This window comes from Oncorhynchus kisutch, linkage group LG19 (genome assembly GCF_002021735.2).
Source record: "Oncorhynchus kisutch isolate 150728-3 linkage group LG19, Okis_V2, whole genome shotgun sequence".
Taxonomy (NCBI): Eukaryota; Metazoa; Chordata; class Actinopteri; order Salmoniformes; family Salmonidae; genus Oncorhynchus; species Oncorhynchus kisutch.
Genome location: NC_034192.2, coordinates 11,982,808 through 12,053,039, shown reverse-complemented (window position 1 = coordinate 12,053,039; position 70,232 = coordinate 11,982,808). Strand labels below are relative to the sequence as shown.

The following is a 70,232-nucleotide window of genomic DNA, read 5'->3' as shown; positions in this document are numbered from 1 at the left end:
AATGTGTCCTCTTGAAATATGATCTGCATTGATTGCACTCTTTAACCTTGGGTATTTTAAATTGGTGTAATGCACAATAGAATTGTAACCTACACTTATGTCAACTAAACAGTACAGTATCTATTCGCAGTTTTTTTTTTTAGATCAAGTTGACACACTGGGGTGTATGTCAATAAACTACCTGGCTAGCCTTGGGTGGTTAACTAATTGTCATCAGATGACAATTCAGAGAATGCACCCACCCTGTATTTCACTCTCCATACAGGTATGAGCTTCCTGTAAACACCAGGTTGGTTGGTACAATTGGACGTCATTTAATGTTGTTAATCAGTTCATCGGGCATGTGGTTTAATCAGATTTCCTCGTGGATATAGGTCAGGATGTGTTGCGTAATGTTTGAAACTAAGTATGGCTTCTTGGCAGGTTTCTGCCTCGTGTGAAGACGGATACTGCTCGCACAGGTTCCCTACGGTGGTTGTTCCGACAGTTTCTCCAGAGTAGATGTTTTCAGTCTCTGTAGTAACTTTCCCATGCCACATTACCACACCCTTTACTTCCCCATATTATCTGGCTTTGAGTTATGTTACCTTTGCCATGTTCACAAAGTAGGCTAAGGTGGTGTGGGGGAAGTAGTCTTAACTTACTTCCTACTGCTCACGTGGTGGGCCAGAAGAGAGTCCCGCCTCCTACCTGTCAGTCAGTCATACCTGTCCCACGTGTCTCTGCACATGTGTCGTACACCTGCATACACAGCCAATGACGTCATTCCACAGACATCCAGGCCATGTCACTCACCATGTGACACAGCCCAGGCAGTTGCGTGAGGAACATTCCTGCCTGACTCTCCTCTTGAAAAAAAAAAGACCTTGTTAAAATCCAGGAGAGGTGAGTGATTGCTTGTTATGTAGTGGTCTCACGTAGCTAGAGAAGAAAATGCAGGAACTCATCATTGCTGCTGCAGTCTTTTCTCTTCCTCCACAGAGAACTGAACACATTCGTTTAAGGCAAGTAATGTTATGCTAGCTGAGCCGGAAGCTAGTGTTGAGACGTAGCTGTTAAATGCTACTCGGAATCAGAGCTGTCAGTGGATTTCAGCTCAGTGTCTCTCTCTCTCCTCTCTTTCAGTCATTCATACATACAAACAGTGAGCCACAAACTCTGAAACGCAGGGCCCTGCCAGATGATGAATCACACGTGTGAGAGGTCCAACCTGTGTTGCTGTGGCTTTACTGACATTTAACTCATTGGTATTCCTACTGCTTCACTTTTTATTATCAGCACCAGGCTAGAGTTGGAAGCTATCCAATTCGTGTGTGTATGTGTGAGACTGCCTGAGCAGCAGTCCTCTCCAGCAGGAAGTGCGGTAGTCGACCTCCTTCAGTGTTTTGTGCAGGAGTGGCAAAAACTTGCCTTTTGATCTTTACCACATACTCCCCTTCCCAACCTCTTCTCTACTCTGGGCCTCTGCCTCCCCTTACCTTCCCTACTCTGGGCCTCTGCCTCCCCTTACCAGCCCTACTCTGGGCCTCTGCCTCCCCTTACCAGCCCTACTCTGGGCCTCTGCCTCCCCTTACCAGCCCTACTCTGGGCCTCTGCCTCCCCTTACCAGCCCTACTCTGGGCCTCTGCCTCCCCTTACCAGCCCTACTCTGGGCCTCTGCCTCCCCTTACCAGCCCTACTCTGGGCCTCTGCCTCCCCTTACCAGCCCTACTCTGGGCCTCTGCCTCCCCTTACCAGCCCTACTCTGGGCCTCTGCCTCCCCTTACCAGCCCTACTCTGGGCCTCTGCCTCCCCTTACCAGCCCTACTCTGGGCCTCTGCCTCCCCTTATCAGTGTCTGTATTTCCTACTACTCTCCAGTCTCTACTCCTTCCCAACTCAACTCTGAAATTCCCCCTTTCTTTCTGTCCTTCCCAACCCCAGCCATTCCTACCCTATCCCACTTTTTAGGATAAATGGGAAATGCTGTCAGGACATGGATGGATGAATGATGCACAGTTGCCGTGCATTCAACATCCTGTTTGTTTCCCCCTGTGAGCCCTCTACAGTCCCACTGGATGTAGTGTGTAGTAGCAACAGCAGCCTGGAGAGTGGTGCCATGGCGAGCTTTGATGATGTCACTGGGACTGGGTGCCTCCTGTGGCCAGCGGGGCTCGTTCTGGCTGCTGCTGGAGAGGCTGATGGATGATACAGCTCAGCTCTATGTGACCTCACTGCGGTAGCACAGCCCACTAGATGAGCACAGACAGATATTGCTTTCTTTGAAATGTAGGCTGTCCCCAGACCCTGCACAGCCCATCTGTGTGTAGTTAGCTACTAGGTTTTCTAGTAAACTTGGTTTACCACTTTATGCTCTGGCCTGCCTTTCATCTGCAGGGCAATGGGCCTGAACCCCTCTGCGACGAGGCTAGTAAACTCGGGGAAGGACCTGGGCCCCGTTTCCCAAAAGCATTTTAAGGCTAAGTTCACTGTTAGAACTTTCGAAGGAGCATCGGTAAATCTCCGTGCTGTTTCCCAAAACCGTTGTTACTAAAGTTGCACTTGAAAGCGCTCGTTATTTCCCGACGGCCTAAGACCACTCGTAAAACAGCTAAGTGTCATTAGCTGCTTTTTTTTCACCCTTCTGCGTCACTTTATTCACAGAAGATCTCTGCTAAACATAGAATCAAGATGTTTATCTGTCTGATTGTGATCAATGTTAACTTCAGAACAAAGTTTGACTGCAAACCTTTGCGTTTGTTACAAACAAGTGAAGGATAAAAAGCTTTTAAATGAAACCGGAGATGATTGCATTAAAATATACTTTTGGTCATGTAATGTATGTGAACACCTGGTCATTGAACATCTCATTCCTAAATCTTGAGCATTAATATAGAGTTGGTCCCCCCTTTGCTGCTATAACAGCCTCCACTCTTCTGGGAAGGCTTTTCACTAGATGTTGGAACATTGCCGCTGGAACTTGCTTTCATTCAGCCACGAGCATTATTGAGGTTGGGCACTGATGCTGGGCGATTGGGCCTGGCTCACAGTCGGCGTTCTAATTCATCCCAAAGGTGTTCAATGGGGTTGAGGTCAGGGCTCTGTGCAGGCCAGTCAAGTTCTTCAACACCGATCTCAACAAACCATTTCTGTATGGACCTTGCTTTGTGCATGAGGGCATTGTCATCCTGAAACAGGAAAAGGCCTTCCCCAAACTGTTGCCACAAAGGTGCAAGCACAGAATCATCTAGAATGTCATTGTATGCTGAAGCATTAAGATTTCCCTTCACTGGAACTAAGGGGCTTAGTCCAAACCATGAAAAACTGCCCCAGGCCATTATTGCTCCTCCACTTAACTTTACAGTTGGCACTGGCATCTGCCAAACCCAGATTTGTTTCCACTGATCCAATGGTGGCGAGCTTTGCAACACTCCAGCCGCCGCTTGGCATTGCGCATGTTGATCTTAAGCTTGTGTACGGCTGCTCGGCCACGGAAACCCGTTTCATAAAATTCCCGCTGAATAGTTATTGTGATGACGTTTCTTCCAGAGGTAGTTTGGAACTCTGTAGTGTGTGTTGCAACCAATGACAGACCATTTTTACGTACTTCAGCACCCGGTGGTCCCGTTCTGTAAACTTGTCTGGCCTACCACTTCACGGCTGAGCCCTTGTTGCTCCTAGGCGTTTCCACTTCACAATAACAGCACTTACAGTTGACCAGGGCAGAAATTTGACAAACTGACTTGTTGGAAAGGTGGCATCCTATGATGGTGCCACGTTGAACGTCTCAGTAAGGCTCTTCAGTAAGGCCAGTCTACTGACATTGTCTATGGAGATTGCATGGCTGTGTGCTCGTTCTTATTTTATACACCTGTCAGCAATGGGTGTGGCTGAAATGGCCGACTCCACTAATTTGAAGGGGTGTCTGCATACCTGTGTGTGTGTGTGTGTGTGTGTGTAAATAGACATGTACATATATATTTCTCACATGCTTCGTAAACAACAGGAATAGAGCTCAGCACAGGCAAAGTCCTAGAGGAAAACCTGTAACCAGTCTGCTTTCCACCAGAAACTGGGAGATTAATTCACTTTTGAGTAGCTAAATCACAGGGCCAAATCTACAATGGGAGTTGCCTACCAAGAAGACGACGAATGTTCCTGAGTGGCCAAGTTAGTTTTGACTTAAATCTACTTGAAAATCTATGACATGACCTCAAATGTTTGTCTAGCCATGATCATCACTCAATTTGACAGCTTGAAGAATTTAGAAAATAATAATGGGCAAATGTTGCACAATCCAGGTGTGGAAATCTCTTAGATTTACCCAGAAAGACTCACAGCTGGAATTGATGCCAAAGGTGCTTCTACAAAATATTGACTCGGGTGTGAGTACTTACATTTGAAGTCGGAAGTTTACATACACCTTAGCCAAATACGTTTAAACTCTGTTTTTCACTGACATTTAATCCTAGTAAAAATTCCCTGTCTTAGATCAGTTGATCACCGCTTTATTTTAAGAATGTGAAATGTCAGAAGGATTTATTTCAGCTTATATTTCTTTCATCACATTCCCAGTGGGTCAGAGGTTTACATACACTCAATTAGTATTTGGTAGCATTGCCTTTAAATTGTTTAACTTGGGTCAAACGTTTCGGGTAGCCTTCCACAAGCTTCCCACAATAAGTTGGGTGAATTTTGGCCCATTGGCCCATTCCTCCTGACAGAGCTGGTGTAACTGAGTCAGGATTGTCAGGCCTCCTTGCTCCCACACGCTTTTTCTGTTCTGCCAACAAATTTTTATATAGGATTGAGGTCGGGGCTTTGTGATGGCCACTCCAATACCTTGACTTTGTTGTCCTTAAGTAATTTTGCCACAACTTTGGAAGAATGCTCGGGGTCATTGTCCATTTGGAAGACCCATTTGCTTGGCAGGCTACTTTCACCGTCCTGCGTGAGGAGACTGCCTAGATGTCAGTAAGCCATACAGAGGACAGTACTGGTACACACACACACACACACACACACACACACACACACACACACACAAACACGAGGACAGGGTGACTTTATTCCTGCTGAGAAATGAACAACGCTGTGGTAGTCTAAAACCTGCCAGTGCTGTCACACCTCTGTAGTAATGTTTCTGCGCATACATAATTTTCTGACCTTGATTTAAAGGTCGACTTGGTGAGATGAGGTTGCCCTGAGCAGATCCGCGGACTTTGAGATGAGTATCAGCATGACCGCTACGGGACCAAAACAGCGGAGAAGTTTAGCCACGCGCTTCCACGCTCTTAGTTGTTGTAGAAATCGGCCTGATATTGTGTTTACTTGGGTCCTTGAGTGTACCTTTTTTTTTTTTTTAACTAGAAAGTTGATTCCATTGAGGTCAAATACCTCTTTTTTAAAGTAAAAAAAAACCCACAGAGGGTGGGTCAGTTAAATCCCTATTCCATCCATTTGACATTTTAGTCATTCAGCAGAAGCTCTCATCCAGAGTGACTTAGTTAGTGCCTTCATTCCTTGTATTATGGGTACTATACACTCATCACATCATTCATTAACCCCTTGTGCCTCTCTCTGTCACTCTGCAGTCGCTGTGTTCTGCGGTGGTGCAGGTATATGCAGCAGACAGGAACTCAGCCTGGACCAAGAGGTGCTGTGGTGTGGCCTGTCTGGTCAAAGACAACCCAGCACGATCCTACTATATCAGGGTGTTTGACATCAAGGTGGGTTTAGTTCACACACAAAACACAGACCAACTCGGACACGGCAGCACCTTTACTATGTCCTTTACTATAGAGATGAGAGAGATACACACACTAAATCTGCTGAAGTGCCCTTGAGCAAGGCACTTAATCCTAATTTGCTCCGAGTGTCCCGCACTACTATGGCTGACCCTGTAAAACACATTTCACTGCACCTATGTGACAATAAAACATATTCTCTCTCTCTCTCTCTCCACAGGAGGGTAAAACCGTGTTTGAGCAGGAGCTCTACAACAACTTCTCAATCTCCGTTTCCAAATCTTACTTCTTCACGTTCGCAGGAGATGTGAGTTATACCTTTCTCTTTGTACTTGATATATCTTGCTCCAGCCAAGTCCTTTCACATGACAAGGCCATTTGTTTATGGCAAAAACCTGTGTGTGTGTGTGCTGTTTTTTCAAACTTGCAGTGTTCGTTCGTTCTTATGACATTCTACTTCATGTGTTTGTGGGCGTGCGTATTTGTGTGTGGGCGTGCATGTGTGTGTGTGTAGTCGTGCCAGATGGGACTGAATTTCGCAAGCGAGGAGGAGGCCAAGCATTTCCGGGTCGCCGTGGGAGACCTGCTGGGGAGACGACAGAGAAAATCTGGTGACTACCGACGCCATCTTTGATTCTACTGACCTCAGACCTCTTAAAACCATCTCCTCTGACCTCAGCCCGGTCTGCTAATGATTGGACAGGTCCTCTCCATTTTGAGATGTATGGATCTCACCTTTATCTGCCATCTCCTTTACTTCCTAATTGTTCAATTGACAGCTCTCTCTTCCTTTCTCTCTCTGGCTCTCTTCCTTTCTCTCTTCCTTTCTCTCTCTGGCTCTCTTCCTTTCTCTCTCTGGCTCTCTTCCTTTCTCTCTCTGGCTCTCTTCCTTTCTCTCTCTGGCTCTCTTCCTTTCTCTCTCTGGCCCACCGTTACCTCCGGTAGAAGGGGAGCGGATCTAGAATCGGCTTTACCCTCTCTGAAATCCTAACTAGAGGTCGACCGATTATGATTTTTCAATGCCGATATCGATTATTGGAGCACCAAAAAATAGCCGATACCGATTAATCGGCCGACTATTTCTTATATATATGACAATTACAACAATATTGAATGAACACTTTTATTTTAACTTTATAATACATAAATAAAAATCAATTTAGTCTCAAATAAATGAAACATGTTCAATTTGTTTTAAATAATCCAAAAACAGTGTTGGAGAAGAAAGTGAGAGTGCAATAATTTGCCATGTAAAAAACGTTCCTTGCTCAGAACATGAGAACATATGAAAGCTGGTGGTTCCTTTTTAAAATGAGTCTTCAATATTCCCAGTTAAGAAGTTTTAGGTTGTAGTTACTATAGGACTATTTCTATCTACACCATTTTGTATTTCATATACCTTTGACTATTGGATGTTCTTATAGGCACTATAGTATTGCAGCATAATCCCGGGAGTTGATAGGGTTGAAGTCATAAACAGCGCTGTGCTTCAAGCATTGCAAAGAGCTGCTGGCAAATGCAGGAAAGAGCTGTTTGAATGAATGCTTATGAGCCTGCTGCTGCCTACCACCGCTCAGTCAGACTGCTCTATCAAATATCAAATCATAGACTTAATTATAATATAATAAAAACACAGAAATACGAGCATTAGGTCATTAATATGGTCAAATCTGGAAACTAGCATTTAGAAAACAAAACATTTATTCTTTCAGTGAAATATGGAACTTATGTATTTTATCAAACGGGTGGCAACCTTAAGTCTAAATATTGCTATTACATTGCACAACCTTCAATGTTATGTCATAATTATGTAAAATTCTGGCAAATTAGTTTGCAACGAGCCAGGCAGCCTAAACTGTTGCATATACCCTGACTCTACGTGTAATGAACACACGAGAAGTGACACAATTTCCCTAGTTAATATTGCCTGCTAACATGAATTTCTTTGAACTAAATATGCAGGTTTAAAAAATATATACTTCTCTGTATTGATTTTAAGAAAGGCATTGGTGTTTATGGTTCGGTACATTTGTTCAACGAGTGTGCTTTTGTTAAATCATCACCTGTTAGGGAAGTAGGCTGTGATTCGATGATAAATTAACAGGCACTGCATTGATTATTTGCAAGGCAGGACAAGCTAGTTAAACTAGTAATATCATCAACCATGTGTAGTTAACTAGTGATTATGTGAAGATTGATAAAAAATAAAATAAAAATCTAAGATAAGTTTAATGCTAGCTAGCAACTTACCTTTGCTCCTTGCTGCATTTGTGTAACAGGTGGTCAGCCTGCCACGCAGTCTCCTCGTGGAGTGCAACGTATTCGGCCATAATAGGCATCCAAAAGTGCCAATTACCGGTTGTTATGGAAACAACCTGAAATCGGCCCTAATTAATCGGCCGTGCCGATTAATCGGTCGACCTCTAATCCTTAACATAAACCTGTGCCTGATCAGCTAAGACCAGTGTCCAGGGGCAACAGTGCTCCTGAAGTGCTCCTGTAAATAAGCTTGCTATAATAACAAGGTCAGGACTGTTTGCCCTCTGTCCCAAACCAGCAATAGTCTATGCAGTCTCTGTATGGATGATGGTCCTCGACTCTTTTAGATCTGAGCTCCGTTTTGTCAGTCTGCCTGTGATCGTTCCGCTTGACGATTAATCCGCACACACACATACACCCCTGCTGCTTATAAACTAACTCGGTCCGAACCCTCCCCTTGTTGCAGAAGAGTTCCTCTTTGATCCGTGCACTTCAGTCACCTGTAACTCCATGCCAATCCCTCACCTCTCCCTTTCACTAACACTAACACACAGCACTATACAGGAGTTTAATTCTATACATTTTGTTTTACAGAAAAGAGACGTGACCCTCCAGGTCAAAATGGTAGGTCCTTCATGAAATTCACTCGGGTCTTTTTTTTATTTTTTTATTTTTTTATCAGAAATTGATGTAGACACTAAGCTTTCAAACAACCCAGAAATTATTTGACTCAAAATATTCCTCCACAAACACAATCGTCACTCCCCGACTTCCCCACATGGCTTTGATTGAATGGTTCCAGTGTAAAGCCATTGGATAATCCCCTGATAGCAGGGTCTTAGAGTGAACACCTCTCTCAAGCCCCTGGCTAACAGATGACCTTTCCCCAGCCTTAATCTTAACCAAAAGGGGCATGGAAGTACTGGAAATCTGACTGTAGCATCAGTGGTGAGATGCAATTTCTAAGTACATAGATCCACTATACTTTAGGTATTCTGCACACACACACTCTCCAGAAAGCCAGTTCCACAGGGACGTTGAGCAGATCCCTCCCCTCAATCTGAAAATACCAAACCTGTAACAACACTCATTCTCCAAACCAGGCCATATGAATAATCAGCCTACATTCACAGTAGATCACTTAGCTATAGATAAGATATATATATAACCTTGTAGCGTATAAGCGGCATCTCATGCTCAAATCCCCTCTCATCAGCACCCAGACAGGCTGGGGGTGATACGGTTCATGTCACTTGGTACCAGAGCTTTCCCCAATTGTACAGCTACTATAGCAGTCAAAAGCTCTTTTAGAGATGCTCTCTGAACTGGTCATGTAGATTTGCTGTTGTGGAACAGTACAGTGGCACACTTTCATAGCACTCCTTGGCATCGCTTGGCAACAGTGCATACTATTGGACTTCAGCTAGTTTGCTCTGCCTGGCTCCCCATAGTATTGTACTGGTCTGACTGGGTGGACAGACGGTGTCAACCCCTGCTCTGCTTAATCAGGCTAAGAGGATTTAATTCAGCTGCTAATGTTAGTTACTGCACAGCACTCACACTACCCCAGTCCCCTAACACTCATAGCAATGGCTATGTGGAAAGGAAGGAGTTGTGCTGTAGGGGTAGAGGAAAGGGGGAGGTCAGAATTGGTGACATTTTCTCTTCATCATAGCAGTGACCTGTAAACAGATTGCTGAAGGTTGATGTTTTTGCATGGCGCGGCCTAGACCTATCCTGTCCCCTGAGGGTTGATCAAATCAAATGTTATTGGTCACATGCACATGGCTAGCAGATGTTATTGCGAGTGTAGCGAAATGCTTGTGCTTCTGGTTCCAACAGTGCAGTAATATCAAACAAGTAATCTAACAATTCCCCAACTGCTGCCTAATACACACAAATCTAAAAGGGGTGAATGAGAATATGTACATATAATTATATGGTTGAGCGATGGCTGAGCGGCGTAGGCAAGGTGCAATAGATGGTATAAAATACAGTATGTACACTACCGTTCGAAAGTTTGCGTTCACTTAGAAATGTCCCTGTTTTTTGAAAGTTAAGCAAATGTTTTGTCCATTAAAATAACATCAAATTGATCAGAAATACAGTGTAGACATTTATTAATGCTGTAAATTACTATTTTAGGTGGAAACGGCTGATAAAAAAATAATGGAATATCTACATAGGCCCATTATCAGCAACCATCACTCCTGTGTTCCAATGGCATGTTGTGTTAGCTAATCCAAGTTTCTCATTTTAAAAGGCTAATTTAATTCATCACTAGAAAACCCCTTTGCAATTGTTAGAACAGCTGAAAACTCATGTTGATTAAAGAAGCAATAAAATTCAACTTTAGACTAGTTGAGTATCTGAGATTTGTACAGGGTAAAATCCTTCCTTCTTCAAGATTGCTATCACTCCATTTTACAATGTCATGCCATACCCTGTGGACGGCGCATTCCTCTTACAACAGGACAATGACCCAAAGCACAGCTCTAAACTGTGCAATAATTATTTAGGGCAGAAACAGTCAGCTGGTATTCTGTCTATAATGGAGTGGCCAGCACAGTCACCGGATCTCAACCCTATTGAGCTGTTGTGGGAGCAGCTTGACCGTATGGTACATAAGAAGTGCCCATCAAGCCAATCCAACTTGTGAAATCTTGAGTACCTCAACAAATGGACAACTAGAATACCAAAGGTCTGCACGGCATTAATTTGCTGCAAATGGAGGATTCTTTGATGAAAGCAAAGTTTGAAGAACACAATTATTTAAATTATAAATCATTATTTATAACCTTGTCAACATCTTGACTATATTTCCTATTCATTTTGCAACTCTTTTCATGGAACACAAAGACCTTTCTAAGTGACCCCAAACTTTTGAATGGTAGGGTACATATGATATTAATAAGTAATGTAAGATATGGAAAAGTGAGATGGCGATTGCATCACCGGGAAGGTGGAGGTGATATGATCCTTGACTAGTCTCTCAAAGCACGTCATGATGACAAGAAGTGAGTGCTACGGGGCGGTAGTCATTTAGTTCATCTTTGCCTTCTTGGGTACAGGAACAAGGGTGGCCATCTTGAAGCATGTGTGGACAGCAGACTGAGATGGGGGAAAGATTGAATATGTCCGTAAACACACCAGAATAACTACACGGTTTATATTCAGCCATATTCCCAGACCTCTGTCCATGGTTAAATTGGGTGGCTTGCGCTTTCAGTTTTGCGCAAATGCCGCCATGCATCCACGGTTTCTGGTTAGGGAAGGTTTTCATAGTCACAGTGGGTACAACCTCTCCAATGCACTCACCGAGTCAGCGTATAGGACGATGTTATTCTCTGAGGCTGACCGGAACATATCCCAGTCATCAAAACAATCTTGAAGTGTGGATTCCGATTGGTCAGACCAGCATTGAATGGTTCTAGTCACTGGTACATCCTGTTTGAGTTTCTGCCTATAAGACGGTAGGATCAAGATGGCTTTGTGGTCGGATATGCCGAAGTGAGGGCGGGCTTTGTATGCATCGCGGAAGTTAGAGTAGCAGTGGTCAAGTTTATTACTCCCGCGCATAGTGCCCAAGCCAGACTGGCATGGCTTGGGTTTTGCCCATACAGACAACATTCTGGTCTGGCTGGCATTGTGTGTTCTGTCTGCGGTAAGGACAGGTGAGAATGACCCTGCGGATAGGAAGAGGGCACAGCCAGATCCACATTGGGCAGATGGATGTGGTACCGTGTTTGTTTGGGTATGACTCACTAGTGTGTCTGCGGAATTAACTGTGTTCACCCGGAAGGTTCCAGTTTTCGTTGCCTTGAATGCCCTCTCTCGTTCACCTCTCCCACTCCTTATCGCTCTCGCTCTCTCCCTTTTTCTCACACCATCTCTCCTCCTTTCTCCATGCTGTCTCTTGAGTCCTGTCTCCCACCCACCCAGCCAGCCAGCCTCTCTCTCTGATGTAGATTCATCATGTTTAAGAGAACCTCAGGGATTATGGTGGATTAGCAGTGGGCATTAATGGTTATGTAAAATCCAGCATCATCGTGATTTGCTGGGATTAGAGGTGGGCTGGAGTTGGGGGTGTGGTTTGGCCCGCTGGTGGAGAAAGGCAGAAGGGAAGGGATGAGAGAGTAAGGGAAAGAGTCAGGCTCAGAGATGGGACCTGGCAGTGCTCCCTGTTGTGAAGGGGAGGAGAGAGTACTCAGTTTGGAGGCGGGGCCAGCTGTTGCTGTGGCATTTGCCCAAACCCTAGGCACCTCACTTAGCCGGAGGGTCTTAGTCTGCCTGGCTCTGCCTGCTGTCTGTCTGGTCCGTACCCTGCTCAGTCTCCTCTCTTGATCTCTCTGGTTGCTCTTCCACCTGGTTCTCTGAATCTGAAAATCCTGGAGTTGGTTCTCTAGTTCTGTGGCTCGCACACCCGGTGTTCCTCTTGGGATGTCTCTCTGATTCTGAGGACCAAAAGATCTCTGGATCAGTGGATCTCTAAGCTATAGCCCAGGACTGGGCACCACGTAGTCGTCGTCCCCCCCCCCCCCCCCTCATGCTGCCGCCATCGCTCTGTGACGATGTTCTGTACCACCTTCCTGTCCTCTCCCTCTGAGGACCTATCTGAGGGGGGAGGAGGAGGGATCCATCCCGGAGGGTGTCTCTCCACCCTCCACTGCCTGATCCTTCCCCAGGAGGAACTATATGCGCCCCCCTCTGACCCTACCAACCGCCTCTCGCTACGCCACGGGGACCAGGCCTGCGGCGTTGTGGGTGAAATGCTTCTGCACGTCAACACGGCAGCTGCCGGAGGGTGTAAGGGGAACAGAGGTGGGAGGAAGGGGGACGGAACTCCCTGTGACTGTAGTCCCTCAGTCTCGCCCTCGGTCAGAAAGAGCCCCCGTGGGGACTCCAGCCACAGAGGTAGGTGGCTGAGGAGTCAGGACACTCATGTCTGTAGAATTCAGTTTGGTTTGACCACTATGTGGGTGTCACAGGACGTGTGAGCCGCAGGCAGTGGCAATATTATTCCGTGTGAGGTTTCCACACGCATCTCATCCAGTCAGTGTGGTGGTCGTTTTTCTTGTCTGCTGTGCGTTGGTTAGCAGACACATCTCTCTGACTGTCCTAAGCCTAATGGGAGGCATTCGAGAGGAGATGGTTGTACACGAGGAGTGCTTAGTGAGAATGTAATGTGATCCCAGCAGCAGATTGTGTGTTGTGACGCTGGCTGAACTCTCCAGGTGTTAAAAGCCAACCTGTGTGCCCTCTCATCGAACTAATTGGAGGAGGACGCGTCAACGATGGAAGTAGACCTCATTAATGAAATGTCAAAAGTCTCTATTGTAATCCAGTATGTTAAACTACCTAGATCTGAGAGACTGGTCTCCCCCAGACCAAGACTCTCCGGGCCTGTTGTGTTGTGGGTACTGTAGTTCTGACTCTCTTCTCCCCCCCCAGGCCCGGCCCTGCCCATGGCCACGGTGGACATCAAGAACCCAGAGATCAACACTGTGTCACGGTTCCACGGACACACCTCTCAGACTAACATGGTGAGCAGCAGCTTCAACAACAACCACAAGAAGGAGAAGAAGGTGAAGGGAAAGAAGGGCAAGAAGCTGACCAAGGCAGACATCGGAACGCCCAGCAACTTCCAGTGAGTTTTCCATTCTCATTTATTACTCTCTATTCTGTTCTATATGATTGTTATATTCTGTTATGTTCTATTTCATTCTGTTCTATTTAGGTGTATTTTGTTTTTAAATTCTGCTATTTTTTGTGACACCTGAGCAGTAAGGGTCATTCTCAAGCCCACAGTGTGGGGAACATCTAGTTCTGTGATGTCAAGTTAGGATGTGGCCCGTTGGGTATTGCATGGCTAATGTGTAGAGGAGTACCTCTAGCCATACTGCCATGTGTTAATGTGTGGCAAAGAGTTGATGGGACTTTTTAAAATCCTGGACATATTTTTTATCTCATGTAATATGTATCTGGCATGATTGATGCGAGGATTATCTGTCCCGTGTTTTTAGGACTAGGACACTGGTAGTCAATACTATAGTACTGGCTTACTGAAGGCTTACTGTGTATTTAACCAGGGGTACACCCTCCGGTACTGCAGGGGCCCGTGGGAGAAAATATATATATATACAGTACCAGTCAAAAGTTCTGACACAACCCCTTGAATGAGTAGGTTTCTTTATACTCTTTTCCACGTTGTAGAATAATAGTGAAGACATCAAAGGGCAACAAAGGAGTTCCCACATATGCTGAGCACTTGTTGGCTGCTTTTCCTTCACTGTGCAGTCCAACTCATCCAAAACCATCTAAATTTGGTTGCGTGATAGTGGAGGCCAGGTCATCTGATCTCAAATATTAAATCACAGCCGTCATAACGCTCAGGAAGGAGACGCGTTCTGTCTCCAAGAGATGAACGTACTTGGGTGTGTAAAGGGCAAATCAATCCCAGGACAACAGCAAAGGACCCCGTGAAGATGCTGGAGGAAACGGGTGCAATATACACAGTAAAACGAGTCCTATATCGGCATAACCTGAAAGGCCGCTCGGCAAGGAAGAAGCCACAGCTCCAAAACCGCCATAAAAAAGGCCTGACTACGGTTGGCAACTGCACATGGGGACAAAGATCATAGTTTTTAGAGAAATGTCCTCTGGTCTGATGAAACTGTTTGGTCAAAATGACCATTGTTATGTTTGGAGGGAAAAGGGGGACGCTCGCAAGCCGAAGAACACCATCCCAACCGTGAAGCATGGGGGTGGCAGCATCATGTTGTGGGGGGTGATATATATTTTTTATGTTTTTATGAATATCACTAGCAACAGAATAAACACATTTTGAATTAGTAGTATCTTTCTATCCAACTTTATTTCTCAACTCCTAATGTTGAGCTAATTACAGTCTCTGGCGTGTTTGACAGCCTATTCGCAGGTGCTTTTTCAAAGCCTGACAGTGTGGCGGGTGCAGTGTCCAAGGCAAGACATACATTTTTGCCAACACATGATTCACCCTTGTTTAAACAGCTGCTCTTAGCGAAAATGTGCTTGGAGTTACCTTTCTAGCTTGGCTACTTTTAGAGTTTACACTTCCTCTGTGTGTGAGTTTAGGGTTTGGTGTGTGTGTATAGTAGGCAGCCTATAGGTAGCCTATGTGATCATTCCTGCAGGCTCTGTACTCCTCTCTGTCTGATCATGTGTTTCCTTCCAGGCACGTTGGCCACGTCGGCTGGGACCCTAACACAGGCTTCGATGTGAGTATGACTGCCTGACTAGATTCTGACTGAGGAGATATTGTTGTTGTCTACACTGTAGCATCTGACTAGTAGAATCATCCCCTACTTCTAATGGTATGGGAAGATCCTATGTGACCTGTGATCTGCCTCTTCTCACCCGGTGGTCTAGCTAGCCTCTGTCATATAACGTATGGGACATTTTAAAGTTTTAATGTCGCATGCACAAGTACAGTGAAATGCCGGTCTTGCAAACTCAAACCAGTAGGCCTGGACAGTGGGATGGTTTCTCCGAGGATGTGTATTACTGGGAGAAAGAGGGGGGGGTTTATCCCCCTTACGAGTTCTCAGGCTCAGAACTTGTTTATTTCTGATGCCGTGTTCATCAGACATGATTCTCCTCAGAACTAAATATGAAATATTATGTCATCTCTCCTCTCAGCCCCCTGCAGAAGTCACTGCCAGCCCAGGGTTACTCAAGGAGATTTCACATTCTAAACCTGTTTCTGCGTCATCCATTCAGTTGCTTCCAAAAAAGGATGATAAGTAATTATTGCGTGGTGTTCTACACGCACATCGAACAGACTGGGAACCGGATGATTTGTTGACATTTCTAAAATAAGATTTCAATGGTTTTTGAGTTTCAGAGCTTTAATATTTTCAAGAATTTAAGTGGAGAGAGAGAGATGAGCGAGTTTAAGAGAAAAAGCTGTAGGGTGGTTTAACATGGTTCGACAGGAACAGGAAATAATTAATTACATCAAAGAACACAACCTGAGTTACATAAACTAAAACTAAGCTGTTGTTTTGTGTCTCTGCCCAAAGATCTAGAGTAGTGGTTTAAAGTAGATGTGATATAAACCTGTGTAATCTAGTTCTGTGTGAATATAATCCCACAGCCTTCAATCCACTCTCCCGCCTTGGCAGTGCCAACCTGTGCACAGTTCCCCTCAGCCACCAGGTGGCGATGCAGGGGCTGTTTACAACAGGGGTGCCAACATCTGAGCAGTTATCTGAACATGAGACCGCCAGCTCTGACATGTGTTTCTAACTGAGTAGTGTTTTATCCCAGTGACGTTCTAACTCATTGAGGTTCAAGCTAAGCTAAGTTGTAACCAATTGTAGTGCTGAGTGACGTTCTAACTGATAGTGGATCTAACCCGGCATTGGTTCTATTCCTGTTAGTTTCTTTTCCAGTATTTCAGTGTGGTTCCAACCCAGTGTTCTCTTCTCTCCTCCAGTTGAACAACCTAGACCCGGAGCTGAAGAACCTGTTTGACATGTGTGGCATCTCTGAGGCCCAGCTGAAGGACAAGGAGACTTCCAAGGTCATCTATGACTTCATCGAGAAGAAGGGAGGAGTGGAGGCAGTCAAGATCGAGCTCCGCAGACAAGGTGTGTGTGTGTGTGTGTGTATGTGAGTCGGGGGGGTGGAGAGGAGAACTAAGGGCTTTAGGTTCTGTGTTTGTCAGAAGAATATCCATAGTGACTGACAAACAAGTTGTCTTGTAGCCTAAACTGTGATAGTCCATGTAGATTGTTTAGTGCTCTAATGTGCATTGTGTGTTCCTCAGGTCCTCCACCTCCGAGGTGGTGTGGTAGGTTGGTTTATCTCTGCATGGTGCTGCTGTGGCATTAACCTGACTGGGAGCTGTCTGATAGTCTAACTCTGACCTCTGTAGGACAAAAGAGTAGTTCCATCTCTGTCCCAAAGTCTAACATGGGGTTTCCCCAAACTGGGTCCTGTGTGCACGTTTTGTTGCCCTAAACTATGATTATTTGAATCAGCTGTATAGTGCTAGGGCAAACGCCCAAAAATGTGCTCCCAGGAAGGGGCCCCAGGACCGAGTTTGGGAATCCCTGGTCTAACACAGGGGTGCACAACTCAGGCCCCCGAGTTCCTCAGGACTGATGCCCTTGAAGACCAGGATCTCTGTCCAGTGTCTTGAGTAGGAATGGTGATCTACGCTCTGTTTTCTCTTCTAGATCATAATGAATAAGATTCTATGGAAAGAGCCTAGATCAGCACTCCTAATCGCAGACGCTTAGTGGAGAATGACCCATAGCTGTGCAACCCTGGGCTGGATCTAACATGTCCTCCTTGACAGACCAGACCAGGAGTCAGTTTGCAGTGTGCTGAAGAGACGTTTGCCTTTTGACTTTAGAATATCATGTTAGTCAATGCTATGCTACCACAGAGCTTTTGTTTTGAGTTTCTGGGTTAGTTGAGAAGAATAACATGAAGCATAGCTGTCCCTAGTGACTACAGTCGTTACTGCATGCTGTCATACCAGCAATTGAGCTGTATTTATTGCTGCCTTTCCTCCTGAGGTTCTTCTAGAATTGAAAGCATGTTGTGAAGTGTACAGTAGGCTCAGAATGTGTATATATGGAATAGTCGATTCCATGCAAAAAATAATTGATCTTCTCTCTGGTCCAGCCCCCCCACCCCCTCCTTCCAGAGGTGGACCACCACCCCCTCCCCCACACCAGACCTCCGGCCCCCCGCCCCCACCCATCAGGGGAAGGGGCGCACCTCCCCCTCCTCCCCCCTCCAGAGCGCCCACCTCAGCCCCACCACCACCTCCCCCCTCCAGAACAGGCATGGGAGCTCCACCCCCACCCCCAACCAGAGGCCCTCTGCCCCCTCCTCCCCAGCCTTCCCATGCCTCCCTGGCTCCCCATGCCCCACCTCCTCCCCCACCTCCCTCCGCCCCAGCAGGTATGGGTTCCGGAGCACCCCCTCCTCCTCCCCCACCTCCCGGCCCTCCTCCCCCACCCATGCTGCTGGAAGCTGATGGAGGGGGTGGTGGTGCTGGTAAGCCCTCAGCCCTGTTGAGCCAGATCAGGGAGGGGGCTCCGCTGAGGAAGGTGGAGCAGAAGGAGAGGCCTGTTTCCACCAGCACCGGCCGAGACGGTCTCCTCGAACAGATACGACAGGGCAAGCAGCTAAAGGCTGTGAGTGGACATTACCTTATACACCACACTCTAACCCCTATGCCCATGTTCCCTATACCCTAGCTCCTACCTCAACCACTAAAAGCCCATTTATGATTGCTCCGGTATTGCGATCCAGTACTGAGGGTATGATACAATTGCAGAGCTTAATCGAGCTCTGTACCGCATCGCTGTGCGCCTCCCAAATTTTGTAACAATGTGGAGGGCTCTGTATAGCTCCGCATTGACATGATTGGTTGACGGTAGGTGGGGGCGGGAAGTCCTCTATAAACAAACTCACTTGACATCTTCCTTCACAACAGCTCTGCGAAGCGCAGGAAGTATGAATGGCCTGACTTCTACAGTGCCTTGCGAAAGTATTCGGCCCCCTTGAACTTTGCGACCTTTTGCCACATTTCAGGCTTCAAACATAAAGATATAAAACTGGATTTTTTTGTGAAGAATCAACAACAAGTGGGACACAATCATGAAGTGGAATGACATTTATTGGATATTTCAAACTTTTTTAACAAATCAAAAACTGAAAAATTGGGCGTGCAAAATTATTCAGCCCCCTTAAGTTAATACTTTGTAGCGCCACCTTTTGCTGCGATTACAGCTGTAAGTCGCTTGGGGTATGTCTATCAGTTTTGCACATCGAGAGACTGAAATGTTTTCCCATTCCTCCTTGCAAAACAGCTCGAGCTCAGTGAGGTTGGATGGAGAGCATTTGTGAACAGCAGTTTTCAGTTCTTTCCACAGATTCTCGATTGGATTCAGGTCTGGACTTTGACTTGGCCATTCTAAAACCTGGATATGTTTATTTTTGAACCATTCCATTGTAGATTTTGCTTTATGTTTTGGATCATTGTCTTGTTGGAAGACAAATCTCCGTCCCAGTCTCAGGTCTTTTGCAGACTCCATCAGGTTTTCCAGAATGGTCCTGTATTTGGCTCCATCCATCTTCCCATCAATTTTAACCATCTTCCCTGTCCCTGCTGAAGAAAAGCAGGCCCAAACCATGATGCTGCCACCACCATGTTTGACAGTGGGGATGGTGTGTTCAGGGTGATGAGCTGTGTTGCTTTTACACCAAACATAACGTTTTGCATTGTTGCCAAAAAGTTAGATTTTGGTTTCATCTGACCAGAGCACCTTCTTCCACATGTTTGGTGTGTCTCCCAGGTGGCTTGTGGCAAACTTTAAATGACACTTTTTTTATGGATATCTTTAAGAAATGGCTTTCTTCTTGCCACTCTTCCATAAAGGCCAGATTTGTGCAATATACGACTGATTGTTGTCCTATGGACAGAGCCTCCCACCTCAGCTGTAGATCTCTGCAGTTCATCCAGAGTGATCATGGGCCTCTTGGCTGCATCTCTGATCAGTCTTCTCCTTGTATGAGCTGAAAGTTTAGAGGGACGGCCAGGTCTTGGTAGATTTGCAGTGGTCTGATACTCCTTCCATTTCAATATTATCGCTTGCACAGTGCTCCTTGGGATGTTTAAAGCTTGGGAAATCTTTTTGTATCCAAATCCGGCTTTAAACTTCTTCACAACAGTATCTCGGACCTGCCTGGTGTGTTCCTTGTTCTTCATGATGCTCTCTGCGCTTTTAACGGACCTCTGAGACTATCACAGTGCAGGTGCATTTATACGGAGACTTGATTGCACACAGGTGGATTGTATTTATCATCATTAGTCATTTAGGTCATTCAGAGATCCTCACTGAACTTCTGGAGAGAGTTTGCTGCACTGAAAGTAAAGGGGCTGAATAATTTTGCACGCCCAATATTTCATTTTTTGATTTGTTAAAAAAGTTTGAAATATCCAATAAATGTCATTCCACTTCATGATTGTGTCCAACTTGTTGATTCTTCACAAAAAAATACAGTTTTATATCTTTATGTTCGAAGCCTGAAATGTGGCAAACAGTCGCAAAGTTCAAGGGGGCCGAATACTTTCGCAAGGCACTGTACACTTCCCCTACCCTAGTGATACTAGATGCACATTCCCCTATACTGGAGCGTGTTGACTGGTGTGTATTCCTGCGTGTTCCAGGTGACTGACGAACCAGTGTCAGGAGGACCCGCCAGTCCTTCAGCCGGCATCGTAGGAGCTCTGATGGAGGTGATGCAGAAGAGGAGCAAAGCCATCCACTCCTCAGGTACACACACACACACACACACACACACACACACACACACACACACACACACACACACCCATATACATATCAGATAAGAGGTTGCTGGTATATTCATACCAATGTATTTTCTATGTTCGTGTGTCTCTCTCTCCCTAGATGATGACGACGATGATGATGAGGAAGAGGACTTTGAGGATGATGATGAGTGGGATGACTAGTGACCCCCCCCAGATGATTATGACAACACTACATTGTTCCTAAATTGTTTTTCTAAATCTTATTCAAATGATAATGTAAATGTTTTATCAATTTGCTGTATATTTTTGTTGCCTTTATGCTTTTTTAAAATTTGTATTCTGTGCAATACCTCAGTTAATCTGTAAAGGTTTGTCATGTTCTCTTTCTGTAAAGTTGTTCTCTCCTGCATTAACTTTTTTTTTTTTATGTCAAGTTTCTCTTGATCTGTAGAGTTCAGTCAGTGACTGGAGGGAGAACAAATGAACAAACTGACAGGGCCCTAAATGTTAAGAGTTGTTAAAAATCGAGAACACTATTTTCATACCCTTCTCTTACTTAATTTTTACTTATTCAAAAATCCTAGTTTAGCACTCTTATTTTCTTACGAAATCAGCTCTGTTGGAATATTTAGTCCCATTCGCTGTCGATGGTAAATCTACTCAGAGTTTGTATTTTTGCACGAATTGAAAGAAGAGGCTCAGTACGTGAATACGGAGCAGTATCATGGCTGTATCTGCAACGTTATGCTTTAGAGGCTACCGATATCACTTCAATTATCCAATACTGTCAACCCGTACACTACAGTAGCGCGCGCACACACAGCTGTCTTGCTCTGCGTTTCGCCTTGTTTCATCAGTTACAGTATATAGTTACAGTATACTCTACAAACATATTTGTTTTACTGTAGCAATCAGCCGACTGCAGTTCTTTGTTTGAATCAGGTCGGTGCGGATGCAAAGCTTGAGGATGAATTCGTTTTGGTAACTTAATATGACATCTGAACTGTTTCACTAACAAACTGTCCTTCAGGACCAGTGAACTACACTAACACTCATCTACCATTGACACTAACCTAGTCTCTACACAGAGGGATACTGTTTTCTCATTGGGGAAGGGAACTAATGCTGTTTTTTTACAGTATCGCTCTGTCTGTTTTCACGGTTAGTGAAACTCTGTTCAGTAACCAGGATATATGGACCTCAAACCTTCAGAAATTAGGTTGGAAGAATAATGGACTATTAAATTGTACACTCAAATAAATGTTAATATTTACAGTGACGCTCTCCTGTTTTCTGTGGGATGGATGTGAGTATGATAAATATGACCAGCACTTGTACAGTAGGATACGTACTGTACAATAAGTGTTTGTTTGGGCCTAGGGTTGTTTGAGGGAGAGCAACTCCTGAGTGTTTACTTGTTTTGATGTTTGAGCACGTTAAAGGCGTGGATGTGTGCGTGCATGTGCACTAAGCCCTCTGGCAACCCTTCCATCAGTAGTGAGTGATGACCAGAGCTCTCATCACCAGCAGCTTGGCATGATTGAGCAGACAACAGCTGAGACATATTCACATGGGGTCTTTGAACAGTACATATAGCATTTAATGAATAGAGCAGACTTGAATCTCTCTTATATGCTACAGAGCTGGCTGATCTACACTTAATAGTTCTATCTGACTGTCCAGTGATGTACCACGGCCTGTCTGAATACCTGAATAACCCCCTGGTATGTCTGCTCCCACAAACTGATCTCAAACTGAAATAAGATTGCCTGCATTGTTGATATTTATAATGAATAGTAGTTGGGTGTTATTTCAATCCGTTCCAGGTGATGCCTGTGTATCTATGCCAACGATAGAGTGGGTGCAGCAGGCTAGAGCGTGTCCTTTGTCCTCTCCCTTGTGCACTTTGGTAGGCCTGCAGGACCAGTGTCCCCTATGAATGGTTTACGAAAGGGGTTATAGTGGGTATGTCACATTTCCAGGCCACCAGCACTGTGGGAATTACACCTGAGCAGTGAGCTTGGCACCCCTAGTGACAATACACTGGGGACAGAGCATGGACATAGCAACAACGGGACTTACTGTAGGACCGGTGGCATGGCAACAAGGGAACGACTGCTTAATGGGAACACATGGACATATGGCGAAAGTCCATGACAGCCACTAAATCTGTACTGGAATGCTTGCTGCAGGCCTGTAGACGTGTGATGGGAGGGTTGGACCAAGTAGTGAGAAAAGACAGTATTAACAGCTGTTAACGTTGGTTTCAGTGTGGCCTATTGTCATTGTGTCTCAGTTCCCAGTACTCATCATGTTGGCTAAACCCACACATGAAACTGTGAGGTCGAACTGAGTCCACATGCCATAACTCATGGACTATTTGTAGTGTGTATGTAGAAGATATTAAACTGGAATGATTGAATAGAGGGATGGAAATAGAGAGAAAGAGAGCCATTTTTTTTATGCATGAAAATACAGTTTGCCAGGCAGTGGGATTAGAAAAATAACTCGTGACCTTTCAGTAGACACTTTATTAATTGTTATTTTACCAATCTGCCAGCTACGTCACCAATTCTCTCCACATCCTCTTATTGGCTGTTTACACAATCTATTTTTCTGACTGTCCACACCGTTTTATATGTGACCCATGTCAGATTTGCACATTCACACTGATGTAGCCTCTGAAGTAGCACACCGATGCAATGCTCATTTTCTGTCACTAGCTAGTTTTCCATCCAATTGGTGACAGATTTGCATGCGAATATTCTAAAATCCGGATAACAAAATATGCGCAGTTTCCACCAAACAGCCTAGTCGCGGATAAAAATCAGTGCGTGATGACATTTTGCACACAAAATGTACCTTTTCGCACTAAATACAAATCTCTAGCCAACAGCACGGATAGGCTAGATTTTATTTAATTAACTAGGCAAACCAGTTATGAACTAATTCTAATTTACAATGACGGCCTACCGGGGACCAGCAGGTTAAATGCCTTGTTCAATGGCAGAACGACAGATTTTTACCTTGTCAGCTCGGGGATTCGATCCAGCAACCTCGCTGGCCCAACGCTCTAACCACTAGGCTACCTGCCGCCCCATGATGGATTATAGGTAAGAGCGAGAATATTTGTATTAGTGAAACAGAAGTCAATCATCATGTCACCAGAATAAGACTCTCGACCACCGTACGTGCATTCCACCCTGTGAAGTTCATAATCAATTATTTAATCTGTAGCCTAATAACTAGCATGGTTTTGCAAATTATAGTGGGAGGACCACACACCATATCATCCCGTGACTACTTCGATATTATCGTTATTATATCAATATTTTTTGCACATGTAGGCTTTTCCACCGCCATTTATTTCACAATTTTCCCGACACATATCTGCATTTATAAAATTGTTCCAAAACTTCCTGTTTCCATCACACCTGTCATTTAGTTTATTTTTTAAAATATTTTTATAGTATGACTTCACTCATGAAAACTGGATGGAAACAAGTGTTCCTGGGTAGTTTTCGTTGTAATGGCTGGTCATGTAAAAAGACAGAATCACAAGAGGCAAAAAATCTGAGTCCAAATCATAGAGATCCTATTATTTTAATTCCATGGTCAAGGATAGGTCTCATATGGAGCATTACAATTTTATCAGGATTTAGATCCACGTATGCATATGGTGTACATCTAAACTCAAAAGATCAGATTCCATTATTTTTTATTCTTCGGTTTACACATTAGGGAAAGATCAGATATACAGTACCTGATGATAATACCGGATGATACCGAAAACTGTGCTGAAATTGCTAGTCAAGATCGTTGTGTTGTCTAAGTGGTGAATATTGTTTCCCTCCAAGTCAGTTCTTTAGTGGAACTGAGGTAAACTGTGTTTTTGCTGAGTTTGATGTCCTTTCCAATCCCATGTGGGAAGCTAGGATGGTTATTCAAGGACAGTTGTGGCTGCTGCCAAAAGCATTTCAGTGTTGTGTTTGCTTTTAACAGCTGTGGGGTGGATTTAGGACCATTCCAGAAAACTCTTCCAAGACACACAAATGCTCAGGGGGAGTATTAGGTGTTCCTCTGCTACATACAATGAGTATAAACTACATTAAGAACACCTGCTCTTTCCATGACAGACTGACCAGGTGAATCCAGGTGAAAGCTTTGATCCATTAATGTCACCCTTATTAAATCCACTTCAGTCAGTGTAGATGAAGGGAAGGAGACAGGTTAAAGATGGATTTTTAAGTCTTGAGACAATTGAGACACAGACTGTGTATGTGTGCCATTCAGAGGGTGAATGGCCAAGATAAAATATTTAAGTGCCTTTCAACAGGTTTTGGTAGTAGATGCCAGGCACAGTGGTTTGTGTCAAGAACTGCAACGCTGCTGGGATTTTCAAGCCCAACAGTTTCATGTGTGTATCACGCATGGTCTACCACCTAAAGGACATCCAGCCAACTTGACACAACTGTGGGAAGCATTGGGGTCAACATGGGCCAGCATCCCTGTGGAACGCTTTCGACACCTTGTAGAGTCCATCCCAACGAATGGAGGCTGTTCTGAGGGCAGCGGGAGGGGGGATGCTGTCCGACAGGAAGATGGATATAACCTTTTGGCTTTTGAGCAGAATCTTTTTGCCAAAACCTTTTTAGACAGAAGCCATAGGACTAACTTTAGAACATTACATTTTGTAGAGAATCTGTTGGACAGTCACAGTACCTTTTCAACTGTACCTGTTTTTAACTGTTTAATCAGCAATAAAATACCATAACACTTCATTGTGTTGTCACTTTTATCTTCATGTTCAATTCATATAGTATATTCCTCACACACCAAATACAATATTTACAATTATACAAAAAAGGTTACCTCCGTAAACAATTTAGACAACAATGTAGACATTTATCATCACAAAAATGTAGACAACCAAAAGCATACAGCATAAATACATTTAAAAAATATATGAATTTCATTATTTTTTTTTCTTCTCCAATAGTAAAGGTGTTATTGCAGTGGTAATTTCCAGTATCTTCTCTGAGGAAAAGTCCAGTTCAATCTGAACGTATTGTTTGTGTCCTCAGTAGTCTCAGGGGGTTCCCTGTGTCTTCAGATCAGCTAGTCTCTTCATCAGGGACAAAGACAAACTTCCTCTGTGGAACTTCCACCTGCAATTAAAAAGACAACGATTTCTGTTATATAAAACAGATTTTTTTTTTCTTGTGCCAGGTTCCCTCGAAAGGAAAAGATTCCATGAAAGCTAGAGCTATTTCAGATAGACAGAAATTCTATGTGAGCAGAAAGAAAACATATATTCTGTAGCCTAATATTGTCCAGTCATTCCAGGATTTTGTGATTCTGCATTGTTTGTAAAAATCAACAATCCCCTACATATTATGTAAGGGCTTGCAAATGTGATCCTCCACCCCACTATTACCGCATCTAACAGTCAAATCACCGCAATATTACGGCATAAAACTCTCATCACACCACAAAAAGAGGGCTCACAATTAAAACCAATCACCATACTTTTACCGCATAAAGTGGTTCAATCAAGCCACATGTCAACAAATGTTTTCCCCGTCAGCGCATTTTCCTGATAAATTGGGCAAAATTCATCACAAGAAATATCTAACATTTTTGCTCGCAACTATAACAAAATTCCCTCTGCACTTTCCTTATTTACTCTTTTGTTGTCAAAGTTCGTTCTGGTACTGTGAGGCCTTTCCGTTTCCCTTATCATAGCAGCTGTACAACAGTCCTATTTTTAACTCTAGTTAAGTGGCAGGCATTCACATCCTCTAGACCCTAGCCTTCTGAGGGCAACCAGGATTTTCCACAGTAACAACATAACAAGCAGTTACCACACATTAATGGGCCCACAGAAACACTAGAGACTAGACTACTCTTCTCTCACTCCTTACTCCTTCTCTCTCTCTCTCTCTCTCTCTCTCTCTCTCTCTTTTTATCCCCCTCTCCCCCTCTCTTTTTTATCCCTCTCTCTCTCTCTCTCTCTGTTTTTACCCCCCCCCCCCCCCCTCTCTCTCTCTGTGTGTGTTAGGGACTTCAACCAAGGCTTGTGTTGTGTTTGGCTTTGTTCAGACATACCACAGCGCTTGATGATGGAAAAGTGTCATATGATCGACGTCCATCGTAAAATAACATGTCAATCACAGGAGATGACTCCGACAGCGATGTTCCTCTGTCACCTGTCTAAATCACACTGACCTCTGAGGTATGTGTTCCCTTTGACTGTAGGAATCCACCCTAAGGTTCTCAAAGTACAACCTTATTTATCTTAGACCGTTTAGACCAGATACTTTCTCTCAACCTTTTTATATGAGTTGTCTTTGACATTTTCCAAGATGACATAGTGTCTCAGTCTGTTGGCTTTGTCACAGAAATAGACACTTTTCCAGATGGAAACATGTGGAAACATGTGAATTAGTCCAAGAATACCCAGCCCAGGATACAGATAGAATAGCCTCCATGTTGGTAAGGGCCAATCGTTTTTCCCTGGCCATGTGACCTGACCAGAAAATGACTCTGGGCCCTAATGATTATGTATGAGACTAGGAACTCTCATAGGTTTTGTCTCACCAGCTGACCATCTTTAACCCTTAAAACCCTTGTTAACTCTTATTGGCTGTGCATGTACACACACACATGCACGCACATGTACTCACACACACAATCTCACCTTTCTGAGGGAGCGGACACTGGCATTGCGGATGGAGTCCATGAGCTGGTCGTGTGAGGAGCGCAGTGGAGTGGGTGGCCTGCTGTGCTCCTGGTCTCTGGTCTCTGCCACTGGCCGCAGAGCGTTCTTCAGCTCCTTCAAGATACTGTTGGTCTCTTTCAGTCCTTTCTTCCCCTTCTTCCCCTTCCCTTTCCCTTGCTTCTTAACGACCTCCTCGTGGAGCCTGATCACCTCCGCTATCTTCCTAGTCGGCTTCTTCTTCTCTGCCGGGGGCTGGCAGGGCAGTGAAGGGGGTGGGGGAGGAGGTGGGGGAGGCGGCGGGGGAGCAGGAGGGGTCTGTTTTTTGGGGAGTTTGGGGGATTGCCAAGGAGACACCCGCGGGGAACCGTAGGGGGAAGAACCTGGAGTGGCCTTCAACAGAGCAGTGGTACGGGGGTTAACGGCCCCCTCTGGCCCAGCCTGCTGGTTCTGTCTCTGCTCCTGCAGGCGTTTCTGTCTCTGACGGTCCATGTTACGGGTCAGGATGCCTGTCATGCTCATCCGGGGGCCTGGAAGGTGGAACTGGTAACCCAGCTTGATCAGGGCGTGGTTCTCCCTCAGAACCTTCACCATCTCCATCTCCACCTGACAGAGAGAGAGAGAGAGGGAGAGAGGGAGGGATCGTGAGTTTGTGCTTTTACTATTGCCTGCGCATGTGTGTTGAGCAGCTGCATCAAGATCTAATACCAAGTCCAGACTGACTGACCTGTCCTCCACACATGTGTCTCTGGTTGTGGAAGCGTAGCTCAGTCAGGGTGCTATTGCTAGGCAGAGCCTGAACCATAGCCAGAACCCCTTTCCCTGTCACATAGTTGGACTCGATGTTCAGGCTGACGATGGAGGTGTTTTCGCACAGCGTCTTGGCGATGGCCAGCGCCACGGGGTCATCAGCATGCGTGTTGGCCAGGCTAAAGACACGCACGTGTGTGTTGGAGCGCAGTGCCTCAGCGAACTGGATTAGAGTGTCCTGTGAGATGTCCTCGATGTTGTTGAGGTTGACCTCTTTGAGCTCAGGGTCGTTATTAAGGACTCTTTCCAGGGCCTCGTCGACAACTGTTGGGTTGCCATCGGCGTTCGGGTCAAGCGGAGGTGGGGGCGGGGTTAGTCTCATAGGCTCCACCCTTGGGGGTCTCAGGAGGCTAGGGGAGGAGATGACGACTGACAGTGGTGATGGAGGACCAGGATCCTTTGGGGGCGCTGCTTCAGGCCTTTCCTCTTCTGGCTCCTCTTTATCCTCCTCATCCTCTGTTTCAGCTTCCTCTTCCTCACTCTCCTCCTCCTCTTCCTCTTCATAATCTTTATTTTCTTTCTTGTTCTCGTCATCCTCCTCTGCTTCGCTGTTGCTTTCTGTCACACATTCTTCCTCGCTCTTTTCGGCATCGTCATCGTCATCCTGTTTAGACATAAGGTGTAAATCTCTCATTAATCTGACTCAGACACATGGTCATGTTCTCTTATAACTGTATTATGTCAGACTGGATTATTTGCATTTTTTTTGTGTGAAGGTCCTTATTGAATAATGAAGCTTCTTAATTGGTCAAACAGAATTTAAGGTTATATAGATCTGAGAGTAGCAAGCTAGCGGAGTTCAGACTCTCCTGATCACTGACCTGTTTGGGACTGCTGGCTTCCCCTCTCTCATCCTCCAGTATCCTCTTGGTCTCCTTCTCCCAGTACTTCAACAGAGAGTCTCTACTGAAGGTGCCAGTGGGGGTCTTCTCCGTCTGGTCTCTCTGTCTCAGGCCGATGGGCACGTTGGCATCAGGGTCAATGTCTGCCAGCTCCATCTCCAGCTCTGCTAGCTCCTCTGGGCTGAGAGAAGCCAGTAGTTCATCCTCATCCACATCCTCATACTTACTCAACTCCCGACGGTACCCAAAACCGTTCATCGCTGAAGAGGTTGGCCCCTTGGCTGAGCTCCAGGTAGATGGGGCTCTGTGTGCCGTACGAGTCCGATCAGGATGGGATCTTTCTGGGATAGGTTTCCGGTCAGAGTGGAGTCTTTCTGGAGGTGTGGGTCCAGTCAAGTTCAGTCTCAGCCAGTTCTGTTTGTCCTCTACTGCTTCAGTAAGAACAGTGCCAGTGGTGTGTGTGCAAGGCAAGGAGCCTAGCTGGGGTGTCTGTGTCGGTGGTGTGTGTGTTGAGTGTGTGTGTTGAGTATGTGTCCTGTTCTCCTCTCTTCTAATCTCTCCAGCTGCTGCAGAGGTCTTAAGAGAGGGATCAGTGGGGTGCAACAAAGCGTCAGGCCATGATGCACAGTGCTTTTTTGGGAGGCGCTGCTCAGAGTGGTAGACTAGAGCCACAAAAAGCATGTGAGCTCAGAGAGCAGAGCGGCCCTGGTCAGGCCTGTCAGCGGATCCCAGCAGCGGCCACATTGTTCATAGCCAACAAAATGCCCAACCGGACCCAAGAGAGACAGACAGCGAGTCATCGAGGCACATAACGACAAGCAGAAACACAGAGACACATAGCAACACGAAAACACATATTTACACACATAGGGACATCACATCACACATAGAGAACCCCACAGACATAGAAAGACGTTCAGACTAAGAAACCCACAGAGACACACACCATGACATAAATATGTCTCAAATAGTACACTTTTCCCTAGGTGGCTCTGTTCAAATGTAGTGCACTACATAAGGAATGTGGTGTAATTGCAGATGTGCCTCTAGTAAAGACCAGAGAGGTTGGTTATCCCATAAGGGACAGAGTGAATTAGGCTGTTGTTGTGTGACACCACTGGCCATCCCGTGGGATTAACTACTACAGATAACAAGGTTTCTATGGTAACATGTTTCTATGGAGAAGACTAATAGAGCAATGATGTGAAAGTAGAGTTGTATCTTTTAGTGGGCTTGGATTTAGTCAAATGGTTCCTGAAATACTGGGAATAACAGTAGATGATTGCGTTAGTGTTAAAAAAAAAAAGAGGGTTATGTTATCATTTTAGGCTTGTCAGAGTAGAGTGGAGGAGCTTCTCTGAGAGCTGGCAGACAAGGCAGTGGGATGTTCTCTATCTCTTCTATACACTGCTGGCTTTGGGCTTTTAATCTGACCTCTTTATACATCACCACTCTGTCTGGCTTAATTAATGAAAAATAGTATTTGGTTGGAGAACAAAAACGGTCTGTTTATCTAGTCACTTTAAACAATGCCACTTTATATAATGTTTACGTACCTTACATTACTCATGTCATATGTATATACTGTACTCTATACCATCTACTGCATCTTGCCTATGCCGTTCGGCCATCGCTCATCCATATATTTATATGTACATATTCTTATTCATTCCTTTACAGTTGTGTGTAAAAGGTAGTTGTTGTGAAATTGTTAAGATTACTTGTTGGATATTACCGCATGGTCGGAACTAGACGCACAAGCATTAACACTCGCATTAACATCTGCTAACCATGTGTATGTGACCAATAAGATTTGATTTGATTTGATTTGTGGAGCTTTGAAGAAGCTCTCCCGTTCAGTCACTAAATATTCTAATGACCCTGGGTGATAATAGTCTGGCTAACACCTAACTCTCAAAGTCCTCCTGACTTCAAAGTCAGGAATGGCTGTTTGAAGTCGTGGGCACAATGCGTCGATAATGAAGGGGGCTGTGCTTTTTACTGATTGGTTCATCTCAGTGTCATTCTCACTCAAACACCCATAGGCACAGTCATACACAGGCCCAGAGCGCCACCCCCCTTCCATTACAACAGTTGGATTTTCAAATCCAAACAATCCCAGAGAGGGAAAAAAACATTTGAGAGAACCAATCAAACACGTCGCTCAATTTCGGAGCGAATACTGCATTAACAAACGGCCTCCTTTGCAGACTAGTGTGTCACAGCTCTCCCTGCTCTGGGTCACGTGGGTCGCATCAGCCAGGCTAGGTTAATAACTCTCTTTTGGTAAAGGGCTTGTTGTTGTAGGTGCCTAATTCCAGAAATCCAAAATGGGTTTGACGTGTGTAGATGTATGATGTGTGCATACTGTTTCAGGCAATGGGCAATGATGTGGAGCCTATGAGACTTTTCTGTACATATATTTCTACGTACAGCAGAATTGTATGTCCAAGGCCTCCCGAGTGGCGCAGTGGTCTAGAGATTCTGTTTGAGTCCAGGCTCTGTCGCAGCTGGCCGTGACCGGGAGACCCATGGGGCGGCGCACAATTGGCCCAGAGTCTTCTGGGTTAGGGGAGGGTTTGGCCGGCAGGGATGTCCTTGTCCCATCGCGCACTAGCGACTCCTGTGGCGGGCCGCTGACACGGTCACCAGGTGTACAGTGCTTTATCTGACACATTGGTGAAGCTGGCTTCCGGGTTAAGTGGGCATTGTGTCAAGAAGCAGTGCGGCTTGGTTGGGTTGTGTTTCGGAGGACGCATGGCTCTCGACCTTCCCTTCTCCCGAGTCCGTTCGCCAGTTGCAGCGATGAGACAAGACTAACTACCAATTGGATCCCACGAAAAAAGGGGTCAAAAATAATAATTAAAATGTCAAAAAGAATTGTGGGTCCAATACATTTTTCCCTTGGGGACAATAAAGTGTATTGTATTGTGTAATGACACCCAGAGGGGGGCTACTGTGAGTGAGGAGGATGGCGGATGGGCTTTAGGTCAATGTGGTCTCAGGGCAATTCATATTATTCTGTATGTAAATCTGTGACAATCCATTTAGTATGATGTGTTACGTAACATTAGGTTACAGTACATTATGAATGGAATAGCGGTCATACATATCTTACAAATTAGAGGATGTATAGTATCATCCCACTGGGCACACAATGTCATTTCAAAATGGATAATTGGGTAATATTTGGTCGAGATGATCAATGAGATTACAATTTATGTTGACCCAATCAAAAAGACAGCTAAAAGTTAGTTGAATGTCCAATGTGTTACCACTATGCTTTCAACCATCAAAAACACAACCAAATTCCAATGAAAAAACAATTACAGATTTTTTAAAGAACAGCATAGTTCAAATGGGAATATAATGTCAGATATTTTGTTTATTTATACAACATATGATCACTGTGCTTCATCTAATAGCAGAACCAAATGACCTGGATTGCAGTTGAAATTACATAAAAAGTACATGGTGCAAGTCATCAATGCTGTTCAAGATTCTGCTTCGATTATTACAGCAGTTTTGTAGATCTCCACAGTCCTGTGACAACCCATGCATGCTACTGTATCTAAGTTAGTAAGATAGTCTTAACTTTAGGCTATTTACTCTATTTTGAATATCCCACCGATCCTTTACTTCAGCGAAATCACTTACAAAATAGACTCCAACACTCTACTCAGCAAATCGGATGTAGTCTACCACAGTGCCATCTGTTTTGTCACCAAAGCCCCATATACTACCCGAGGGCTAGCCCTCGCTTCATATTCATCACCAACCCCACTGGCTCCAGTCTTTGCTAGGTAAAGCCCCACCTTATCTTAGCTCACTGGTCACCATAGCAGCACCCACCCGTAGCATGCGCTCCAGCAGGTATTTTACTGGTCACGCCCAAAACCAACTCCTTCTTTGGCCGCGTTTCCTTCCAGTTCTCTGCTGCCAATCAAATCAAATCAGAGTGTATTTGTCACGTGCGCCGAATACAACCTTACAGTGAAATGCTTACTTACAGGCTCTAACCTATAGTGCAAAAAAGGTGTTAGGTGAACAATAGGTAAGTAAAGAAATAAAACAACAGTAAAAAGAGAGGCTATATACAGTAGCGAGGCTATAAAAGGAGCGAGGCTACATACAGACACCGGTTAGTCAGGCTGATTGAGGTAGTATGTACATGTAGATATGGTTAAAGTGAATATGCATATATGATGAACAGAGAGTAGCAGCAGCATAAAAAGAGGGGTTGGGGGCACACAATGCAAATAGTCCGGGTAGCCATTTGATTACTTGTTCAGGACTCTTATGGCTTGGGGGTATAAACTGTTGAGAAGCCTTTTTGTCCTAGACTTGGCACTCCGGTACCACTTGCATGCGGTAGTAGAGAGAACAGTCTATGACTGGGTGGGCGGGAGTCCTTGACAATTTTTAGGGCCTTCCTCTGACACTGCCTGGTAAAGAGGTCCTGGATGGCAGGCAGCTTAGCCCCAGTGATGTACTGGGCCATAGGCACTACCCTCTGTAGCTCCTTGCGGTCGGAGGCTGAGCAGTTGCCATACCAGGCAGTGATGCTCTCGATGTTGCAGCTGTCGAACCTTTTGAGGATCTCAGGACCCATGCCAAATCTTTTTAGTTTCCTGAGGGGGAATAGGCTTTGTCGTTCCCTCTTCACGACTGTCTTGGTGTGTTTGGACCATTCTAGTTTGTTGTTGATGTGGACACCAAGGAACTTGAAGCTCTCAACATGCTCCACTACAGCCCCGTCGATGAGAATGGGGGCGTGCTCGGTCCTCCTTTTCCTGTAGCCCACAATCATCTCCTTTGTCTTGGTTGAGGGATAGGTTGTTATTCATGACACCACCCGGCCAGGTCTCTGACCTCCTCCCTATAGGCTGTCTCGTCGTTGTCGGTGATCAGGCCTACAACTATTGTGTCGTCTGCAAACTTAATGATGGTGTTGGAGTCGGGCCTGGCCATGCAGTCGTGGGTGAACAGGGAGTACAGGAGGGGACTGAGCACGCACCCCTGTGGATCTCCAGTGTTGAGGATCAGTGTGGTAGATGTGTTGCTACCTACCCTCACCACCTGGGGGCGGCCCGTTAGGAAGTCCAGGATCCAGTTGCAGAGGGAGATGTTTAGTCCCAGAATTTTTAGCTTAGTGATGAGCTTTGAGGGTACTATGGTGTTGAACGCTGAGCTGTAGTCAATGAATAGCATTCTCACATTAGTGTTCCTTTTGTCGAGGTGGTAAAGGGCAGTGTGGAGTGCAATAGAGATTGCATCATCTGTGGATCTGTTTGGGTGGTATGCAAATTGGAGTGGGTCTAGGGTTTCTGGGATAATGGTGTTGATGTGAGCCATTTCCAACATTTCAAAGCACTTCATGGCTACGGACGTGAGTGCTACGGGTCTGTAGTCATTTAGGCAGGTTGCCTTTGTGTTCTTGGGCACAGGGACTATGGTGGTCTGCTTGAAACATGTTGGTATTACAGACTCAATCAGGGACATGTTGAAAATGTCAGTGAAGACACCTGCCAGTTGGTCAGCACATGCCCGGAGCACACGTCCTGGTAATCCATCTGGCCCCGCAGCCTTGTGTATGTTGACCTGTTTAAAGGTCTTACTCACATCGGCTACGGAGAGCGTGATCACACAGTTGTCCGGAACACCTGATGCTCACATGCATGCCTCAGTGTTGCTTGCCTCGAAGCGACCATAGAAGTGATTTAGCTCATCTGGTAGGTTTGTGTCACTGGGCAGCTTGCGGCTGTGCTTCCCTTTGTAGTCTGTAATAGTTTGCAAGCCCTGCCACATAAAATGAGCGTCGGAGCCGGTGTAGTATGATTCAATCTTAGCCCTGTATTGACGCTTTGCCTGTTTGATCGTTAGTCGCAGGGCATAGCAGGATTTCTTGTAAGCTTCCAGGATAGAGTCCTGCACCTTGAAAGCGGCAGCTCTACCCTATAGCTCAATGCGAATGTTGCCTGTAATCCATGGCTTCTGGTTGGGTATGTACATACCGTCACTGTGGGGACGACGTCCTCAATGCACTTATTGATAAAGCCAGTGGCTGATGTGGTGTACTCCTCAATGCCATCGGAAGAATCACGGAACATGTTCCAGTCTGTGATAGCAAAACAGTCCTGTAGTTTAGCATCTGCTTCATCTGACCACTTTTTAATAGACCAAGTCACTGGTGCTTCCTGCTTTAATTTTTGCTTGTAAGCAGGAATCAGGAGGATAGAGTTGTTGTCGGATTTACCAAATAGAGGGCGAGGGAGAGCTTTGTACCCGTCTCTGTGTGTGGAGTACAGGTGATCTAGAATTGGTTGCACATTTAACATGTTGATAGAAATTTGGTAGAACTGATTTAAGTTTCCCTGCATTAAAGTCTCCGGCCACTAGGAGTGCCACCTCTGGGTGAGTGGTTTCCTGTTTGTTTATTTTCTTATACAGCTGACTGAGTGCGGTCTTAGTGCCAGCATCTGTCTGTGGTGGTAAAAAAAACAGCCACGAAAAGTATAGCTGAAAACTCTTCTGCGCTTCTATCACTCCAGTGTTTAATTGCTAAATTGTAATTATTTTGCCACTATGGCCTATTTATTGCGTTACCTCCCTAATCTTACTACATTTGCACACACTGTATATAGACATTTCTATTGTGTTATTGACTGTATGTTTGTTTATCCCATGTGTAACTCTGTGTTGTTTGTGTCGCACTGCTATGCCCTATCTTGGCCAGGTCGCAGTTGTAAATGAGAACTTGTTCTCAACTGGCCTACCTGGTCAAATAAAGGTGAAATAAATAAACTACTTTTTTTTTAAAGTAAAATTTAATTGTGTTTGGTTGGCAATGCAACCAAATATCAACATTTTCCAGAGATGTATTTTCTGCTTGGATAGTTCCATCAGTGCCACTGACTCTGGCTTTAATTCCACTTTGTCTACAAATTAATAATAGACATTTTGGATTCACATCTACACCTCAACCGAAAATTACAGTTAAAAAATGGGACTAAATCAAATCATATTATACTTTAAAATAAATGCACTTTAAATATGGATTTGGTCCTATTTTTTTCCTTCGATTTTTGGTTGAAATGGAAATGTGAATCCAACATATCAAATATTCAAATTGTAGAAAAACTGCAATTAAAGCCAGATTAATTCAGTGGCACATATGGAACTATTCAAGCAAAATAAACATCTCCTTCAAATGTTGATATTTGGTTCCGTTGACAGACAAACACAATTCAATATCACTAAATATCATTTACATCTAAAATCAACCAGAGCTTGAAATGCTAGGCCTATTGAATTGTTTATTTGTTGTCGAATTCTGGGTTAAATTGAAACAATAGCTTTTGATGACTGCAAATGGTCTAAATAGCTACTAGCTTCCATTTACTATTAGAATGCTATTTTTAAGTAACACGGCATAATCCATAACCCCTGAGGGGGAATTGACTGACGTTGTGACAAAGCTCTTGAAAGAAAAGGAGGTGGGGAAAAAAGGACCGTCTTTTATCCTACTGTTTTGACCGAACAAATGTCAATGAAAAGCATCACTAATGATCTATGAGTGATAAAGTATGGTCACGTTTCATTTGCTCTATTAAACCTACCCTTTGGAATGACTTCGATAGCAACAGTGAATCTACAGTATTTAGTTTTTAAGTGAAGGTCTCGCAACAATCACTCTCACGATAGCACATTGGTACTAGTCAGTGACAAATAGCTAAGCAGAGCTGGGCTTGGTTAAAGCCCAGAGATGGGAGACCAAAGGGTACCTGTAGATAGATCAATTCTCCAGTAGGAGGTGCTGCCCAGCATGTAAATTTGTTTACCATGATGACATAATCCAGTGGTTGAAATCTCACCCTCAAAACAACAATTTACTTTTTTTTTCAAATCCAATGTATTTTCCACCACATTCCACGTCACAACACGTCGACAATTACATTGAAACAACATTGATTCAACCAGTCTGTGCCCCGTGGGATATGTCTTACCCGTTTACGAATTGGATGATAATCATTATCTCATTATACTTCTTTCTCTGAGATCAGGTTGCTTGTTGCGTCTTAACAACAGAGGAGAATTATGGGGAGAATTTAAGTTGGTGGTTAGGTGACCTAATGATAAAGGTTAGGATCATTTATGTGAAAGGTTAGGGGAACTAAAACGACAAAGGTTGGGCAAGTTACGTTGCAGGTTAGGTGAATTGGGTTAAGTTAAGAATAAGGGTTAGGGGAATGATTGGCTAAAATCCTACAGTTGTCTCCGATGTTAACTCGAATGTGCAACCTTTGGAATGCTAGATGGTTGCGGATTACTCTCACCCATCCTCCTTCAACAACTTCTCTATTTTTATTTCTGTCTCAAGTAACTAGACCATTAGTAGGTATCATACGTCTTGGAGGTGCTAAAAAATGCGTAAGTATGTTTTGTATGGCTCTGAGGCCAGGCTGTTTAGGGAGATGACCAAAGACTCATAGTACTCATAGTACTCTCTTTGGTGTGACCAGCGAGGTCTATGGCAGAGTTTTCCAACCCGGTTCCTGGAGAGCTACCGTCCTGTAGGTTTTCACTTCAAACCTAATCTAGATGGCTTATTCATCACAAAACCATTTGATGTTGGCAATTATTTTAATGAATACTTCATTGGCAAAGTGGGCAAACTTCAGCAAGAAATGCCAACAACGAACAGAGAAACATCATATTCATGCTTCAAATATTGAAAGAAAAGCATTGTAAATTTGAATTTTGTAAAGTTAGTGTGGTAAAGGTGGAAAAATTGATATCGATCAATAATGACAAACCTGGCATTGACAACTTAGATGGAAAGCTACTGAGGATGGTAGCTGACTCTATGGCCACTCCTATCTGTCATATATTTCATCTGAGTCTAGAGGAAGGTGTTTGTCCTCAGGCCTGGAGGGAAGCCAAGGTCATTCCGCTACCCAAGAGTGGTAGAGTGGCTTTTACTGGTTCTAACAGCAGACCTATCAGCTTGATGCCAGCTCTTAGTAAACAGTTGGAAAAAATTGTGTTTGACCAAATACAATGCTATTTCTCTGTAAACAAATTGACAACAGATTTTCAGCATGCTTATAGAGAAGGACATTCAACATGTATGGATGGCACTGACACAAATGACTGATGATTGGTTGAAAGAAATTGTGGGAACTGTACTGTTAGATTTCAGTGAAGCCTTTGATATTATTGACCATATCCTGTTGTTGACAAAACGTATGTTTTATGGCTTTTCAACCTCTGCCGTATAATTTATTCAGAGCTATCTATCTAATAGATAATAGATAGATAATTTTTTTTTAATGGCAGTCTCTCTAATGTCAAACATGTAGGGTGTGGTGTATCACATGGCAACTCTCTAGGCCCTCTATTATTTTCTATTTTTACCAATGACCTGCCACTGGCATTAAATAAAGCCTGCGTGTCCATGTATGCTGATGATTCAACCATATATACTACCGTTCAAAAGTTTGGGGTCACTAGAAATGTCCTTGTTTTGAAGGAAAACATACATGACATGAGTTGCAAAATGAATAGGAAATATAGTCAAGACGTTGACGAGGTTATAAATAATGATTTTTAATTGAAGTAATAATTGTGTCCTTCAAACTTTGCTTTCGTCAAAGAATCCTCCATTTGCAGCAATTACAGCCCTGCAGACCTTTGGCATTTTAGTTGTCAATTTATTGAGGTAATCTGAAAAGATTTCACCCCATGCTTCCTGAAGCACCTCCCACAAGTTGGATTGGCTTGATGGGCACTTCTTACGTACCATACGGTCAAGCTGCTCCTTCAACAGCTCAATAGGGTTGAGATCCGGTGACTGTGCTCCAATTAAGCGCTGTCCACAGGGTATGGCATGGCGTTGCAAAATGGAGTGATAGCCTTCCTTCTTCAAGATCCCTTTTACCCTGTACAAATCTCCCACTTTACCACCACCAAAGCACCCCCAGACCATCACATTACCTCCACCATGCTTGACAGATGGCGACAAGTACTCTTCCGGCATCTTTTCATTTTCTCTGCATCTCACAAATGTTCTTCTTTGTGATCCGAACACCTCAAACTTGGATTCGTCTGTCCATAACACTTTTTCTAATCTTCCTCTGTCCAGTGTCTGTGTTCTTTTGCCCATCTTAATCTCTTTTTATTGGCCAGTCTGAGATATGGCTTTTTCTTTGCAACTTTGCGTAGAAGGCCAGCATCCCGGTGTTGCCTCTTCACTGTTGACGTTGAGACTGGTGTTTTGCGGGTACTATTTAATGAAGCTGCCAGTTGATGACTTGTGAGGCATCTGTTAAACAAACTAGACACTCTAATGTACTTGTCCTTTTGCTCAGTTGTGCACCTCTCACTGCTCTTTCTATTCTGGTTAGAGTCAGTTTGCGCTGTTCTGTGAAGGGAGTACTACAGAGCATTGTACGAGATCTTCAGTGTCTTGGCAATTTCTCACATGGAATAGCCTTCATTTCTCAGAACAAGAATAGACTGACGAGTTTCAGAAGAAAGCTCTTTGTTTCTGGCCATTTTGAGCCTGTAATTGAACCCACAAATGCTGATGCTCCAGATACTCAACTAGTCTAAAGAAGGCCAGTTTTATTGCTTCTTTAATCAGCACAACAGTTTTCAGCTGTGCTAACATAATTGCAAAATTATTTTCTAGTGGTCAATTAGCCTTTTAAAATGATAAACTTGGATTAACTAACACAACGTGCCATTGGAACACAGGAGGGACGGTTTCTGATAATGGGCCTCTGTACGTCTATGTAGATATTCCAATACAAATCAGCAGTTTCCAGCTACAATAGTCATTTATAACATAAACAATGTCTACACTGTATTTCTGATCAATTTTATTTTAATGGACAAAAAAATGGCTTTTCTTTCAAAAACAAGGACATTTCTAAGTGAACGCAAACTTTAGAACTGTAGTGTACGTGTCAGCAACCACAGCTAATAAAGTCACTTAAACCTTTAACAAAGAGTTGCAGTCAGTTTTGTTATGGGTGGCCAGAAATAAACTGGTCCTGAACATCTCTAAAACTAAGAGCATTGTATTAGGCACAAATCATTCCCTAAGCTCTAGACATCAGCTGAATCTGGTAATGAATTGTGTGGCTGTTGAACAAGTTGAGGAGACTTGGTGTTACCTTAGATTGTAAACTGTCATGGTCAAAACATGTAGATTCAATGGTTGTAACGATGGGGAGAGGTCTGGCCGTAATAAAGTGATGCTCTGCTTTTTTGACACCATATTCCAAAAAGCAAGTCCTGCAGAGTCAAGTTTTGTCTTCTCCTGATTATTGTCCAGTCATGTGGTCAAGTGCTGCAAAATACCTAGGTAATAAGCTGCCTTTGGCCCTGAATAGAGCGGCACATCTTGCTCTTCTTGGCTAAGAGTTGAGGAGAGACTGACTGCATCACTTATTTTTATAAGAAACATGGTTGAAAATTCCAAATGGTTTGCGTTGTCAACTTACACACAGCTCTGACACACACTTACCCCACCAGACATGCCACCGGGGGTCTTTTCACAGTCCCCAAATCCAGAACAAATTCAAGAAAGCGTACAGAATTATAGGGAACCATTATTGCACGGAACTGCTTTCCATCTCATATTGCTCAAATGAACAGCAAACCTTGTTTCAAAAAACAGATAAAGCAACACCTCACAGCACAACGCCTCTCCCCTATTTGACCTAGATATTTTGTGTGTATGTATTGATGTGTCAGGCTACAGTATGTTTGCCATTTTTAAAATGCATGTAGTTCTGACCTTGAGCTGTTTATTAATGTTATGTCATGTTTCATGTTTTGTGTGGACCCCAGGAGGAGTAGCTGCTGCTTTCACAACAGCTATTGGGGATCCTAATAAAATAACAAATAACAAATCTAGCTCACATGATTCTAATAATCAGCTGGTGAATCAGGTTAGATAAAACAGGGATTAGAGCAAAATCCTCCAGGAAGTTAGCTTTAGATGAAACAGGGATTAGAGCAAAATCCTCCAGGAAGTTAGCTTTAGATGAAACAGGGATTAGAGCAAAATCCTCCAGGAAGTTAGCTTTAGATAAAACAGGGATTAGAGACAAATCCTCCAGGAAGTTAGCTTTAGATAAAACAGGGATTAGAGACAAATCCTCCAGGAAGTTAGCTTTAGATAAAACAGGGATTAGAGACAAATCCTCCAGGACGTTAGCTTTAGATAAAACAGGGATTAGAGACAAATCCTCCAGGAAGTTAGTTTTAGATAAAACGGGGATTAGAGCAAAATCCTCCAGGAAGTTAGTTTTAGATAAAACAGGGATTAGAGCAAGAGCCTCCAGGAAGTTAGCTTTAGATAAAACAGGGATTAGAGCAAAATCCTCCAGGAAGTTAGCTTTAGATAAAACGGGGATTAGAGCAAAAGCCTCCAGGAAATTAGCTCTCCAGGAATAGGGTTGGAGAGCCCTGGTCTATGATATGACTAGTGGGTAGGAATACAGTGTCCACTCCACTGTGTCTCGATGAGCGGTAGGCTGGTGTTGACAGGGCAGGAATGCTGCTGTTCAGATAACAACAACAGTCTGGCAACGCTAGAACTCTCTCAACCTAATTCTACATTGGACCATGCTACTCTAGTCTAGCTGTGCCTTCACAACAGCAGAACCCACATTTGGTTCAGTCAGTTAACTGGGGTGTTCTTCAGTTTAAACATTTCATGATATGATCTGAATACAGCAATTGTTGTTCTGCTACTGTAAAGGCCCAAGGCTTGGTTGGAGTGGAGGATACCAGGCACTGCACAGTGCATAGGACTACAGTCTTATGCGTGGACGCCGATTGTAACATTGCCACCCAATGGTGTTTTAGGGTTACTCAACTTTGCTTTGGGAAAATGGCTGAAATCCTAACATGTTACGAGATTTGCCTCATAAGCTCTGTGTGTTCCAGGAAGAGTTGAGCTGAGGGTTGTACTACAAAGCAGGATCATTGAGTTAGCCAGCTAACTCCTAAATATTCTGAAATAACTTTTTCTTCTTTTTTTCTTTTTTTAAATAAGCTTGAAATAAGCTTAAAAATTAATAGTTATTTGTGATTGTTTATCAAAGTTAGCTGGCTAACTCATTGATTCTGGTTTGTTGTCCACCCAACAGGTCTCAGAAGCCTTGTTTATACCTGCTGCAAACATGCATCTTGTCCTGATCTTGTCAACAGTCACATTTTCAGACATTCTTTCAAAAATTATGTGTATTTATTTATTTTAAGACTCATATTGATTCCATAAGTCAATGCTCCAACTTGTCAAGGATTTTAGAGTGCTGGATAATTATGATTTAAATGGTTTCACTGTCCAGATCTGTCTACACTTGCAAGCCTAACTACCTCTGGAGGTTGTCAGGGAAATCTGATCACAATCAGATCACAATGCATCTTTTAATCTTCTACACCTGTCTAAAAATGTGGGCACAATCAGAATGTGGACAAGATCAGGACAAATAATGCATGTTAGCACCAGTCACGGGGCTAGTGACAACACAACTAGCTCCCAGAACTTTGAGGGTATAATATGGATGAGCTGTTGTCTAGATCTAGGTCTCTCTAGATTTAAAGGTAGGTGTCAGGGTCACTGTAAAAGTCAACAGTCCATTGCAGCTGAGTCATTCAGACCAGTGTCCCGTGAGTGTTTAGCCCTACTTATAAACTGAATGAGCTCTCAGAGAGTTATTTTTTTAGACCTGACCTGCTTTTCCCAAGGGGAGATCTTGAAGAGTACATCACACTACATGCACTGTAAAATGCTGCACAGCTGTGCGGTCTAATGTATGCAGTCTAGTAGAAGTAGCAGTACTATGATATGGACAATTGACACAATTCAGAGAACATGAATCAGTGTGAAAAGAATTGTAGTTATTACAAACATTACATCACAAGAACACTTGCCATACTTCATATAAGCATAAGTATATGAGCTGATGCATTATTCACGAGAAAGAGCATAATGTGATTGATCAGTTATGCACAGAACAGGATCACTTTTTGTTCTTCTAAATATGTTTTCATTGATCCAGTTATGAGTGTGAGGCTTCCAACCCACCATACTCGTCGTACGCCCTGTAGGTGAGGTAGTGTTTGAGTGTCGGGGGAAACGGGACGGTAGCCATGACCTGTGGGTCATTCAGTCTTCTAGGGGTCATCTGTCTCCTAATGACCAAACGACATTGGTGCTGCAGGGACCGAGGGTTGTCTGGGGATACACACACATGGACGGGCACACACACACACAAAAAGTCAGGTTATTCTGTTCATGATGATGGAGAGTTGATCTGTAAGATATTTCAGTCTTTCCCACTGTTTTCTGTCCACTACTATTGTTTATTAGCAATGATGCTGCCTTACCCAGAATGTCACAGATGTCTGTCCACTCTTTCTGTTTCTCCAGGACCCGTAGGAGGTTGGGGCAGATACGTGGGTGTCTGACGTAGTCCAGAAGCATCCGTACCACACTCCCCGCCAGGTTGACCACCGACGACAGGGAGATGATTTCACAGAACTGGAGCAGAGAGCGAACAGGACAGCGAGACTGACATCAGAAGGTCACGCAGTGGAACTGGACAAGGTATTAGCTACACTTGCTGTTATGTTCTAAGTTAGACCAACACATTCTACATCAGTGGCGGCCAACCCTGGTCATAGAGGACCACAGTGTGCGCAGGCTTTAGTTCCAGCCGAGAACAAAAACACAGAACCTGTCTTCCTCCAGAACCAGGACTTGCCTACTTCCTGTATTCTAAATCAAAGATTGGGGGCCTACTCCTGTTGTACTGGAATAAGCCAGGAATAAGTCTACATGACTTACTGAGGCTCTGTAGTCCTGGTTATAAAATAAAGTTCTTCTATGGTTATGTTGGTAGTCGACCCTGGAGTCGCAGTCCATATCCTGTCCGTTGCCGTGGTTACACAGGAAGCACTTCTCTATGTCGTAGCCGTTGTTGAGCAGCAGGCGCAGAATCATGTGATCTCTGAGACAGTACTGCAACGCGGTGGGAAACAGTGTGTCACTGATCAATCTGAAGTAGCAGTTGACTTCGGCACCCCTGGACAATAGCAGACGCACCAGCTCATACCTGGGGTGGGATGGGATAGGGTTAGACAGGTGATGTCATAGAAGAGACCAGGAAGTAGGAAATATATGGGAGCTGGGTTGAAGATAAAAGGTTAAGACAACGTCATAATTACAAAAGGAAGCTTGATGTTTTTCAGCGGAAGGGACTGGGAGACTAGTCAGGGTTGGCAGAAATATGAACGGAGCCAAGTATAGAGAGATACTTGATGAAAACCTGCTCCAGAGCACTAAGGACCTCAGACTGGGGTGAAGGTTCACATTCCAAGGGGACAACAACCCTAAGCACACAGCCAAGTCAACGCAGGAGCGGCTTCAGCACAAGTCTCTGAATGTCCTTGAGAGGCCCAGCCAGAGCCCGGGCTTGAACCCGGTCGAACATCTCTGGAGAGACCTGAAAATAGCTGTACAGCGACACTCCCCACCTAACCTGACAGAGCTTGAGGTATGCAGAGAAGAAGGGGAGAAACTCCCCAAATACAGGTGTGCCAAGTTTGTAGCGTCATACCCAAGAACACTTAAGGCTGTAATCGCACCAAAGGTGCTTCAACAAAATACTAAGTAAAGGGTCTGAATACTTTTGTAAATTTGACTTTTCAGTTTTTTATTTTTAATACATTTGCAAAAATGTCTAATTTAATCCATTTTAGAATAAGACCGTAACGTAACAAAATGTGGAAAAAGTCATATTGCAGAGGTAGTTGGTGAAACACGGACTACTCTCAAGTGAGGAATAACCTTCCCCGAGGGAGACAATAAGAATTGCGTTATCCCAAAGCTAACACCTACTGTCGGCTTAGTTCAGTGGTCTAACACGGTCTTGAGTTACCCATACAGATACAGTCTCATACCTCCCAGCGCGTACAGCCACAAGGAAGCAGCGTAGCGGGTCCAGGTCAGTTTTGGCCCCGGCGGCCAGCAGCATCTCTGTGCAGGTGATATCACTGTTGGATACGGCGAAGTAGAGCGGACTCCGCCTCATGTCCCCATAGCTCTCTGGTAACACAGTAATAACAACATGCTCAATTAGCCAAAACATCCTAGGAACTCAGTCGGGGTTGAGAGTTAGAATAGTAGAATACACAATGTGCCATTTTGAAATGTGCTTGTACATCGGCAGTTTTTCTCTTGTTATGTCAGTCACTCAATTAGCCCATGTCAACGAATTTTTTTTTAGATAGTCTAGACAGCATGTAAGTTAAGGGCACGTACCCAGGGGCCTTGACCTCTAGAGGGCCCCCATTGGCCCACACAGGACTCAACCTCACAACTCCGAAGTTACAAGCACCTTCCTCTTGAGCAGGGCTCCTTTATGAAATAGATTATGTGTCCATGTGTTTGCCCAATTGTACTATCTGGGTTGTGTGTGTCCATGGATTGTACCTGAGATGTGTACGTCCAGCTGAGCGTTGACATCGAAACCTTTCTCTATGAGCATCTCCAGACAGTCAACATGGCCGCCATCTGCTGCAGAGTGGACTGGGCTCTGGCCTGACAGACGGATGGCTCTCTTAGTGGTGATGGGGATGAAGGTCCTCAGAGCACTGGGACAAATACAGCATCATAGATCAGATTGTTGATTATACCAGCACTATTGATTATGTTGTTGAAACAGGATCTAGACTATGACCTGAACAACTGCTTCTAGACCCAGGGATGGATAATTCCTCAGGGGTAACACTTTCCAAGAACTGGATCATCAGATAACTCTCTAGCCGATGTCTTGATTTGATTTGATTTCCACAAAGACCAGCATGCTTTCCAGTAGTTGTTCTTGGCATCCCTGTTCTAGACTGTTAGTAATATATGCCATTTAGCAGACGCTTTCACACAAAGCAATTTACAGTCATTATGTGCATACATTTTACATATGGGATCATCTATGTCCTGGGAATCGAAACACAGTTCTGGCGTTGCAAGCGCCATGCTCTACCAGCTGAGCTATAGAGGACCGCGTAGTAAGAGTCAGCCACTCACAGGATGTGTCCCTCATAGGCGGCTCTGTGTATGGGCAGCTGGCAGGCCAGACTGGCAATGTTAGGGTTGGCTCCAGCTTGCAGGAGGAGGTATATGCAGTCCAGGTTCCCTGAGCCGGCTGCATCGTAAAGAACAGTGTCTCCGTTATATGCCTGGGCGTTCACGTCGCCACCTGGTGGGAAAGGAGGACGATTAACCCTACTGTAGTCCTGTAGACTTGTGTTCAAGCCAAACTTTTATGTAAACTGATATGAACAATCTGTTGATATCAACTATTTTTCAGTTCCTTGTAAATGTATTTTTGGCTGTTCTTCGAGAATGTTTATTTGCCTTTTGGTATGACAATACGTTTAAAATGTTTACATTATTCATCAAGGACAATCTAAGGCCTCTGATTGGCTCATACCGTTCTTTATGAGTATATCCAGGACCTCTGCATGGGCGTACTCTGCTGCGATGCCCAGCGGGGTGACATTGTGCCCATCTACAGCTGTCACCTTAGCCCCATGTCTTAGCAGGAGCACCAGGATGGCACTGCAGCCCACCTGGCAAGATAACACACACTTTTTAAGGAGAAGGGAATTACAATAAAACATTGTTTTTTATGACATGTTTTGGCATTCCTGGACCTTGATGATAGGGTATACGGCTGAAGAAGAAATATAAACAAGACTACAGGTGTAACTCAAACTCACCTTGGCTGCCTCGTGAATGGCCATCCACTTCTTCAGACACACCTGTTCCACGAAGGCCCCACAATTGATCAGAGTGGACACCATGTCATATGATCCCTGTCTCACCGCTAACACACATCAACACAGGACGACACATAACAAAACAGAACTTGCATGCTTGATTGACGACATAGAACAGTGCTTGAATACAGTATTGTGTGTGTGTGTGTGTGTGTGTGTGTGTGTGTGTGTGTGTGTGTGTGTGTGTGTGTGTGTGTGTGTGTGTGTGTGTGTGTGTGTGTGTGTGTGTGTGTGTGTGTGTGTGTGTGTGTGTGTGTGTGTGTGTGTGTGTGTGTGTTGTGTGTGTGTGTGTTTATATATATATATGACTGTGCGTGTACCAAGCAGCAATGGGGACTCATTCAGGCTGTTGGTTTTGTGTGGAGACGCTCCATGCCGCAGTAGAGTCCTGACATTCTCCAGCAGACCCTCCTGAGCAGCCAGAATCAACGCTGTGTCCCCGCCTGCAGTCACATCATCCACAGTCCCATCACAGGAAGCTGCAGGATCACACACACATAAGTAATGGGAATTAAACACATGTGTTATAGAAGCAGTACTGTAAGTGGCTACGGGTATTTCAGGTACTAGTTGTGAGGTACTGCTGGTGGTATGTGGGCCTCTCACCCAGCAGGACCTGATCCAAGACCTGTTCCTGGGACTGCACGACGGCTCTGTGTAGGGGAAGCCACCCTCTGCTGTCCCTCTCTGTGAAAGCCTGCAACCCAGACAGCTCCTGCAGGGTATACACATCACCTAGGGAGAGACACCACACAGAACCCTACGTTAGGATTATGGCTAGCGTTATGGCTAGGGTTAGGGTTGAACCCTGATGTGGACATAAAGCTAGGGTTAGGGTTGAACCCTGATGTGGACATAAAGCTAGGGTTAGGGTTGAACCCTGATGTGGACATAAAGCTAGGGTTAGGGTTGAACCCTGATGTGGACATAAAGCTAGGGTTAGGGTTGAACCCTGATGTGGACATAAAGCTAAGGTTAGGGTTAATAGCTTAAGGGCAAGGGTTGGGCTAGGGCAGTTTGAAAGGCACGGTCGGTGAGGGGTAGTCCTACCTTGCTCGATGGCAGTCACTATCCTCAGATAGTCACCACTGACTGTTGGCATGCTGTTGAGATATGGGTAAACAAAGTCAGGGAGAGGTGACAAACGTACTGCGGGATGTGCGAATAATACATTCATGTAAATCCTCTCCATTTTCTGAATACCTGTCTATTGATAAGTCTCGAATACTCTCTCGAATGGCATACTCAATAAGCTCCTCCTCACATCTATCGATGTCCTCCATTCCTACAGAGAAATGAAAAAGAGTAACCAAAAGGTTACCATGAACCTCAATACTATTTTATTGATTTAACTAGGCAAGTCAGTTAAGAACAAATTCTTATTTACAATGTCAGCCTACCGGGGAACAGTGGGTTAACTGCCTTGTTCAGAGGTAGAATGACAGATTTTTACCTTCAGCTCAGGGATTCGATCTAGCAACCTACCCACTAGGCTACCTGCTGTCCCCTCGATCTAGCAACCTTTGGGTTAACTGGCCCAACGCTCTAACCACTAGGCTACCAGTCTCCCCCAAATGACTCATGTCACTGCAGTCTGCATAGATCAACAGACACATCCTAAACTATAGGCATGCAGACAGGAATGTCATTGCAATGACAAATTGAAAGGTTTTAAAGCACCTTCGTCGCTATCAAATATCCGAATGAACGGGCAACTCCAGTCTTACCTGTAAAATCTCCAGTGAAAGTCCCAGTCTCCGAAGGTTTGTTGGCTGCAAACTAACTTTTATGTTGGTGTTTGCAGGAGTAATGGGATATTTTTAGACTTGACATGCCTATAATATCAGCCCCACACACTCTGAGAATGCCTGTCACACTGTCACATGCAGTGTTTCGCTATCACACTAAACACAGTTTATCATAATGAGATTTAATTGACTATAGGAGCCATACAGTATAGACAGGCTGTCCGGCTTACAGAACACAAGTCCTACATTATTTTGATATTGCTAGTATGTGTAGTGTACCCACTTTGAATGATTTTAAATTACCATTTGTAATATTTATTTTTCCAATCTAATGATTGAACATGTATTGGAGGACTCATGTCTACAGTCATGGCCAAAAGTTTTGAGAATGACACAAATATTAATTTTCACAAAGTCTGCTGCCTCAGTTTGTATGATGGCAATTTGCATATACTCCAGAATGTTATGAAGAGTGATCAGATGAATTGCAATTAATTGCAAAGTCCCTCTTTGCCATGCAAATGAACTGAATCCCCCCAAAACATTTCCACTGCATTTCAGCCCTGCCACAAAAGGACCAGCTGACATCATGTCAGTGATTCTCTCGTTAACACAGGTGTGAGTGTTGATGAGGACAAGGCTGGAGATCACTCTGTCATGCTGATTGAGTTCGAATAACAGACGGGAAGCTTCAAAAGGAGGGTGGTGCTTGGAATCATTGTTCTTCCTCTGTCAATCATGGTTACCTGCAAGGAAATACGTGCCGTCGTCATTGCTTTGCACAAAAAGGGCATCACAGGCAAGGATATTGCTGCCAGTAAGATTGCACCTAAATCAACCATTTATCAGATCATCAAGAATTTCAAGGACAGCGGTTCAATTGTTGTGAAGAATGCTTCAGGGCGCCCAAGAAAGTCCAGCAAGCGCCAGGACCATCTCCTAAAGTTGATTCAGGTGTGGGATTGGGGCACCACCAGTACAGAGCTTGCTCAGGAATGGCAGCAGGCAGGTGTGAGTGCATCTGCACGCACAGTGAGGCGAAGACGTTTGGAGGATGACCAGGTGTCAAGAAGGGCAGCAAAGAAGCAAATTCTCTCCAGGAAAAACATCAGGGACAGACTGATATTCTGCAAAAGGTACAGGGATTGGACTGCTGAGGACTGGGGTAAAGTCATTTTCTCTGATGAATCCCCTTTCCGATTGTTTGGGGCATTTGGAAAAAAGCTTGTCCCGAGAAGACAAGATGAGTGCTACCATCAGTCCTGTGTCATGCCAACAGTAAAGCATCCTGAGACCATTCATGTGTGGGGTTGCTTCTCAGCCAAGGGAGTGGGATCACTCACAATTTTTCCTAAGAAAACAGCCATGAATAAAGAATGGTACCAACACATCCTCCGAGAGCAACTCCTCCCAACCATCCAGGAACAGTTTGGTGACGAACAATGCCTTTTCCAGCATGATGGAGCTCCTTGCCATAAGGCATAAGTTGCTCGGGGAACAAAACATTGATATTTTGGGTCCATGGCCAGGAAACTCCCCAGACCTTAATCCCATTGAGAACGTGTGGTCAATCCTCAAGAGGCGGGTGGACAAACAAAAACTCACAAATTCTAACAAACTTCAAGCATTGATTATGCAAGAATGGGCTGCCATCAGTCAGGATGTGGCCCAGAAGTTAATTGACAACATGTCTGGGCAGATTGCAGAGGTCTTGAAAAAGAAGGGTCAACACTGCAAATATTGACTCTTTGCATCAACTTCATGTAATTGTCAATAAAAGCCTTTGACACGTATGAAATACTTGTAATTATACTTCAGTATTCCATACTAACATCTGACAAAAATATCTAAAGACACGGAAGCAGCAAAATGTGTGGAAATTAATATTTGTGTCATTCTCAAAACTTTTGGCCACTACTGTACTTACTACACAATCAAACATGCTGAGCTTTTATTTTGAAAAAACGAGGACGTGTTGACGTCATTTTTATTCGACAGAAGTGACCCAGAATCCGTAGCGCCCATAATCATGGCTGGCGTTCTGAAAAAGGTACGAGTCGAGGTCATATTATGATGATGCTTTTGTGAAAATGTAATGTGCTTTTGTTTATTCAGTTAGTTTACTGTCACTTTACAATCGATATGAGCTTTTGTCGCTTCCTATTGACAAGAATGCGTGTCAGCTAGCTAACAAACTTAGCTAGCTTGCTCATTTGCTGGAGGGTTCGTGGATATATACTTATATATATATATATATATATATATACTTATACTAAGTCAGGGTTAATTACCTAGGCCAAGGGCTTGTCCGTTGTGAAGTAAATATAGATTTACCAATTTAGATGGCTGACACGATACGAACTCAAAGGTACATGACGTTTTATCCATATGTTCTGTAATGTTCCACCTTCCTTCTGAGTGCCGTATGACTATTTTACCAAGGAGATTACTAACGTTAGCTAACGTTAACTATGTAGTCTCGCGTGCTAGCTAGCTATTATGCTCATTGTGTGTCATATTTCCCCCAGACAACAGGCTTGGTGGGACTGGCCGTGTCCCACAACCCTCATGAGGTGAGTCTCCAGTAATGGCCATAAACAGCAGTAGTGGACCACGCCTACTTTGGTATGATAATGTAACGGTCTGTGCGTGTGTCCCCTCAGCGCCTGAGGATCTTGTACAGTAAGATCCTGGCGTCTCTCCAGGTCATCCCTCAGGACGCAGCCTACAGAAAGTACACAGAACAGCTTGTCAATGACCGCTTTGACCTTATCAAAGCCGTAAGTTTACACTCCAACCATCTTCACTCTCACATCTAGGGTCAGGTGAAGTTTAACAGAGTAGAACTCTAACTACCAGCTCTCATTGTGACTGTGATTTCATGTATTAGCTTGAACCCGTATGAACTTCTGTGAGGTAATCTCCTTGTTGACTTTTATATTTATGATATCATGTTACGAGACATTGTTTGGAATGGCATCTGTGTTTCAATCCATATAGATAATTTCATTGTCTTCTTTTCAATTGAAAGGAGCCTGATGTGGAGAAACTAGAGAAGAAAATCAACTGTGGTCAGATTGAGGAGGTCATTCATCAGGTACAGAGAGGAGCCTCACAATCTTTTCATTGCATCTTCCTCCTAAAGTTGCTTTCTCTAGCCACGTTTACACCTGGTTTCTACATGCGTCCGTTGTCCTGATCATGTCCAAATTCTGGTTGTGCCCACATAAGTTGACCGGTGTAGACACATTGTGATCTGATTGTGATTATATCTTCCTGACCACCTCCGGAGGTAGTTGAAGACGCATCTTGTGCGGATATCCTTGGAAGTAACAAAAGCGTATACATTTGGCCAACATTATCCAAAAAATAGCAAACAGTTGAATTAAGATCATGGACTTTAGAAACCAAGTGCCAACTGGCACTGTGGTCGGATATGCCACAGTCCAATACCGCGTCCAGCTCTGCTTAAAATTGGCATATAGAAAAATATGTTTAAGAGATATTGTCCCGAATGAGAGAAAAAGGGTTGTCACATCCAATGCCAGGCCAAAATAAAATCTTTGAAAACATCATAGGCTACAGAAAGGCCAAGGACTTTAATAGCAGAATTTAAGGTGTTGGGGATGCATTCAGGGATGGACTATGATGGAGCAGAAGAGAGCAGTGTATAGATGGTCCTAATGTTCCCCCTGTACCTAGCCAGAATGAACGGTGGGCAGGTGGTGAATAGTCCACTTCAGTTATCAGATATGAACATAATACAGTGATGTTATAATGCATTCCTTTTCGGATGTCAATAAAGTGCAGAAGATTTCCAAACTGATGCGTTGAGGCGCATAGCTTTCTGTAGCCTAAGCCTGGCTACTGTCCAATAGGCTAGTGTAGGCTTCAATTACGAAGGACTCTTCAGGCTACTGTCCAATAGGCTAGTGTAGGCTTCAATTACGAAGGACTCTTCAGGCTACTGTCCAATAGGCTAGTGTAGGCTTCAATTACGAAGGACTCTTCAGGCTACTGTCCAATAGGCTAGTGTAGGCTTCAATTACGAAGGACTCTTCAGGCTACTGTCCAATAGGCTAGTGTAGGCTTCAATTACGAAGGACTCTTCAGGCTACTGTCCAATAGGCTAGTGTAGGCTTCAATTACGAAGGACTCTTCAGGCTACTGTCCAATAGGCTAGTGTAGGCTTCAATTACGAAGGACTCTTCAGGCTACTGTCCAATAGGCTAGTGTAGGCTTCAATTACGAAGGACTCTTCAGGCTACTGTCCAATAGGCTAGTGTAGGCTTCAATTACGAAGGACTCTTCAGGCTACTGTCCAATAGGCTAGTGTAGGCTTCAATTACGAAGGACTCTTCAGGCTACTGTCCAATAGGCTAGTGTAGGCTTCAATTACGAAGGACTCTTCAGGCTACTGTCCAATAGGCTAGTGTAGGCTTCAATTACGAAGGACTCTTCAGGCTACTGTCCAATAGGCTAGTGTAGGCTTCAATTACGAAGGACTCTTCAGGCTACTGTCCAATAGGCTAGTGTAGGCTTCAATTACGAAGGACTCTTCAGGCTACTGTCCAATAGGCTAGTGTAGGCTTCAATTACGAAGGACTCTTCAGGCTACTGTCCAATAGGCTAGTGTAGGCTTCAATTACGAAGGACTCTTCAGGCTACTGTCCAATAGGCTAGTGTAGGCTTCAATTACGAAGGACTCTTCAGGCTACTGTCCAATAGGCTAGTGTAGGCTTCAATTACGAAGGACTCTTCAGGCTACTGTCCAATAGGCTAGTGTAGGCTTCAATTACGAAGGACTCTTCAGGCTACTGTCCAATAGGCTAGTGTAGGCTTCAATTACGAAGGACTCTTCAGGCTACTGTCCAATAGGCTAGTGTAGGCTTCAATTACGAAGGACTCTTCAGGCTACTGTCCAATAGGCTAGTGTAGGCTTCAATTACGAAGGACTCTTCAGGCTACTGTCCAATAGGCTAGTGTAGGCTTCAATTACGAAGGACTCTTCAGGCTACTGTCCAATAGGCTAGTGTAGGCTTCAATTACGAAGGACTCTTCAGGCTACTTTTAGATTGACTCTGTTCCTTTATAAAAGCCTTTGCTTTACATGCTTGCTCCTTTGTACTTTTTATAGATTGCTGCTTTTATCCATGCGTTTTCATAATTTGACCACACATCTTGCTATAGGTTATCATTTTGAGGTACCGTTAGCGAATTATCAATGATTTGGAGGAAACTAAACCACGGTCATTCTCCCAGCATGTTGCTTTTTTATTCCTTTAATACTGTTTAGGCCTATACTAAAGGTTATTTACAATATATGTATGTAAACATCGATGCGTAATGAACAACCCTATCCTGACCTATTTGGATAATGCGTTGCGCCATTCAGAGATGCACTTTGTAGCGTACTCTGTAACTTACTGTGCAATAATAGTATTTTGTACACACATCCAGATATTCAAATCGTTTGTGTGGTGAAGTTTTTAGGGAGACTCTCTGAATATTGGACAAGTCGAGGTTATCGAAACAGTAGTCTGTTACGCCCAGTCTTAAATCATTGGATAACAAAAGTAGGCTGTAATGATGAGTATAAAACTATTGATTATAAAAGCGTGCTGTTTTCTGTCATAACGGTAGGTCTAATTTGCCAACAGGGAGGGACCAGGGAATCTGGTCACAATACGAAGTGGGCAGATAAGAATCCCATTTTATTACCGTGTGTAGACACAACAAATCTCGATCGGATGACGACAGCCATGTTAATGGACGTTGTAACCACGGCTACAAAAACGTCCCACATACTATCTCCCTCCTCTTCCTCATTTATCATAAATCTCTTGCCTTATCTGACCCACTCATTTCCTCTTCCCTCCAGGCGGAGTGCGAGTTGGCTCTATCCAGGAAGATGGCAGAGTGGAAACCATGGGAACCACTGATTGAAGAGCCTCCTGTCAACCAATGGAAGTGGCCCGTTTAAAGACTACTTGCTGTATTTGTCTGTTTGTGTCAGTGTAATTACTTAATTCCCAATGAAGCATGTACAAATAAAGCTGTGGAAATATTTTCCCTATCCTTGTAAAACTAATCTTGTACCTTTTTGCCTTGTGGGTACTGAGTGATGACAGCTCCATTAAAAACACTCAGCCAAACCAAGGAGAATGAATGGACGTTAAATAGCAAGATACTTTTTGTGCTCATTTTGTTGCAAACGGTTTGCATTAATGAATACACCATGTGTAAACCTTGAACAGAGTGATTGGATCATCTTGATCAGATCATAAAAAACACATTTAATTCATGCAAGGTGTAACCAGGGCTATAAATAGACCACCTTTGAGAAAAAGCATCGTCCTATCCGAGTGCACCTCACATAAATGTAAGATTGGACAAAAGCTGAACTGGCACCCATGTGGGTTGCAACATACATAATACCCACCTGTAAGGCTGTTATTTTATTTGACTTTATTTATACTGGACTTCTTCTTCTGGTCAGGAAGATCAGTCATTTTAATCATCAAGATACAAGCCTTCACAACTTGTTTTATTATAACCATGAGCTTTACATCGACAGGACCTCATGAAATAAGACAACATATGAACAGTTCTATAGACCAGACAGGGGAAAGAGCTATGTGTAATAGACTAAGGCCTTTATTCAACCCAGATAGCACACTCTGAACCGACATCGTTTACCGTGAATGCAGTCTCCACTAACACGGCCTTGAAATTAAAATGACACTTTAATGCGGATTGAATAGAGCCCTACCATCAATCATTCCTTATAAGTATTGTTCACCATAAAGCATTTAATAGTACAAAATTAGGTTAACCATAACTAGCTAGCGTGTATTTCCCATTCACTGGTATGAAGCACAGGTAACTGCCCCTTTGTGCTGCCCTCTGTGGCATAGCCATAGAATTAGCAGAACAGACTTTTTCATACAATATTGTGGGTAGTTTTCCGTTTGAATTGCTGCTCATCACATCCATAGAAACGAGCAACACTGAAAGTCATTTCAATAATGGAAACTCCTGTTGGGTGGCCCATAAAAAAAGCCAAAGGATTTTCATAGCCATGTCCGTTCTACTAATTCTATAGTCATAACATTTATAATATTGGGATGTGTTCTTCACTGAGCCGTTCTCCATGCCCATGTGAAGTGCAGACAGTTGCATCATGCGAGCTGTAGTTCCCTCAGGTCCTGGAGTTCTGGGCTCCGCTGGTGGCCCTCTGCAGCAGCTGGACCATGATGGGGTAGACAGGGGCGAACTCCTTCCCCTGACGAGCCCTCACACTCTGCATGTATGCCTCCAGAGCACCCCTAGCACACAAGAAGGAGAAGGAGATGGCATTACTAAAGACACACTACCCAATAGAACTGATAGGAATTTCATCATTTTACCACAAGAGGGTGCTCACTCACTCCTCTGAGTGATACCAAACAACCCAACAAAGCTGTCTCAAAGGCTGTAAGACTTTTGTCGTTCTCCTGCAGTAACCTAATGAGTGTAAGGCGGTCTCTCTCTGAAGGGTGGTCATCCAGCCACTGGGAGTAGCGAGCGATGGACCACTCTGCTCTCTGTAGAAGAGGAAGAATTAATACAAAGTTAAGATAATGATGCTTGGAAGCAGAATAGATAAGTGTGTATAGGAGTGTGTGTAGGTACACTACATGACCAAAAGTATGCTCGTCGAACATCTCATTCCAAAATCATGGGCATTAATATGGAGTTGGTCCCCCTTTTCCTGCTATAACAGCCTCCACTCTTCTGGAAAGGCTTTTCACTAGATGTTGGAACATTTCTGTAGGGACCTGCTTCCATTCAGCCACAAGAGAATTAGTGTGGCTAGGCACTGAAGTTGGGCGATTAGGCCTGGCTTGCAGTCAGCGTTCCAATTCATCCCGAAGATGTTCGATGGGGTTGAGGTCAGGGCTCTGTGCAGGCCAGTCAAGTTCTTCAACACCGATCTCGACAAACCATTTCTGTATGGACCTCGTTTTGTGTACAGGGGCATTGTAATGCTGAAACAGCAAAGAGCCTACCCCAAACTGTTGCCACAAATTTGGAAGCACAGAATCGTCTAGAATGTAATTGTATGCTGTAGCGTTGATTTCTCTTCACTGGAGCTAAAGGGCCTAGCCCGAATCATGAAAAACAGCCCCAGACCATTATTCCTCCTCCGCCAAACTTTCTCCTGGGATCCGCCAAAGCCAGATTAGTTCGTCAGACTGCCAGATGGTGAAGTGTGATTCATCACTCCAGAGAACGTGTTTCCACTGCTCCAGAGTCCAATGGCGGCGAGCTTTACACCACTCCAGCCGGCGCTTGGCATTGCGCATGGTGATCTTAGGCTTGTGTGGTGCTGGTCGGCCATGGAAACCCATTTCATGAAGCTTCCAACGAACAGGTCTTGTGCCGACCTTTCTTCCAGAGGCAGTTTGGAACTCGGTAGTCAGTGTTGCAGCCGAGGACAGAAGATTTTTACGCGCTATGCACTTCATCACTCGGCAGTCCCATTCTGTGAGCTTGTGTGGCCTACCACTTTGCGGCTGAGCCATTGCCGCTCCTAGACGTTTCCACTTCACAATAACAGCACTTACAGTTGACCGGGGCAGCTCTAGCAGGGCAGAAATTTGACGAACTGACTTGTTGGAACGGTGGCATCCTATGACGGTGCCACATTGAAAGTCACTGAGCTCTTCAGTAAGGCCATTCTTCTGCCAATGTCTGTCTATGGAGATTGTAAGGCTGTGTGCTCGATTTTATACACCTGTCAGCAACAGGTGTCGCTGAAATAGCCGAATCCACTCATTTGAAGGTGTGTCCACATACTTTTGTATATATAGTGTGTGTCGGTGTGTGTACCTGGTGAGGTGATTTGAGCTCAGGTGAAAAGGAAGTGTAGCAGGGTGCTGTATGGAATCAGATCCCCCACGGCTGGACTGCTGGCTATCAGCTCACTGTTCTGGAACAGCGGGTCCCTAACAACACACACACAAAATGTCTTGTCTACATTGAGGTGTCTAGCCCGAAATAACATGTTCATTATGTTACACCATTAGCCTTTACCCATTATCTTTAAACCATTCTCCTAGCGTCTAAGTAGAGACAGAGGCAGACGGCAGGGAGAATTACAGCTCTCTAACCCTCCAATAATGACTAACATCTTCATTAAGATCCACTCTGGAAACGACCGCTGCTGTTGAGGCGTTCCCCATCTCATCAAAGGTGTAACAGGAGTAGGTGTGACATAATAACAGATGTAATAACATACCGGAACGATCTCAGCAGGCGGCAGGGTTTCCCCCAGCTCAGACACTCTCCTACAGAGAGGAGCGACAGGCCAGGTCCATCTAAAAACACAGAGAAGAAATAGCACCGTGAGAACACGAATAGAGAGCTACTTGGTGAACTTCAAGATGCACAGAACACCCAAGAGACTTGCAAACAGCGAGGGAGAGCCGGAGGCAGACACGGAGAGAGACACTGATAACACCCTCACATACAGCCCTTCTCCTCACCTGAGCGAAGTCAGCCCGCCAGTCTCATCTTGCCTCCCTCGCCTAGAGGGCGCAGTAGGCTGGCGTGGCGGATGAACAGTGTGATGCAGCACCGGGCGATGCTCTCCGTGTTGTCGTATGTGAAGTCGACACACTGGAAGTGCCGGAAGTCGTCCGCCATCGCACGGCCCACGAAGCCCTATAGGTCTCGCATGTACAGGGAGCAGGGCACGTCCGTCTTCCCCGGAGGAGGACATAGACCTGGACACAGAGACATATATAGAACACCCTATGGTTAGTATAGGTCACAGACTAAGGGCCTGACTCATAACCTTGAACATCAGGCCATTGACCCACAATGCTTGAGTGACTACACACTAAACCTATGCGTGTTACTGAATGTGTTTGTTTATGCAAATGTGTGTATGTGTGTGCTGCGAGTTGGCTAAGTCCCAGCAGGGCCTTGTCTGTGCAAGATCAGCGAGCGCAGAGCAGGCTAGTTTGTATTCAGAGCGCTGAATGTCAATCTGAGCTCTCGGTCTTTGTATGTATGGCCGTGACAGAATAACCAGCGTGTGCCAGGGGCCGATAACATTTAGCCAGCGGCAGGAGGCTACAGTACTGACGCAGGGACCCTTTGTGTGGCTCTGTCTAACGGGACCCTGCTAGCTGTGTGTGTGTGTGTGTCTGTGTCGTGACTGCAAAGCCCCAAGACTAACGGAGTCTACAGGTCCATTGGGAGCCTCTCTATTGTACAGAGACGAGTCTGGCTAATATGAATGGAGGGAGAATATCTGAATGCAACTGTAGAGGGTCTAAACCAAGGGTTTCTAAACTTTTTTACTCAGGCCCCGCTTCCAGCTTTGGAACCCCCCCCCAGCCCCCCCCTTCCAGCTTTGGAACCCCCCCCCCCCCCTGCACAGGCCACGTCTATTTCTATTGGCACAAGCACTGTTCACACCCCTCTTGTTAGCAGGGAGAACCTTTAGCAGGTTTAAAATATTATTTCCTGCAATTCTATACATTTTGCCATGTCTAATGTGTACTTGTGATATTTTAGTGTCTCGAACATTACAAAAAAAATACAAATCCATGGGCTAAAAAGACCCAGCTGGAAAACGCTATCCGACATGGGCTTGTAACGAGCTCTCTGTAATGACTGATACGACAAGAGGAACTGATGATGCACTAACCAATTTAGACATGTCACCTTGTGCATTCTACTATTACAACTTTCAGGAGTAGGTAGAAAGCCGGACCCCGCCACCCCACCCCGCGCCCCACAGTTTGGGAACCGCTGGTCTAGACCATAGACATCGTATTAAATTCATTGCTAATTCTATAGTCTAGACAGGTTCTACTTGTGTGTACACACACATACAAGTGAGCTGCTGGTCTCACAGCTAGGTTTCACTGGGCTATTGCCTTGGCTGGCATTGTATGGATGCTTGGTGATTCAGACTTGACCTTTTTACAAAATTAAACCCCTCAGTCTTTTTTTTAACACGTCAATATCGCCGCGGTGACTAAAATCCTGCAACAGCTACTCTGCTACAGGGTGTTCCTATGCTTTATATCTGGGAAACGGTCAATGGATCAGAGAGACTGGGATGGTAGCGAGACCAAGAGTTCACTCAGAGGACGTGTGTGTGTGTGCATGTGTGTGGAACAGGGTGAGTGGGTTTTACAACTAGTTTTAAGATCACTGCAAGGAGCTCCAAATGGGCAATGCAAGATCAAGTGTGTGTGTGTGTGTGTGTGTGTGTGCGTGTGCGCAAGTGTATTTGTTGGGGAGAAAGGGAGCAGGGATGAGTTCATCCACATTGTGTTTATCTGACCATGAAAGGCCATTTGGACAGGGGGCTGAAGAGACAACATACACACCCACCCACCCACCCACCCACACCCACACCCACACCCACACACACAGGATAATATACAAAAGCAGAGCGGTGTGTGTAGAACAGTAGATAGATAGTCTGAGGACGTGTGTATGAGTGTGTAAATGTCATTCTTGTGTTACAACACAATCTCAGGGGAAAGAGAGAAACACTGTAAATGTAAATTAGCAACAGATGCTGTTTAGAGCCAGGTGGAACACAGACAATCAGATAATAGCTTCACAGATAACTTATTGTCACACATAAAGCTCTGTAGCAGTATGTCACCAAGCCCACCTGTAAACATGACCCTTTATAACAACTTAAACCCCAACCTTACTCCTAGAAACCCCAACCTTACTCCTAGAAACCCCAACCTTACTCCTAGAAACCCCAACCGTACTCCTAGAAACCCCAACCTTACTCCTAGAAACCCCAACCTTACTCCTAGAAACCCCAACCGTACTCCTAGAAACCCCAACCGTACTCCTAGAAACCCCAACCTTACTCCTAGAAACCCCAATCTTACTCCTAGAAACCCCAACCTTACTCCTAGAAACCCCAACCTTACTCCTAGAAACCCCAACCTTACTCCTAGAAACCCCAACCTTACTCCTAGAAACCCCAATCTTACTCCTAGAAACCCCAACCTTACTCCTAGAAACCCCAACCTTACTCCTAGAAACCCCAACCTTACTCCTAGAAACCCCAACCTTACTCCTAGAAACCCCAACCTTACTCCTAGAAACCCCAATCTTACTCCTAGAAACCCCAACCTTACTCCTAGAAACCCCAACCTTACTCCTAGAAACCCCAACCTTACTCCTAGAAACCCCAATCTTACTCCTAGAAACCCCAACCTTACTCCTAGAAACCCCAACCGTACTCCTAGAAACCCCAACCGTACTCCTAGAAACCCCAACCTTACTCCTAGAAACCCCAACCGTACTCCTAGAAACCCCAACCTTACTCCTAGAAACCCCAACCTTACTCCTAGAAAGGGGGCGACTAGCTTGAGGTGTCTTAAAGTGTGTGTGTATACTGACCCAGAGAAGTCTTCCTGATGCAATGTGATGATGATGGAGTCACTGACTGACAGCAGGAGAGGCTGTACTGCACTGGTCATCAGAGCCTGTGCTCCCTAAACGCACACAAGGCATTCATTTAATAAGGCATTCAAAAGGGTTGTGTCATAACTTTGAAACAACTCAGTCAGACAATGACATCTCAAATATCAGTGGACACATGAACTGAACAAACATTACCATAACTGCTTGCATCTGCAGGCCAGGTGTGTTGCTGAAGGACACCGTCTCCACAGGGACACACCTGATTGGCTTAAGTCTGCCATTGCCAAGCAACCCAAACAGACAGGTGGCTGCTGGTCATCTTGGCTGAATGTGATTTGCTGATACGCGGACATTTGCAGTGCACTCTAGAAGTGTGTGTGAGACTGGTTGTGTGTTTGGGCATGTGTGTCGGTCGTGGGGTTCGGAGTGGTGCCGCCAGTTTATCATCCATCTTTAGATCAATCTAAACTCAATAGACCTGACCCAGTGTGTGTGTGTGTTTGTTTGTGTGTGCTAGTCAGCTAAGCCCCTGCCAACCAGATCTCTGTTCAGATCTCTTCTCTAAAGTTAACAATGTCCCCTCCGTTGTGTGTGCGTGTGGGATTGGCGGAAAGCAGAGAGAGACAAGCCTCCGACCGTTTTCCCAGTGACCACAAAATAACTTTGTGAGAAAAAGCGAGTGATAGCCAAAGAAGAGTGGACACAGTGCACTCAGTGTTTACCCTTTTACCTCCCAGAGGGAGGTGCAGCAGTAATGCCAATAGTTTCCATAACTCAGTTCCAAAAGTGCCCAATCATAATCCACAACCATCTGCACATCAGATAGAATGGAGAGAGAAAGAGGGGAAGATGAAGTTCTTTTTTAAATTTAAAAGATGTACGGTGTCCACAACAGAAGATGTTTTCATGTCTTTTTAACCTTATTTTCCTTTTTCGATTCCACAATTCTGACTTTACCCCCTCCTTTTGGGGGACGAAAGTCGTGTGTACAATATACTCCTTGTACACGCGAGGGGTAGAGATGAGAGGAGGAGGAGTAGAGAGGGGTAAAGAGTAGATCAGTATGGGAGGAGACGAGTGTGTCTTACCTCTAGGGAAGCAGTGAGAGCATGTTCAGCAGCCGGAGGACATGACCCCAACATCACCTGAGAAAACACACACACACACACACACACACACACACACACACACACACACACACACACACACACACACACACACACACACACACACACACACACACACACACACACACACACACACACACACACACACACACACACACACACACACAGGTCAGCTTACAGTGAAACCTGACAAACCATAATCGTCTCTTTCCTCACATATCCCTGCCATATTCCTCTAAGGGTTATTACAACATTTATCCTCCCTCCTTCCTCTCCTATCCTCAATGTCCCTCCTTCCATCCCATCCTTCTTTTCTCCCCCTCCCTCCCTCCCTCTTAAAATAACCAGGCGTTCTTGCTGAAACGGCCTCACTCTGCTTTCAAATTGTAAAATTTTGACAATCTCCCAGGCCACTAAATATTTGATGGCAGAGTAATCTATTTTTATGCCACTATTAATCACGCAGGTCTCAGCACCAGGACACATCATACATATTTAATGGGCCATATTAAGGAATATGTTTCCCCATATCTCCCTTTAACTCTCTTTCTCTGCCACTCTCTCGCTCTCTCTCTACATCTGACTCCATCCCTTCCTTCGTCATCCTTCTCGCCTCTCCTCTCCCCCTCTCGACGCATCTCTCTCCTTCTCGCGCCGCTTCTCTGTCTCTCGCGCCGCTTCTCTGCCTCTCGCACCGCTTCTCTGCCTCTCGCGCCGCTTCTCGCAACTTCTCTGCCTCTCGCGCAGCTTCTCTGCCTCTCGCGCCGCTTCTCTGCCTCTCGCGCCGCTTCTCTGCCTCTCGCGCCGCATCTCTCGCTCTCACCGCATCTCTCCCTCTCGCCCCATCTCTCCCTCGCTCCCCATCTCTCCCTCTCGCGCCCCCATCTCTCCCTCTCGAGCTGCATCTCTCCCTCTCGAGCTGCATCTCTCCCTCTCGAGCTGCTTCTCTCCGTGCTTCTCTCCCTCTCTCCGTGCTTCTCTCCCTCTCGCTGCATCACTCCCTCTCGCTGCTTCTCTCCCACTCTCGCCGCTTCTCCCTCTCCCCCTCTCGCCGCTTCTCCCTCTCTCCCTCTCGCCGCTTCTCCCTCTCCCCATCTCGCCGCTTCTCCCTCTCCCCATCTCGCCGCTTCTCCCTCTCCCCATCTCGCCGCTTCTCCCTCTCCCCATCTCGCCGCTTCTCCCTCTCCCCATCTCGCCGCTTCTCCCTCTCCCCCTCTCGCCGCTTCTCCCTCTCCCCCTCTCGCCGCTTCTCCCTCTCCCCATCTCGCCGCTTCTCCCTCTCCCCCTCTCGCCGCTTCTCCCTCTCCCCATCTCGCCGCTTCTCCCTCTCCCCCTCTCGCCGCTTCTCCCTCTCCCCATCTCGCCGCTTCTCCCTCTCCCCCTCTCGCCGCTTCTCCCTCTCCCCCGCTCGCTGCTTCTCTTCCTCTCGCTGCTTCTCTCTTTATCCCCCCCTCTCGCTGCTTCTCTCTCTCTCCCTCTCGCTGCTTCTCTCTTCCCCTCTCGCTGCTTCTCTCTTCCCCTCTCGCTGCTTCTCTCTCTCTTCTCCTCTCTCTCCCACTCGCTGCTTCTCTCTCTATCCCCCCCTCTCGCTGCTTCTCTCTCCCCGTCTCGCTACTTCTCTGCCTCTCGCTGCTTCTCTCCCTCTCGCTGCTGCTTTCTCTCTCCCTCTCGCTGCTTCTCTCTCTCTCCCTCTCGCTGCTTCTCTCTCTTCCCCTCTCGCTGCTTCTCTCTCTCACTCTCTCTCTCTCTCGCTGCTTCTCTCTTCCCCTCTCGCTGCTTCTCTCTCTCCTCCCCTCTCTCCCACTCGCTGCTTCTCTCTCTATCCCCCCCTCTCGCTGCTTCTCTCTCCCCGTCTTGCTGCTTCTCTGCCTCTCGCAGCTTCTCTCTCTCCACCTCTCGCTGCTTCTCTCTCTCCCCCTCTCGCTGCTTCTCTCTCTCCCTCTCGCTGCTTCTCTCTCTCTCCCTCTCGCTGCTTCTCTCACTCCCCCTCTCGCTGCTTCTCTCTCTCCCCCTCTCGCTGCTTCTCTCTCTCCCCCTCTCGCTGCTTCTCTCTCTCTCCCTCTCGCTGCTTCTCTCTCTCTCCCTCTCGCTGCTTCTCTCTCTCCCTCTCGCTGCTTCTCTCTCTCTCGCTGCTTCTCTCTCTCTCTCTCTATCCCCCCCTCTCGCTGCTTCTCTAACTCTCTCTCTCCCTCTCGCTGCTTCTCTCTCTATCCCCCCCTCTCGCTGCTTCTCTCTCACTCTCTCTCTCCCCCTCTCGCTGGTTCTCCCTCTTTCCCTCTCGCTGCTTCTCTCTTTCCCTCTCGCTGCTTCTCTCTCTACCTGCTTCTCTCTCTCTCCCTGTTTCACTCTCTCCCCCTCTCGCTGATTCTCTCTCTTCTCCTCTCGCTGCTTCTCTCTTTCCCTCTCGCTGCTTCTCTCTCTCCCTCTCACTGCTTCTCTCCCTCTCGCTGCTTCTCTCTCTCCCTCTCGCTGCTTCTCTCTCTCTCCCTCTCGCTGCTTCTCTCTCTCCCCCTCTCGCTGCTTCTCTCTCTCCCCCTCTCGCTGCTTCTCTCCCTCTCGCTGCTTCTCTCTCTCCCTCTCGCTGCTTCTCTCTCTCTCCCTCTCGCTGCTTCTCTCTCTCCCCCTCTCGCTGCTTCTCTCTCTCCCTCTCACTGCTTCTCTCCCTCTCGCTGCTTCTCTCTCTCCCTCTCGCTGCTTCTCTCTCTCTCCCTCTCGCTGCTTCTCTCTCCCTCTCGCTGGTTCTCTCTCTTTCCCTCTCGCTGCTTCTCTCTCTCTCCCTCTCGCTGCTTCTCTCTCTACCCCTCTCGCTGCTTCTCTCTCTCTCCCTCTCGCTGCTTCTCTCTCTCTCCACCTCCCTGCTTCTCTCTCTCTCCCTGTTTCACTCTCTCCCCCTCTCGCTGTTTCTCAATTTAATTCTGATGCTTCTCTCTCTTCCCCTATCTCTCCCTCTCGCTGCTTCACTCGCTCTCCCTGTTTCGCTCTCTCCCCCTCTCACTGTTTCTCAATTTAATTCTGCTGCTTCTCTCTCTTCCCCTCTCTTCCCTCTCTCGCTGCTTCTCTCCCTCTCGCTGCTTCTCTCTCTCTCCCTCTCGCTGCTTCTCTCTCTCCCCCTCTCGCTGCTTCTCTCTCTCCCCCTCTCGCTGCTTCTCTCTCTCTCCCTCTCGCTGCTTCTCTCTCTCTCCCCCTCCCTGCTTCTCTCTCTCTCCCTGTTTCGCTCTCTCCCCCTCTCGCTGTTTCTCAATTTAATTCTGATGCTTCTCTCTTCCCCTATCTCTCCCTCTCGCTGCTTCTCTCTCTCTCCCTCTTGCTGCTTCTCTCTCTACCCCTCTCGCTGCTTCTCTCTCTACCCCTCTCGCTGCTTCTCTCTCTCTCCCTCTCGCTGCTTCTCTCTCTCTCCCCTCCCTGCTTCTCTCTCTCTCCCTGTTTCGCTCTCTCCCCCTCTCGCTGTTTCTCAATTTAATTCTGATGCTTCTCTCTCTTCCCCTATCTCTCCCTCTCGCTGCTTCACTCGCTCTCCCTGTTTCGCTCTCTCCCCCTCTCACTGTTTCTCAATTTAATTCTGATGCTTCTCTCTCTTCCCCTATCTCTCCCTCTCGCTGCTTCACTCGCTCTCCCTGTTTCGCTCTCTCCCCCTCTCACTGTTTCTCAATTTAATTCTGCTGCTTCTCTCTCTTCCCCTCTCTTCCCCTCTCTTCCCCCTCTCGCTGCTTCTCTCCCTCTCGCTGCTTCTCTCTCTCTCCCTCTCGCTGCTTCTCTCTCTCCCCCTCTCGCTGCTTCTCTCTCTCCCCCTCTCGCTGATTCTCTCTCTCTCCCTCTCGCTGCTTCTCTCTCTCTCCCTCTCGCTGCTTCTCTCTCTCCCCCTCTCGCTGCTTCTCTCTCTCTCCCCCTCGCTGCTTCTCTCTCTCTCTCTCTCTCTCTCTCTCTCCCTGCTTCTCTCTCTCTCCCTGTTTCGCTCTCTCCCCCTCTCGATGTTTCTCAATTTAATTCAAGGGGCTTTATTGACGTGGGAAACACATGTTAACATCGCCAAAGCAAGTGAGTAGATAATAAACCAAAGAGAAATAAACAATAAAAATGAACAGTAAACATTACACTCACAGAAGTTCCAAAAGAATAAAGGCATTACAAATGTCATGTTATGTATACATACAGTGTTGTAACGATGTACAAATGGTGTAAAGTACAAAAGGGAAAATAAATAAACATAAATATGGGTTGTATTTACAATGGTGTTTGTCTTTACTGGTTGCCCTTTTCTTGTGGCAACAGGTCACAAATCTTGCTGCTGTGATGGCACACCGTGGTATTTCACCCAGTAGATATGGGAGTTTATCAAAATCGGAAGTGTTTTCAAATTCTTTGTGGATCTGTGTAATCTGAGGGAAATATGTGTCTCTAATATGGTCATACATTTGGCAGGAGGTTAGAAAGTGAAGCTCAGTTTCCACATAATTTTGTGGGAAGTGTGCACATAGCCTGTCTTCTCTTGAGAGCCAGGTCTGCCTACGGCGGCCTTTCTCAATAGCAAGGCTATGCTCACTGAGTCTGTACATAGTCAAAGCTTTCCTTAAGTTTGGGTCAGTCATAGTGGTCAGCTATTCTGCCACTTTAGGGCCAAATAGCATTCTAGTTTGCTCTGTTTTTTTGTTAATTCTTTCCAATGTGTCAAGTAATTATCTTTTTGTTTTCTCATGATTTGGTTGGATCTAATTGTGCTGCTGTCCTGGGGCTCTGTAGGGTGTGTTTGTGAACAGAGCCCCAGGACCAGCTTGCTTAGGGGACTTTTCTCCAGGTTCATCTCTCTGTAGGTGATGGCTTTGTTATGGAAGGTTTGGGAATCGCTTCCTTTTAGGTGGTTGTAGAATTTTAAAAAGGCTCTTTTCTGGATTTTCCTTCTGATGGCATAGAAGGTCCTTCTTGCCTTGTCTCTCAGATCGTTCACAGCTTTGTGGAAGTTACCTGTGGCGCTGATGTTTAGGCCAAGGTATGTATAGTTTTTTTGTGTGCTCTAGGGCAACGGTGTCTAGATGGAATTTGTATTTGTGGTCCTGGCGACAGGACCTTTATTGGAACACCATTATTTTGGTCTTACTGAGATTTACTGTCAGGGCCCAGGTCTGGCAGAATCTGTGCAGAAGATCTAGGTGCTGCTGTAGGCCCTCCTTGGTTGGTGACAGAAGCACCAGATCATCAGCAAACAGTAGACATTTGACTTCAGATTCTAGTAGGGTGAGGCCGGGTGCTGCAGACTGTTCTAGTGCCCTCACCAAATCGTTGATATATATATATATATATATATATATGTTGAAGAGGGTGGGGCTTAAGCTGCATCCCTGTCTGGCTGCTCCTCTCCCCCCTCCCCCCTACCGCAGATCCTCTCCACCCCTCCCACTGCTCCTCTCCACCCCTCCCACTGCTCCTCTCTCCCCCTCTCCATGCTCCTCTCCCTCCCTCCCTCTCACTGCTTCTCCCCCTCTTGCTCTCCCTCTCGCTGCATCTCTCGTAAAATACAATGTTGACATTGTGAGGGATCAGACGGATCAAGTGGCCCGACAGCGCGCTCTCCTGGAGGTGGCCCGCAGTACAGCCACTACTGATGAGCTCACCTGAGGCCAATTGACTGTGCTCTCTTTATGTTTGTGCTCTCTTTAGGACCTGACTAAAGGGGCAGAGTGATTATGAGCTGGAGACTATGGCGAATTCCAGGACAATACGATTCCCTGTTATAGGTTCGGCTCAAGCTTTTGGATTCGCGTTTTGTACCACTTTGGTTGTACGGCCCCGGGGAGAGTTGAGACTCCCAATACAGTTTCCCAATACAGTCATGTCTCTGCGTCTCATTTCGTGCTGTCCCGCCTAGGATTTCGTCAGTGAATAGGTACGGCCTTTCACAATGTGTAAAACATAATACTGACGTGTAAAACATAATACTGACGTGTAAAACAATGTAAAACCTAATGCGGACGTGTAAAACATAATGTAAAACATAATGCGGACGTGTAAAACATAATGTAAAACATAATGCAGACGTGTAAAACATAATGCAGACGTGTAAAACATAATGCAGACGTGTAAAACATAATGCAGACGTGTAAAACATAATGCAGACGTGTAAAACATAATGTAAAACATAATGTAAAACCTAGCCGGAGAGAAAAGAGAGAGTGAGAGAAGAATGGAAGGATGGAGGAAGAGAAATAGAGGAAGAGAGAGAGCGGGAGAGAGAGAGAGACAGAGAAAGGGAGAGGAGGGAGAAAGAGAAATAGGTGGAGGGAAGAGAGAGAGAAAAGTCAGGACACCTGTAGTACTCAGCAGACACACAGCATCAGTGAGAGCAAGGGCCCACAGGAGCCAGACGCCAGCTCCCACTGCTATAGCAGAGCGAGGAGGGGCCACGCAGAAATGGGGCAGGAACCAGGATCCAGCTGTAGTAGCAGTTTGTGCTGCTGTCTTCAGGCATGGTCCACAGGCGGAAGGGGACACCTCACCACCACTCATCTCAGAGGTGATGACAAGCAGGTCACATACACAATCTAATCCTCATCATACCTACTAGACTTAATCAAATGATTGGAGAGGAGAAAATAGGAGGGAAAAGTCATAGACAAGCTCTGAAAATAACATTGGGAGTGGAATCCATCTTAGGAAGACAGAGAGAGAGGAATTGGGGCCATCTCAGGAAGACAGAGAGAGAGGAATTGGGGCCATCTCAGGAAGACAGAGAGAGAGGAATTGGGGCCATCTCAGGAAGACAGAGAGAGAGGAATTGGGGCCATCTCAGGAAGACAGAGAGAGAGGAATTGGGGCCATCTCAGGAAGACAGAGAGAGAGGAATTGGGGCCATCTTAGGAAGACAGAGAGAGAGGAATTGGGGCCATCTCAGGAAGACAGAGAGAGAGGAATTGGGGCCATCTCAGGAAGACAGAGAGAGAGGAATTGGGGCCATCTCAGGAAGACAGAGAGAGAGGAATTGGGGCCATCTCAGGAAGACAGAGAGAGAGGAATTGGGGCCATCTCAGGAAGACAGAGAGAGAGGAATTGGGGCCATCTCAATAAGACAGAGACAGGAATTAGGGCCATCTCAGGAAGACACAGAGAGAGAAAAAGCGAGAGTTCAGACAACATGTGCAAAGTGGTGCCATAGCAACGGTCTAAAAAGGGCACAGCAACAGTTAACTATTGCCTCAGAGTGTAGTTGTGTGGATGGCAGACACGCACACACTGGCATTCATGACATGCACGTGCCCCCCCCCCCCCCCCACACACACAGAAAGGTGTCAGGGTACCAGCCCTGAAGACGCTTCCTGTTCACACCTGAGTATGTCTGTGTTTGTCAAATCAAATCGTATTTGTCACATGCACCGAATACAACAGGTGTAGGTAGACCTTACAGTGAAATGCTTACTGACAGGAACTTAACCAACAATGCTTTAAGAAGTTAAGAATAAAAAAATAAAAAATAAAAGTAACAAATAATTAAACAGCAGCAGTAAAATAACAAGCAAGGCTATATACAGAGTCAATGTGGAGGCTATATACAGGGGGTACCGGTACAGAGTCAATGTGGAGGCTATATACAGGGGGTACCGGTACAGAGTCAATGTGGAGGCTATATACAGGGGGTACCGGTACAGAGTCAATGTGGAGGCTATATACAGGGGGTACCGGTACAGAGTCAATGTGGAGGCTATATACAGGGGGTACCGGTACAGAGTCAATGTAGAGGCTATATACAGGGGGTACCGGTACAGAGTCAATGTGGAGGCTATATACAGGGGGTACCGGTACAGAGTCAATGTGGAGGCTATATACAGGGGGTACCGGTACAGAGTCAATGTGGAGGCTATATACAGGGGGTACCGGTACAGAGTCAATGTGGAGGCTATATACAGGGGGTACCGGTACAGAGTCAATGTGCAGGGGCACCGGTTAGTTGAGGTAACTGAGGTAATATGTATACTACCGGTCAAAAGTTTTAGAACACCTACTCATTCAAGGGTTTTCTTTATTTGTACTATTTTCTACATTGTAGAATAATAGTGAAGACATTAAAACGATGAAATAACACACATATCAAATCATGTAGTAACCCAAAAAGTGTTAAACAAATGGGGCCTATTTGAGATTCTTCAAATAGGCCCCATTTGGCTTGATGACAGCTTGCACACTCTTGGCATTCTCTCAACCAGCTTCACCTGGAATGCTTTTCCAACAGCCTTGAAGGAGTTCCCACATGTGCTGAGCACTTGTTGGCTGCTTTTCTTTCACTCTGGGGTCCGACTCATCCCAAACCATCTCAAGTTGGTTGAGGTCAGGGGATTGTGGAGGCCAGGTCATCTGAT

The 70,232-nt window shown here is 45.3% G+C and overlaps 4 protein-coding genes across 7 annotated transcripts in view; 2 read left to right on the top strand and 2 right to left on the bottom strand.

Moving 5' to 3' along the window:
• LOC109864319 (neural Wiskott-Aldrich syndrome protein) overlaps positions 1 to 21,597 on the top strand; it is a 23,025-nt gene extending 1,428 nt beyond the window's left edge. The window contains exons 2-12 of one of the 4 annotated variants that reach the window (XM_031797863.1): positions 5,573 to 5,707; positions 5,946 to 6,032; positions 6,240 to 6,336; positions 8,579 to 8,608; positions 13,436 to 13,631; positions 15,198 to 15,240; positions 16,461 to 16,614; positions 16,794 to 16,817; positions 17,660 to 18,177; positions 20,217 to 20,322; positions 20,461 to 21,597. In XM_031797863.1, the coding sequence (XP_031653723.1) occupies positions 5,573 to 5,707; positions 5,946 to 6,032; positions 6,240 to 6,336; positions 8,579 to 8,608; positions 13,436 to 13,631; positions 15,198 to 15,240; positions 16,461 to 16,614; positions 16,794 to 16,817; positions 17,660 to 18,177; positions 20,217 to 20,322; positions 20,461 to 20,522 (1,452 nt within the window). In that variant the 3' untranslated portion in view covers positions 20,523 to 21,597. The remainder of the gene's footprint in view (positions 1 to 5,572; positions 5,708 to 5,945; positions 6,033 to 6,239; positions 6,337 to 8,578; positions 8,609 to 13,435; positions 13,632 to 15,197; positions 15,241 to 16,460; positions 16,615 to 16,793; positions 16,818 to 17,659; positions 18,178 to 20,216; positions 20,323 to 20,460) is intronic. The other 3 variants (XM_031797864.1, XM_031797865.1, XM_031797866.1) reach the window with 3 other exon arrangements.
• Positions 21,598 to 25,102: 3,505 nt separating this feature from the next.
• LOC109864317 (leiomodin-2-like) lies at positions 25,103 to 30,252 on the bottom strand. The gene is made up of 4 exons (XM_020452032.2): positions 28,671 to 30,252; positions 27,767 to 28,453; positions 27,022 to 27,645; positions 25,103 to 25,489 (listed from the first exon to the last, which is right to left on the bottom strand). The coding sequence occupies exons 1-4, from the start codon at positions 29,370 to 29,372 to the stop codon at positions 25,436 to 25,438; spliced, it is 2,067 nt and encodes a 688-aa protein (XP_020307621.2). The 5' UTR covers positions 29,373 to 30,252; the 3' UTR covers positions 25,103 to 25,435.
• A 9,646-nt stretch (positions 30,253 to 39,898) lies between these two features.
• Positions 39,899 to 48,372, bottom strand: LOC109864318 (ankyrin repeat and SOCS box protein 15). The gene is made up of 13 exons (XM_031796989.1): positions 48,284 to 48,372; positions 47,760 to 47,841; positions 47,607 to 47,659; positions 47,163 to 47,291; positions 46,877 to 47,035; positions 46,497 to 46,603; positions 46,208 to 46,346; positions 45,802 to 45,973; positions 45,208 to 45,368; positions 44,676 to 44,820; positions 43,561 to 43,828; positions 43,101 to 43,254; positions 39,899 to 42,948 (listed from the first exon to the last, which is right to left on the bottom strand). Exons 2-13 carry the CDS (start codon positions 47,837 to 47,839, stop codon positions 42,773 to 42,775), a joined length of 1,743 nt encoding a protein of 580 aa, XP_031652849.1. The 5' UTR covers positions 47,840 to 47,841; positions 48,284 to 48,372; the 3' UTR covers positions 39,899 to 42,772.
• A 1,903-nt stretch (positions 48,373 to 50,275) lies between these two features.
• On the top strand, positions 50,276 to 54,395 carry LOC109864613 (NADH dehydrogenase [ubiquinone] 1 alpha subcomplex subunit 5). Its single transcript, XM_031797013.1, has 5 exons — positions 50,276 to 50,354; positions 50,833 to 50,877; positions 50,968 to 51,084; positions 51,336 to 51,401; positions 54,186 to 54,395. Exons 1-5 carry the CDS (start codon positions 50,334 to 50,336, stop codon positions 54,285 to 54,287), a joined length of 351 nt encoding a protein of 116 aa, XP_031652873.1. The 5' UTR covers positions 50,276 to 50,333; the 3' UTR covers positions 54,288 to 54,395.
• Positions 54,396 to 70,232: the final 15,837 nt, after the last annotated feature.

What these genes read in the sequence shown, in the direction of transcription:
- LOC109864613 (XM_031797013.1), top strand. Translation starts at nt 50,334, where the DNA reads ATGGCTGGCGTTCTGAAAAAG. An exon ending in TGGCTGGCGTTCTGAAAAAG is followed by an intron (nt 50,355 to 50,832) that starts GTACGAGTCGAG and finishes TATTTCCCCCAG; the next exon opens with ACAACAGGCTTGGTGGGACT. An exon ending in TTGAGGAGGTCATTCATCAG is followed by an intron (nt 51,402 to 54,185) that starts GTACAGAGAGGA and finishes TCTTCCCTCCAG; the next exon opens with GCGGAGTGCGAGTTGGCTCT.
- LOC109864318 (XM_031796989.1), bottom strand. Translation starts at nt 47,839, where the DNA reads ATGGAGGACATCGATAGATGTGAGGAGGAGCTTATTGAGTATGCCATT. An exon ending in GCCTATGAGGGACACATCCT is followed by an intron (nt 45,369 to 45,801) that starts GTGAGTGGCTGA and finishes TATTTGTCCCAG; the next exon opens with TGCTCTGAGGACCTTCATCC. An exon ending in GTGGCTGTACGCGCTGGGAG is followed by an intron (nt 43,829 to 44,675) that starts GTATGAGACTGT and finishes ATCCCACCCCAG; the next exon opens with GTATGAGCTGGTGCGTCTGC.
- LOC109864317 (XM_020452032.2), bottom strand. Translation starts at nt 29,372, where the DNA reads ATGCTTTTTGTGGCTCTAGTCTACCACTCTGAGCAGCGCCTCCCAAAA. An exon ending in AAGCCAGCAGTCCCAAACAG is followed by an intron (nt 28,454 to 28,670) that starts GTCAGTGATCAG and finishes ATGTCTAAACAG; the next exon opens with GATGACGATGACGATGCCGA. An exon ending in GTGTCCGCTCCCTCAGAAAG is followed by an intron (nt 25,490 to 27,021) that starts GTGAGATTGTGT and finishes TTTTAATTGCAG; the next exon opens with GTGGAAGTTCCACAGAGGAA.